The following is a 64,525-nucleotide window of genomic DNA, read 5'->3' on the forward strand; positions in this document are numbered from 1 at the left end:
GGGCTGATGTTATCTCATATTTAGAGATAGGATGAAAGAAGCATAAACAAAAGATTTCCCATGAAGCTTCTAAACCTTACTTAGTTAATCTGAAAGAATCTTTCAGCAGTGCAAGATTTCACTCAAATGGTTATATAATGATTTGTCAGCAGTATAGTAATAGCTGGGTACATTTTTCCTCCTCTCTTTAGGTAAGCAGGATGTACTCTGGTCATTAAGACTGCTGAGAAGAGATCAGGAATAAGACAGATTATGCTCAAGGTCCTTGCTGTGCTGTCTGCACTCTCATCAGTCTGCGTGTTGTTTACTGAGTGCGGCGACTGATTAAAACAGAGCCTGCTAAGACTTAAAAAATATTTTTTTTTAAAAAAAGAAAAAAAGAAAAAAAACTTACCTGGTATGATGACTCCTTGCAAATAGTAAATTATCTTAAGTTTATTTTTAGATGATGAGAAAATCAAAAGGTCTTACCAAGTTTTTATTATACACTTCATAAAATAATGAAATAAAGGCTTTTCAGATCATTAAAAAAAACAAACAAAAAAAACCAGCTTAAACAGGATAAATTAATGAGTTAATATCGTACCAAAATACATACATTTAACACATCTGTGATATAAAGAGCAGCTAAAGACTAAAGGGACATATTAACTGCCTTAATAATGAAAAGTTAAATTCATAGAACTAAAGCAACAAGGGACAGTTGCTCAGTTAAGTACATTCTGATATTAACTTTTAGTTGTGACATCAGCTCCTTTATTGCTCGTAATGCAGTTTACCAACTGCAATAATTGAACCCGCTCTGATGACAGCTCTGAAGCAATAATTCAGAGCTGTCACCATATCAGGTTCTCTCTACTATGTGATTAAGATAATTTTAGTGGTATTACTTGATGTCTTGTATTGATTTAAAAAAAAAAAAAAGTGCTACCAGTGACCTGTCTTTGACAAATATAATACCCCCAAAACATTTTTTTTTTTTTTTTTTATTAACACCATGGTTATTTTTTAAATACTAGCATAGATTGTCTGAGGCTGGCATTTGTAGTACAATTATTTGAAATTATACAGGTTACCCTATAAGGAAACGACTACTGTATTTTACTAGGCCCCAAAAAAAGCTTCATTTCTGGTGACCCTCCCGGATGAGTTTCAGATTTTACATGTTGCGGTAGTCACAAATGCTTATCGATGTAAATATAATAAATTCTGTGCCTACCGGCTAAACAGCTACAGTATGTCACCAGAAGTGAACAGAATTTATTAAGCCTTAATGTATGAATGCTCTCTTAGTTGTTATTGCTGTTGTTGCTTATGTATTCTTACCTGCATTGGCATGACAGCAAACCTGACCAAATGGTGAATTTACTTCATTGCCTGTTTTTGTCAAAGGTCTATTTAAACATCCATCCTTCTCTGTGGGTGTCCTCTTTTCAGCTCAATCATTCATTTCTAATCCTGTTATTCCTGCTCTCCCAACACAGCATGCTCAGCTCTACCACCTCCAGCCCGGCCTCCTGTCTTTTTCTCAGTGCCACCGTCAATAACACTACAAACAGGCTAACTGTGGCATGTTTTAGAGTGTTTTTGACTGACCTGGTCTGTGACTCACACTTATTCTATGCAGTTTGCCACATTTTTCTAAACATTTTCATTGTACATTTTTCAAATACCTTTCTGACCACTGTTATTGAGAGGGCTGAAGAAAAAGAAAGTGCCTAAATTATCTGACACAAATAAGTTTTCACCCACCCCATCCTTCCATTTTCTTCCACTTATACAGGGACGGGTCGTGAGTGCAGCAGCTTGAGCCCAGACCTCCCTCTCCCCAGCTCCCTCCTCCAGCTCATCTGGGGGGACCTCAAGGCATTCTCAGGCCAGCCGAGATTATATAATCTCTCCAGCTTGTCCTGGGTCTGCCCCGGGGCCTCCTGGTGGGACATGCCTAGAACACCTCACCCAAGAGCCCCTCCATCTAGGAGGCATCCTAGTCAGGTGCCCAAACCACCTTAACTGGTTTGTGTGGAGGAGCAGTGGCTCTACTTTGAGCCCTTCCCGAATGGCTGCACTTCTCACTCTAAGTTTAATAAGACCCTATTAAGATTTCAGCAGCGCAATTTCAGAAATTGAAATTGAATTAGATTTTGTCTGGCCTATGTGAATTAAAGTGCAAAGCTTCTATAGCACTTACAGCTAAACCACACCTACTTACTGTATAAACATGATCTGTCTGCAGCCCTCTGGCTGGAAATGTTTCTACTCACAATCAACATAGTTTAATGGTGTTGTTCACTTGAGATTTACGGTCATATGTGGAAGAATGCCCTCAGCTTTCTTTTTATACCTTCCATTTCCTTCACTGTGTTAAAAGGAAGTGATCAATGAAAGCGTTTCGTACAGCATGCTCAGATCTTTCAAGCACCATCAAAAGCCCCTCAGACCATGTTGCGTTGCTGACCAGTTGTGTTGCTTTCTTTCTTTTTTCCAAAACCTCTTCCTGTTCTAACCTTTCTTTGTAACAATAAACTTGGCTATAGACGACTCCTGTCGCCTCCAATCCCAACACCTTTGCCAATTGCAGCTTTGTTAACAGAAGCAAACGGGTTATTTTCACAGCAGGAAGTGGTTCTGTTACAAGCTTGACATGGATCTCTGTTACTGTTATTGAAATTGAGAGCAGAAAGGGCCTGAAATGTTCATGTCGCAAGTTAAACTCTGAGCTTTTGAGCAAAAGAAAGTCTGTTCAAAAAGAAAGTATGACAAGTAGCGTGATCCAGACCATCTCCGGATAAAGAGCTGGTGCAGCACTCCATTCGTCAGGTGTATTGCTTTTTGTGCACTTTGTTTTTTCTGGGCTCTTTATAAGCTCATATGTTCTCACCACTTTGGTGTAGTCTCTCTCTTTGGAAACACAATCGTACTTGCCATAGTTCTCCTGTGACATGGAAGGGATGAGGTGCAGACAGTTGGTAAGCATCTGCAGACAAGGCCTGCTTTGGCCTTTTCCCTCCCATGTATACTCAGCGTGGTAAGAGTCTATAGGACAGGACAGATAAAAAGGCACACCCCAAGGGACTGAATGAACTGTCCTCAGATGCAGTGATGGTGGTGCAGTTACTTCACGCTTAGTTCGGTTTCTTGGTTCTTGCTCTTAAAAACAGGAAGAAAGAAAGATTACACTAAATTTCTTCTGGCAGTGTTTAGTAAGATTAATAAATGTCTCATCATTAGTTACCTCCTACTGCTGAAGGGCATACACTTGTTTGCCCATTCATAATATTCTGAATCCCCCCGCTGCAAAGAAAAACAAAGCACATCCCAGTGAGTAATGTTTCAGCAAGATTTTTTGTTCCTTTGATAATTTGTCAATTCCATTAAATAATACGCAAAGAACCATTTCTGTACTGTTAAAGGGATTGTGCAAAACACACTATATTGCCAGAAGTCTTCACTTATCCATCCAAATCATTGAATTTAGGTGTTCCAATCACTTCCATGTCCACAGGTGTATAAAAACCAGCCACCATGATAGGATGCCAAGTCCAGTCATGAAATTTCCTCACTAGTAAATATCCCAAAGTCAACTATTAGTTGTATTAAAACAAAGTGGAAGTGATTGGGAATGTCAGCACATCAACCACGAAGTGGTAGGCCACACAAAACGACGGGATCAGCGGATGCTGAGATGCATAGTGCACAGAGGTCGCCAGCTTTCTGCAGAGTTAATCGCTACAGACCTCCAAACTTCATGCAGCCTTCAGATTAGCTCAAGAACAGTGCTTAGAGAGCTTCATGGAATGGGTTTCCATGGCTAAGAAGCTGCATCCAAGCCTTAAATCACAATGGGATGTCACTCAAGTAGTTATGTGTGTGAAGGCATATGAGAGAATGCTTTTGGCAATATAGTGTATAATAAGAAAATGTACCTTGGTGAGTCTCTTGGTAAGAATGCTATTCACACTTACGTGACATTTGATGTGCATCCAAATGTAGTCCAGGCACAGTATGGATCCCGAGCCAGAACACATTCTTGGCAAGAGTTGTTGTACTCTTGACAACTCTGGAGGTCCACAGCAGATATTCTCTCCGAAAACCCCACAATTAATGTTTTCTAAGCAAAGGAAGACAAAAATCTATATTTACTTTAAACCTGCATTCAAATATTTTTTTAATGAACTGTAGACATAACACTGACGTGATTTTATAAAAGTTACTGTGGGGATACACAATTCACAAACAACTGCCTTTTGGCACACTTAACAGGTATTGAGACACTTGAACTATTGTGCATTCACCTACTTGCTGATACATTTGTCTTTCTCCTGATGCTAGACAACAAATGCACACAAAGTTTGTCAGCTTAAAATAGCTGTCTGGTGAAGATAAAAACCAGTGAGCTCACAGATTTTATGACGCTCTGCAGAGCAAAGAGAAACAGCAACGTCGAGTTCTTGTTCTCTGGAGATTTCACTGAAGGGTGTGCTGACAGCAGCTGACAGAAACACAGATGCCAGCACCGCAAAGCACAGTGCATTACATTTAGAATGGCATTTTAAATTAACTGTACCTTTTTAGAGTCAAGCTTCATTGACTGTATGGTTGAAGAGTTGGAGAGTTGTGTTTCAGAAATGATAAAAGGTTCTGACCCAACTTCCAAGACTTTATGGATCTTCCCAGAATCTGTTGGAACAGCAGTTTGATATCGTGTTATTTTTTTGCAAGTGATACCTCTGCTTCAGTATTTTTTAGCCTGCTGTTGCCAACAGAGATCACAGACAATGCATTATTTCAAGGTGAGCCAACTGAAAGGTAAAGAAGGCCAAAACAACATCCCAAAGAGTGTGTGTTGTTGAACTATGACATACCAGTAGCTAGAAGCAGAATGTTATAAAATTGTTGGTCTGCAGCCTGAACGCGGTCCACAGCTATCTTGGTGTAGTTGTTGGTGCTGATAAAAAAAGGAGCTGTAGGACGCAGGGAGTGAACCCAGTCGGTCATTTCTGGGTAATCTTTCACAACATTGACTGTGGCCCGTGGCAGAGCCTTGCTGTTCTTGGAACACTGAAAAATAAATGTAAAAATAGTCTGCATTCTGTATGAAATGAATATTTTTTAGCACAATTGGGACAAGGTATACAAAAGTGAAGGCAGCCAAAAGTGTATTAAAAACAAAGAGACAAATTTTTCTTCAAGACATAACACAGGAGTGGCTTTATTTTCAAAATATAGCAACATAATTGTGCTTTAAGTGCACTACAATGAGAGGAAACTCTGAAAAACACCCAGGGCACTCAACCATTCCACAACTACAGTCACTATGATGGAAACTATAAATGTAATGATAGACACACACACACACTCACATGTTTCCACCCATTTAAGTAAAATGTTTTTGTTTTTTTCTTTTTTAAACCATGAGTTGCACTCAGGCACGTGATATAGAACAAACTGCTGAGGCTTCATGTTATTGAACAAAAACAGAAATACAAAAATGAAACCATTAGAAGAGGAAGTTCGCTGTAAATTCTGTTTCCATAAAGTAGCATAGCAACATAATATTATTCTTACCATTCCTGGCCTTGGTGTGGGAACTTCATTGTTGTAGCCCTTGAAAGATGAATTCTCAAATATTTCTTCAATCATTTGTATTGAATAGATGCAAACTGCTGTAGCATTCCTAGAGAAGAAATAAGAAAAGGTTAGCATAGATGTTATCATAGCTGAAGGTTTTCCCCTCTCTCTTTTTTAATAATCTGAAAATTAGTTATTGCCTCAGCCAAGGGAGGCGGGAGAAGGCCAACTCCTTTGGTAATGAGGGGAGTATGTGACTAACAGTCTAACATTTATGTGTTTTTTTTTGTGTGTGTACAAAGATTTACATGTTTACATGCAGCTTGAGACTTAAGATATAAGATATAAGAAACTGGAAGTCATGCTGAAACCACGACTTTTTTGATTTTGACTGTGTGGTCACTGTCATGTTTACATGTAGCTTAGGTTCTAAAAAGAAAGGAAAGAGGAGGTGTCTAACCAGCTGCTCGTAAAGAGGGCATAGACCCTGGTGTCTTGCCAGTCGTCAGCGTGCATCACATAAACATCTTGGAGAAGGTTAAAATACAGCGACTTCTCTGGAAATCCACACACAAGGCGAGCCTTGAGAAAAGACGTCCACATATTCTGGAAAAATCGTTTTGATCCACCTTCATCCATCTGAAACATGATACCAACATATTATCTCAAGAGGACGCTCATTCATCCTCCCTCAACTGATGGTCATTCGATAAAGCTGACATTATATCCAGCATTAAATCTGAAAACAAAACACCTCAACACTTTCAGGGTGAGTCCTGTTCTGCACAGATGTCAAGTGAAGATGTTGAAAACAATACTACTAATACTTTTTTTTAAAATCACAGTCCAAACATGTTCCAATGAGGGTTTTAAACTAAACATGACTACAACTTTTTGGATGAATAATGTGACATGCTGATAGAAAATACTGGGTGAGCATAATAACTGCCCCCATAAAAATATAAAACCCAACTTCAACATCAAGCACTTCTGAGGAGACAGATTGTAGTATTTTGTTTCTTCTGTATGGAAAATAAAATCATTATTGTAGAAGAAACAGCAGAATAATATTAGCATTACTCACAATCACTACCTTTAATTTATATTCAGTACCACGGACAGTGGTACCACTACATGCGACACCAAGTGGATGTTAAGTTTAATGAAAATGAAAAGGTATTGACTTGTCATTTCATTCATGAATAAAGTTGTGAGACATGAAGCTGGCAAAGTTTCAAAATAAATTCATAGTTTTTGTATTTATTTGGCCGCGATGGTCCACATTGGTACGTGTGATGTAAATTTTTTTGTCATTGAGGTTCATTTTAGACAGTCCATACCATTGAGGCGACAAAGCATCTTCTACAAAAGTAAATAATTTTTTCAACCTTACTTTTAACTACAGTGTATCACAAAAGTGAGTACACCCCTCACATTTCTGCAGATATTTAAGTATATCTTTTCATGGGACAACACTGACAAAATGACACTTTGACACAATGAAAAGTAGTCTGTGTGCAGCTTACATAACAGTGTAAATTTATTCTTCTCTCAAAATAACTCCATATACAGCCATTAATGTCTAAACCAGCAGCAACAAAAGCGAGTACACCCCTAAGAGACTACACCCGTAAATGTCCAAATTGAGCACTGCTTGTCATTTCCCCTCCAAAATGTCATGTGACTCGTTAGTGTTACCAGGTCTCAGGTGTGCATAGGGAGCAGGTGTGTTCAGTTTTGTAGTACAGCTCTCACACTCTCTCATTCTGGTCACTGAAAGTTCCAACATGGCACCTCATGGCAAAGAACTCTGAAGATCTTAAAAGAAGAATTGTTGCGCTACATGAAGACTGTTATATAAGCTGCACACAGACTACTTTTCATTGTGTCAAAGTTCCATTTTGTCAGTGTTGTTTCATGAAAAGATATACTTAAATATATGCAGACATGTGAGGGGTGTGCTCACTTTTGTGATACACTGTAAGTGACTCATGTTATTGTCACACCCTCTCACACATATTGAAGCAATAAGACCTCGCCTTTATTTTTCACTTATGACCACATGGAGCACGTGTGTACGTGTGTGTGTGTGTGTGTGTGGCCAACTGAGGGAAGACCTACAACAAATGTATTTTTTAAGTACTTTGGCAGTGGACAGATTTTGTCAATAACAGAGCCTAGACATGATGCAAAATGCAGTCACTCAAATTTACCCATTTTTAGATGAAATCATACTAAATGCTACATTCAAAGGTGGGTGTTGTCCAGCCTATGAGGACTGGATATAAAGGGTTCCAGAGATTACTCCTGTCTTGCTTTACTTTATTTAAAAGAGGGACCATGTACAATATTAACATAAATGTTAACATTTGATGCATTGTACCAGAGTTAGCTTAAAGCTAATTTGCATCTGTGATCCCTTGGCAAGTTACAAAGCAAATGACCACCTTCAATTCACCTTCCAAATTACTTGAAAAGGATTTGCTTATATAATTATTAGTGATCCTTATGTTCCTAATAACTGAAAGTGAGCTAAAGAGGATTTTTAGGAATTCAGCAGTATACAAAGTTGAGCTTCACTGATGTTAGTTCAGCCTTCTCCACCATACCTTACAAACTCTGGCAACCCTAGATATCAATGGGTCAGCCTCTCGGTTGTGGTCTGAGTTCTTCTCACGGAAAAAGATGTAAATTTTCTCATTGTCGGGGTCGTCCTTCCGCTGTACCCATGATGCAGAGATGAATGTGGGCTCTGAAAACATTTACCAAATCATTCCTGCAACATCGAACCAATGCCAAAGCAGAATTACCCTGCAATCAGGAGCAGGGATAAACTTTCAAATCACAACAATTCTGTTCATCTAGAATGACTGTGCTTACCCCAGATTGTAAATTAAATGCAGGTATTCAGTTACCTGAGACCCAGTTGTCATACATCCAGACATTAGTCCTGCTGCCAGCTTTTCTTCTGAACTGCAGTGTACTTCCATCAGCATCCAAAGGTGCTGCTGCATACAGATCCCCTTCTAAAAACAGCAGACATCTCACATTAAAGGGGGTGGGGGGTGGGGGGTGGGGTGTGTGTGTTGAATTATTGAGTAGATTTTTGTGAAACTACTCTGGCTTGCTAAGTTTGCAATTAAAGGTAACCTGAAACAGCTACATTAGTCTGCACAAAGGTGAGAGTCAATTTAAATCTTGAAGAAAACAGCCTACAAAAACTGCAACATACCTACTGTGAGGGACAGGGAGTTCTGCGTGTAGACGAATGGAGAGATTCCAGTCCCCTCACGACTTTCAACTATCTCAAGGGACTGATTGTTCACTGAAGGACGCTGCAGGGTCACACGGAGTCAACATAATATAGTGACGTTACTTCAAAGACAACTGATGGGAAGCAACAAAACACCAGACACCCAACACCCTAATGAAATTAGAATGAGATCAGGGTGCCCAATTAAAGTTTAACAAGAAACACCGGAGCTTTGTGCTTTAATTGGATTTGCTCTGCTGTTTCTTGCACAGCTAGTTTCAACTTCTATTAACTGGTCACTTGTGTTTTAGAGTTTAACACATTTAACAGGATTTGTAAGAACTCACAAGCTGCAAGCACTGCGGTTTCTCTCCATTTGTTCCACAGACAAACAGGTTATTTTGAAACTTCTCAATGACAGTGATGACATTTTCACAGGGACCCTACAACACAGAGAGACCCTTGTTATGCAAAGTGATTCTATATTTCATTTTGTACAGTAGCACATCTCTGATCACTGTAATCACTGACCTCTTGGCACTCCTGTTGCCCTGCCATATTCAGATGAAATTTCTGCTGAGACATTAGTTGTAGTCAGATTATCCATGACTTTACAAAAACATTTCAAAAACATAAGCAGAATCTGAAGCAATCGCAAAGCAATAAAACAACCCATCATTTACCATAGAGCTCTCTCCACTCAAATAACTGTCTGATTTGAAACTGTTTCCAAAACTTAAACCACTTCACTTGATTCAACTGTCTCCTCAGTTCACTTCAGCTTCTCTTCCCACAGCATGACATCCATTAGTGGTATTAAGATCCACCTCAATCTTCTGCTCAATAATCATTTACTTATTAATAATTTAACAATGAAAAATGTCTTCCTGAAATTTCTGGATTATTATTATATACATTATTCATGTCATTAGGCTCTGCCTGCACCTGTTAATCAGCCCTTTGAAGCTATAATATATAACTTTACAAAGCTGCGTCTGGCAGACACACTCATGTTAATGACTCAGCTATCAGAGCCAAATGTTAGGTCTAGTGACTCCAGCTGCGACCGCTCTACTGTCAAACCTCACAGAAATACAGAAAAAGGCAAAACAAACACACACATGAAAAAACAAAAGAAATAAAGACCTCAAAAGTACAAATTCAGAATCTGTTAGTCGAACCCACCTCTATGATGTGAAAATCATCCACACCAAGTTTTAATATAAAATCAGTGCCTCCAACGTAAAGTTCATCTGATTCCTCTTCATAGAACAAAACACTGTGGTTCTGATTAATTTGGTATTTAAACTCAGCATTGATAATATCTGTGGGAAGAACAAACAAACAAACAAGCATCTCATAATTATGTTTCAGATATAAGAGGATCTTCTTTCTCGGGGAAAAGTGGATAGACAAAAAAACCGAATTCAGTCGTTAACGTGATCTATCTCATAATTGCCTAAAATACTGCAGAGCTTTGTAATGCAATCACCATGAAGATAAACGTGACAAGTACCTTTGCTCAGAAGTCGAGGAGTATTTTTAGATCCGAGAGTCGGCGTATCCTTCAAACCAGCGGAAAGTGCCGTCTGCAAATCCCCCACAAGCCAAATAAAAGAGAAAAGAAAATACCTCATATTGTGCGTTAACTGCTGAACTGCACCGTATGTGTGAATTATCCTCAGGGATGGTTAGAAAAGCACTGGCTCTGCAGCTCCCTGAGGTAGCGCCTTTGAAAAAGCTCTCACGCCCACATTTATTCTGGGCGAATGGGGAAACGTTAGTATTAGCCGGTAAAAGATAAGCAAGAAGGCAACCACGCGGATTTACTCAGTGCGTGCTTTTTCACGTTATTATGTGCTGTATAATCGATCTTATGTTTCAAATACTAATATACTGCAAGATCAAATGACTGTAATCCTTTTAACATCGCTCACCTTACTAAATCCTTGCCTAAATCCACCTTACTGCAAACTGAATCCAGCACACAATAATCTTCTACACTTCCACCCACCGGTTACTTTTAGAAATGCAGCTTTGTTAGCATACAGGAAAGCCCAATCACAAACAGGAACAGTGGTCCGAAGCCATTAGTGGCACATTACACACTAAAAATAACAGTGAGAGACACAACGCAACAGAACTGGAATAACTGTTAAAACACCGTAATTCAACACACGAACAGTCCCATGAGTCTTTGCTATATCTCGTGTCTAGTAGCCCACTTATCGTCAATATGCCCGACAGTCGAAAGACAGGTTAGGTTAGTTCATTTTAAATTGGATATACCTGGATTTGTTCCAGAGTTTTCTTTTGTTTGTTTGTTTTTTTAAGTTTCTAAATTTACTTTATATTCCATGGTTATGCATGTACCCCGTGTTATCATTAGTTAAATTTGACTTAAAAAAAAAAAAAAACTCATAAAGTTTCTCAAATGTAATTTTAAAAAAATATATAATTGAAAATTATACTTCTGTCACCATCTTTGCACTTTGAATTTTCCCATCAATTTCGAATTCGGGATCCTTTCAGTGTCTCTGGATAGGCCAGCCTGTTCATTCCAGAAAAATAAGACTGCTTTATATATATAGTGAAATACCCTAAATAGTTATTTATGTATTAAATGTGGCTCAAAGTCACACTGTTTCCAGAATCATGTGTACAATCTGAGTTAGCATTTCCAGTTGTGACTGGTATATATTTACATTTCTAGATGACCACATTTTTGTCCAGCATTAAAATGTTGCAGCTGTTCTTTCATTTCAACCTTTTAGTTATTATTCTGCACCGCAAATAGCTGCTTTCTTTCCAGATCAAATATGGGTTTCTTTGAAGTTTGCAAGGGATCTTATGTGGCTGTAATTGTTTGCCTGAGGGTCATCTCACAAAAAAGCCCTATGCGCAAAGGGTCATTTCATTATACAGTAGGGTCTACATCCACAAAAAGAATCTTTATTTGATGCTGAGCATTGAGCTCCTGACTTAGCCATTATTAAACACAAGTTACAACACTACATACAGGCTAACTGTATGCGTATTTTACAGTGTTTTTGACTAACATGGTCTCTGACTGAGACTTATTCTAAGTATTTAGCCACATTTTGCTAAATATTTTCATTTTTCAATGAGAGGGTTGAACAAAAAGAAAGCCCCTTGACAATTTCCTAAACTGTATATATATATATATATGTGTGTGTATGTATGTATGTATATGTGTACACACACTGTTCAGGCAGGAAGAAGAGTTCAGTAGCAAGGTCATCACGTGTCCTAAGAAATCGTCCAATCAGATACGAGGAAGAAGACTTGTCTTCCTGTTGACTTCCTTCTTCTACAACGATGGTAAGCTCTTTCACTATTTATCATTTTATTCAAAGCTGTCTGATTCATTTATTATGCAGTTATATTTCCGGACTATATTGCCGCATTATGTATAAACGTAATAACCGGCAATTTGCCTCACAGGCGTCGACGTTTAGTGCTGCTTTTACTTAGCAGGCAGGCTAAGCTTGTAGCCTTCAATGATGGAGCTTTTTTTTGAGCCTTCCAGTAGTTTATGAGCGACTGTAATTATTGTAAATACTGTTATTACTGCACAGTATGTGAATTTATGAGTCTCTCTGTTGTAGCGATTCCGTTTCTGTGGAGATTTGGACTGCCCAGATTGGGTACTTGCAGAAATTAGCACATTAGCAAAAATTGTGAGTAAAAGACGTTCAGCACATCAAATATGAAACAGTATTATGTTTCAGTGTATTGTTTTTTATTTTTATAACGAGGGTGTTTTCTGTCTCCATTAATGTAACAGTCAAGTGTCAAGATGAAACTCCTTTGTGCTCAAGTGCTGAAGGATTTGCTTGGAGAGGGCATTGATGTAAGCTGTTGGACATATTTCCATAAATTCATCATATATAGGCTGCACATTTCAAATACACATAGATCTATTGTGTATTTCTATCTCTTAATTTTCAGTATGACAAAGTTGGAAAGCTTACTGCAGATGCAAAGTTTGGTAAGTGTCACTTCAGGTTCTCAGAGAGATGCAACAACTACATTTCAAGGCACTTTCATTTCTATCTGCAGGCATAATATGACATTCTTTTAAATTAATGACTTTACTGCAATTGTCTGTCTCTCCACAAGGATGCAAGTGCTTTAAGATGCAGCTTTACCATTTTTATGGTAAAGTTGCATCTGATCTTCTTCTTGCATGTTGTGAAAGGTGACATTGTTCTTTTCCTAATTGTGATCAGTAAGCTTTTTTTTTTCTAAGAGGAAATATATTACATTATGAAAGCTGTCACACATTATCTAAGTAGAGGGTCTTCTCTGAGTATTATCATATATTTGGGTCATTCGATCTTAAATCACAATGAGATTTTAGCTATATGAAAAGCAGTCTATTGACCCACTACAGGCATGGTTTTTCACAGTTTGACATCTGAGACAGTGTTTGAACTTGAATATAGTTTTTGAGATATTCAAGTTCAAACACAAGATAAATATGGACAAAAATTCAAGCAGTCCTGTAAGGTCCCATATTTGAACACTAGCAAAAAAACAAAAAGTTGGATCAAGCAGCTATGGCAGCAATCATTATATATATCCAAACTTTGGACCATAACATTTTTAGGCAAAATCTGAGATGTTCAAGCAGAAAATGTGCTAAAAAATTTGATGATTTGAGATGGAATTAGAGCTGCAACAAATCGAGTAACTCGATTAATTCAATTATAAAAAATCCTCGGCACAATTTAAACCCTGCAGCTTAGGTGTCACATATAAGTGGAGCATTTCATCCATGTTAGCAGCATTAAAGTTCTCCATCACTATGACGGATTGCTGCCATATGGAAAAATGATCCTTTAACACAGAGTAGATTATCGCTGGCAAGATTTTCCACGCATCGACTGCTCTCTACAGTCGTGTATGCGTGTGTGTGTTGTGCTCGCTGTGCTGAGAGTTTCAGCTGTTAACGATCCAGCCGCTCTTAGCACTAGCGATCGTCCAGTAATTTGTTACTGATACTTTAATGTGATAACAATATTTTAAGATTGTAGTGCATTAATGGAGAATAATGTAAAATGTATGGCAGAATGCTAAGTGCAGTTGAAAGGTTTTGTGACTCTGCCTGTTAAAAAGCAATAATCTTACTTCGTTAAGTCCACTATCTTAAAATGGTGAATTTCCTCAGCTTATAATTCATAATGGGGAAGAGGACAAAGCTGCAAAACCCCAAATCTGGCTTGCAGGACTGGAGTTGATCATGTTTGTGTGGAAATAAAACTCTGAGCTTCATAGATTTCATAGTGCTGTCAGTAGGTGCTTAAAGGCACAGTGGCACAAACCTGAGTTCTGGTCATTTGTGGCGAATGCTCTTTTTCAGATACCTCAGGACATTACAGTAGAGTTCTGTCTTGACGGTCTACACCTTGGGGATTAATTCACCATGCACAACCCTGTGAATTCATTCTCCTGTTTTTTACTCCTGACTTGATGTGTGACCATCAAGCTTGGGCACTGCTGTCTTTTCCAGTTGAGACTGCTGATTGGTCTATTGGTCCTAGCCAGTGAACCAGCTCTCATCACAAGTGATAATCCTGACAAAGAAAGTTGAGTCGGTTTGACACAGAAGTTGATGTTTGCTCACTGTGTGGTTTATGGTGAAAAGGTAGATGCGCATGTATGACAGTATAGAATGCAGTGTCATCCAGTTGTTGCAGGAGCACTCAAAGGGTCCACAGGTGCACAAGAAGATGTCTTCAGGGGGACAGTGGTCATATTCTTTTTGAGCTTTTCATAGGTGGAATTACAAAACTCTATGATCACACCTTGCATTTGCATCTAAAATGTGCTGCAGTAGAAAAAGTTATGCTGCAATACTAGACTATCTAAATTACTTCTCATACAAGACTTTAACACTGTTGAACTTGCATTTACATTTTTTGACAGATAATCAGTTTTTGTGTCATTAAACCTTGCAGAAAGCGGAGACATCAAAGCTAGTGTGGCAGTGCTTAGCTTCATATTCTCCAGTGCAGCAAAGCACGATGTTGACAGTGAATCTCTGTCCAGTGAGCTACAGCAGCTTGGTCTGCCTAAAGGTAAGCCCTTGTGTTTGTGTCCTATTGTTGGTTTAAAAATAAATGTACAGTTAATAGCTCGGCAGATCTCTTTTCATGCCTGAATTTTTGCCAAGTGTAAGGGCAGGCTGACTTTCAAACAAAAACATAGGCGACCAGTTGAATCTAACATTTAATATCCTGGAGAAATGTCTCAACATGTCATGTGGGACTCATGTAAAACAAGAGCAGCTGATAACAGAGTTTATGTTGCAGGATTTCCACATTTTAATATGAAATTGTTAATACAGTATGAGCATAGAAAAGTAATAGAGTAAGGATTTTAGAAAATTATTTATTCTGATTTTGAACTAATGCCCTCAGGATGATGTTATAGGATGCCTCTAGCTAGTAGAAATGTGTATAAGGGATCATTTGTACCAAATGCAATTAGTATACAGAAAAATAAGATGCTGTGATGTATTTCTACAATTTTATTTGTTTTATGTATGTGTGTGCATGAGTGTGTTGATTATTATCAGTATTTTTGTCATGAATTGATTTGTGACTTGGTGAGTCAGACAGTTTTCCACTATTGTGGACAATAAACCTATTCAATTCGATTCTATTCTGTTGTCTAAATAATGGCCTGTTGTGTTGTGTTGTTTCATTTTATAAATGGGTGTTGATATGCAGTACATCCTGTGCTCAACCAGCACTCCAAGAATACAGTAACAACACAATGCACAACAAGGACAGTACCGATTTGTAGAGTGGGTGGTGCGCTGCTGCTGCATGCTATTATGTTAACACATTTGCCTTGCATGTGAAAAATCCCCTGTTCAAGGCTGCAGACACAAATTTATCCTCAGAGAGTCACAAGCTAGCATACTTTCAGTGGTCCCTCCCTGGAAACAAAATGGTAGGGCTGTATTGGGAAGGGCGTCTGATGTAAAGTCTGTGCCACATCAAGCAACCCATTTGGAAATAATGTGACTTTTGGTTCTTATATTATAAATAAAGTGACAGATAACGTTCTGCCTGCTTGAGATTGTAAATGAGTGAAAAAGGTCTATTTTATGTTATAGATATTAAATACTGCCAAGGATTTTGTGACTGTTACCTTTTGTCTCATTTGTATGGTAATGCCGAGTTAGTGCTTCAACTAATCATCAACTAAAACACTTTTAAGTTCTTTTTCTACTTAATATTTCTTCAGAGCACGCTACAGGGCTGTGCAAATCATATGAAGACAAGCATGCTGCACTACAGGAGAAACTAAGAGAGACAAGCCTGAGATGTAAGTGTTTGTGCCTTTCCTATTTAACAAGGAAGAGAATTCTTGATGAGTGCTGCTGAACTTGATGACTGAGCACTCACAATTCTGCTGTGCAATTTCAGTGGGCAGGCTGGAAGCTGTGTCCTGGCGAGTGGACTATATTTTGAGCTCTAGTGAACTGAAGGAAGTGAATGAACCAATGATTCACCTTAAACTGCAGAGGGAAGGAGCAGAATCGGGTGCCACAGAGACGACTGAGTTCTCTGTTTCTGCTGACAAGTTCAGAGTGTTGCTTGCTGGTGAGTTCAGCATCTTTTTAAATATAGTTTTATATTTCCTTTCACAAGCCCTTTTTATTTGCTGGAATCATGTTGTGATGTTTATTTTTATCTCCATATTTTTACAGAGCTCAAACAAGCCCAGGCGATGATGAATTCACTACAATGAAGAATGGACCATAGGCCGCACTTTCTGGAAAGTGATGATGATAATAAACTGCCTGAAGTGCCATACTTAATACTTGTGCAGTATAATGTATTCTTTCTGAAAATTAAGTCATTCCTTTTTTTTGATAACTAATATCAACTAATATTTAGTTTAATTTTTCAACCACTTTAGTGAAAATTGGTAGAAATGTTTCCAGATTGTATATGTTATTGAAGTGAAAATAACGATTATTGTATAAAAAAATGTTTCTAGTATTGCTCAGCACATCTGAATTATGTTTTTTGTGTTTTACCTCTGTATGCCTATCAATAAAAAAAAAAAAAATTTTAAGTAAAACTACAGATTCTCTCTTCCGGTTTTACAACAACTACATTTCCCATCATGCACCGTCTCGTTTGCTAGGAATACCCCGTCTCGTACTTTGTTTTTGTCGTTTTAAGTTAATAATATGAGCTAATGACAAAACAAAAAAACAATATATACTTAAAAAATAATTGAGAAATTATGGATTATATGACAAGGGCGCAGGTCTCGCAATATTTTAATGACTGGCGCGCAGTGATTGCACAACTTGTTTTGTAACGCCGCTGGCAACACGCGTGTTGTGACGGCATTTGGTTAAATATTTACCTACACATTGGTGCAACACGGAGACATATCTGGTGCTTAAATATATAGCAGCAGCCTTGCAGGGAGTAACGCTACAGGCTAAGTGCACATAACGCCGAGATCCGTTTCCTGGTTTGAGTGAGTAAAGATGCAGAGTTGTGATTACTGACGCCTTGTTTGGTTTATGCAATTCACAGAACGGTATTTTAGCTCAGGGTTACTAGCATTCAGGACAAGCCTGAGGCATATTTGAGGTCTAAGTCAAGATGTCAGGCGTGCATTGTTGTTTCATGTGTGAAGTGTTGTTTATTTGAGCCTCAAAGCGTTATATAAACATTGCCTCTTTCCAAGTCAGAACTTTAGACACAAAAAAAGAAGAACAGCCATTATACATGTAATCTTTTAGCCATGGAAGTGATATTTTGTGACAAACTTTATTCTCTGCAGCTGAGCTTCATTTGTTCATCAACAATGCCTGAGGGACCAGAGCTCCACCTGGCCAGCCTATATGTGAACTCCATGTGTGAAGGCGTGGTGTTCAGTGGACCGGTCAGAAAGTCAGAGGTCAGCAAGAATCCTGATGTGCCCTTCACCTCTGAGGCCTATCGCATCACAGCCACTTCCAGAGGGAAGGAAGTGAAGCTAACGCTGACGCCCATAAAGAAAGATGAACCCAAACGGCGAATGAAAACAGGACAAGCAGAACAACCCATCGACATAGTGTTTCGTTTTGGGATGTCAGGCTATTTCCGCTTCACCAGAGAGGATGAGCTGCCCAAACATGCCCACCTGTGTTTTTATTCCAAAGAGAAGCCCAGCAGAGTGCTGAGCTTTGTGGATACACGCAGGTTTGGCAGCTGGGAGCCCAATGGGACCTGGCAGCCTAACAGAGGTCCCTGCGTTTTGTTTGAGTACAAAAAATTCAGGTTAGTGATGCCGACTGTCATTCTTCTGCTCAATAAAATACAGTAGCACGGCCACACTGATGAATAAAAATGTTTTCAGGGAGAACGTTGTGTCAAATGTGTCTGACCGAGCCTTTGACAGACCCATCTGTGAAGTCCTGCTCAATCAAAAGTACTTCAACGGTATTGGGAATTATCTGAGGGCTGAGATCCTTTTCAGGTGATGCACAAAGACAACATGCCACATTTTATGGATTAGCACGTTGGGCGCACTCAAATTGACCTTTTTAGATAGGAGCAGTGTATGAGGGCATACTGCAAGATCTTTGCACTTAACCGTCACATTGTTGTCCCGTCACCAAATCTGATGTGAGGTACATATCTCTATCCTTTGAACGCTTTTGACTGCTGTGCCATTTTTGTCCTATCTCCCACACAGACTGTCATCAGGAAATTATTGTGCAATTGCATATAAAAGCACCCTTTTTTTGGGGGGGGGGTAACCATTACACAGGTAATAAATAATGCAAGTGACATGTTTGATTACTGATGGCTGAATGCAGACTGTAGAAACAGTGCATTACATTACAGCACTGGAACATTTAAAAACTTGTCAGCTGTTGAAAATCAAGAACCTTGGTATTGTTTTATAATGGCATTATTGGTGTTTTTATCTTTAACATCTGACAAGAAATCCCATTTTGTTTCTGTAAAGTTTTATTCATGTGTACATGGGGGTTGGATATGTTGAAAATTCTCATGAAAGTGACTGTCAAATTACTTGTTTAATCAGTGATGCTTTCTGTCAGACATGATATGATGAATGGCTTATTTTTGGAAGACTGTTAATTCACACACGTTGCTAACAAGAGCGCTTTTGTTTCTTAAAAGAATGGACCTTCAGTATTACTTTTTCTTTTTTCTTAGGTCCAACATCCCTCCCTTTGTATCTGCCAGGGCTGTACTGGAAGGCCTTGAGTCAGATGATTCATGTGAAAATGAGAATCCTTTGAAAAAGGAGACAGACACAAAGGTAAAAAGGCTTGGACAGAAACATGCATTTTCATAGAAACTTACCAAACCCACCCTCTTTCTCACAATGTCTCTTTATTCCCCTCAAAAGATGTCTGTAAGCGCAAAAAAGAAACAGATGAAGCATGAGATGAGTGACCTGCTCAGACTTTGTCATGCAGTACCTCTGGAAGTGGTGAACCTAGGTGGGTATAAAGTGTTTACTCTGTAGCCCACTCATGAGATGAACGCAGTGGCTCCTCTTTAATGATGCAGTTTCTTAGGTGGGAAAGGATATGATCCTACAAAGAAAGAGTACTCTGACTTTGAAGCGTGGCTGCAGTGTTACTGTGTGGATGGGATGAAATCACTCCAGGATCATAATGGCAGAACTATATGGTTCAGAGTGAGTTAAAGGAAATGCTATATAGCAAATCGGTGGCAGATGATTTTATCACCCATACAAATGCCTAGTTTTCTAATTTCAGGGAGATCCGGGACCCATGGCACCAAAAAGTGAGTAATACTTGCATGAAGTTTAGCATTTTACCTGAAATGTATCTGAAAATATCCATTAACTATGCTTTTAATTTAGATTCAAAGTCACCTAAGGCAAAAAAGTGGGCAAAGAAAGACAATGACCATGATTACACAGACACGAAAAAGGTTAGTGTGAATACTCCTTTGTTTGACCAGTAGTGAGCTCCTCAGCCACATTACTGTGCAAAAGGCTCAAGCCACCTCTCATTTCATTATAACTTGCTTCCAGAGAGTCAGACTTTCTTGTAATCTTATAAAGTGGTCTTGAGTAATAGTTCTACGGGTTTCTAGAGGTCTTTCAAAGATTTTTCTTTGGACATTGGCTTTTTCACTCGTTTTCAGAGGAATGTTTTTTCTTAGTGAGTTAGTTAAGCCACTAAACACAGACCTATGAATCATTCAAACATAAAAAAGGACACCTAACTAAGGGATGAACCAATACATGTAACAGACAATTTAGTAAATTTTAGTTTGCCAAAATTTAAAAAGTTCAAGGCCAACCAAGCTTTAATATCACCTAGACATGCCAGGAGATGTTTTATGGAATGGATATCCTTCTTCTTCAAGGGCAAATAAATTTGACAATCGTCAGCATAACAATGAAATGAGATTCCATGTTTTCTGAGGATAGAATCTTGTCAAATTGATGGATTTATGAACGAAGAAATGTAGCGTCAGATTTTGATCCACCACGCAATGCATCTGGAAAGCATCTGATTGGCAGGAGTTTCCTTTTTCAACATGGAAATGAGCCCAAACACACTGCCAGTGCAGTAAAAGCATCAAAGAAAAGCTTCGAATGTCCTTCAAGAAGCCTGGAGAATTTTTCCTGAAGACTCTTAAAGAAATTACAAGAAAGCTTACATAAGAGAACTCTGTGTTGAAAAATAAACAAACAATATAGAAATGAGGAGTGGCTCAAGACATTTGCACAATAGTGTGTATCTATCATCGGTTTCATTTCACCAGGTGGCCAAAAGAAAGCGTGAGACCAAAGTAAAGAAAACTGTGATCAAACAGGAAGGTGTGACGAAAACACCAAAGAAAGAAAAGGATGCACGTCTGAAGGAAGCTGAATCAAAGAGCAGAAAACCTGCCAAGACACACGAAGTAAACGCACCCCAGCGTGAAACAAGGTCAAATGCACATAGGAGAAAGACCAGTAGTGTGGAGGCGACTGCAGGTGTGGCCATGAGTAAAAATAAAAATGTTTTATCTACTGGGGAAGAATGAAAACCTTTTTTTTTTTTTTTAATCTCACAGTTGTCCTTGTTGCAGGGTTACAGAGAAGAACCATGAGAAGGACCAGATAGGATAGCCACAAGAGGCACCACTGCATCACACTATTTTTATCTTTTATACTATTAAATACTTTTTCAAATAAAACAGATTCTTCAAAACTTGTTGTACAAAGTGTTTAATGAGTTAATTCAAAATAATCACATTACTTTTGCAGGACTTTAAATCAGTATCATTATTATGAAGTATCCTCAAACAGCACCCCTTTTCATTGTAATGAGTAACTATTTTGTATTATCTAACCAAAGTATTTATCAGTGTTCTACTTCCCTAAGGGTGAAATCACATGTTATCACATGATCAGTAAAAGTGACACAATCTGAAAGGGGCTGAAGTCCAGAGCGATTCCCTTTGATGTGACCTGTAATGGATGGCTGGGGTCTTGCTTTTCCAGGAGGTCACAACTGAAAGAGGAAAAGAGAGTATTGTTTTTAGAAAACACAGGAGAAAAAAAAAACACTGCAAACCTAAAATAAACACTCACAGCCAAGCTTCCCTGACTGGAAGTGTGGTGCTCAGGGTTGCAGTCACGCTGCTTCCAAATGACTCGTAAAGGCGGACCACTAGTGCCCCACCTTTGTCCTCTGCCTGTTATGGGAAATAATTAAAAACATATCAAGTCTAGCCCTTTGTTTTTAGTAGCAGGAGTCAACAAGTTCTCGCACAAAGTTCAAGGTGAAGTTATAGAGTGTTTACTTTGATACCTGCTTAACTGTCTCAAGTATGACAGCTTGAGAGCTAACAGAAAAGGCACTCCAGGGCACAGTTTCAGGACTGCACTGGAGTAACCTCAGAGGGAAATTGAGGTTGTAGGCACACTGGATGACAGAGGCTTCTTGGAAGGATCCTTTATAAACAACACAATATGATTACGCTACACATGCTTAACCAGAAACTGGATACCCCCCCCCCCCCAAAAAAACAAACAAACAAACAAACAAAAAAAAAAACAGAAAACAAAGCAAAACTTTATTTTCAAGATCACGTCACAAAAAAAGCAAGTAAAACCTACCTGTGTGTGGCATGATTGCATATGTGAAGTGATGCGTCCCCATATCAGCGGTGGCATCTGGAGCCTTAGGTGCTCTTAGTCTGAGAAAGTTATTTACCGTTAGACACAAGGATTAAAATTTTGTGCTCCTGAATTGTACTGTTTGTAGGAGTGTTGCAAATGAACGGTGGGAACCTCACAGGGACAGGGTCATTGTGTTCTTGTGTACAGAGTAGCCATATTTGCAGTCATTCAGCAGCGAGACCCCAAAATTGTGCTCCGACAAATCGGCCCATTTGTGACCCCAAACCTGAGAAAAAAATGAACAGATGTGATACGAAACATTCCAGGAGCAAAACTTTTGTAATAACAGCCACTGTGACACACCTGTGAAAATCAATGCACGTTAAGGTGTCGTACCTCGTATCGAGCCCAGTCCCACGAAGTGTTTCGATGAGTGGGTCTCTGCAGGTGGCCAAACTGGATCTCATATGTAGCATTGGGGCTGCGCACTCGCACAGGAAATTCAACCTTGAGAAACTTGTGTGACTCTGCCCACTTCACCTGAAATTGGAAGACCCAGCAATGTATGTCATGTGTCGCATATTTTGGCAAGCGGAAAAATAAATCTTGCAAGCCTTAACGCCACATTTCAGAAGCATTACATCGCACCTCTGTGTTGAACTTGATGTAAGGACACATGGCATCCACGACAATCTCCTGTGTGACTGTGCTTTTATCACTGATCCTCAGGGTGAAGCTGACACTGCCCCGAAGTCCACCTGAGGACACCACACGAACTGGCTGCACCACCTCCACCACCGGTTTCCTATTAAGTTTGTTTTGCTGTTAGTTTTATGATATTAATATCACTGATATCAATTGATGTGTTTCCATGCACCAAAATATTTTGAATATGCATTTAACAGCAATGACTGAAACCTTGTCTGGAGATGGTAGTCCATTACATCCCATGCATCCCAGTACAAGGGGACATCATCAAACATGACAAACTGGTTCCCACAGCAGCCGTCAGACACACTTTCCCTGAAATCATCAAAGTGGTGAGACACACATTTATCCATTGTTGCAAATACAGTAATAGACAAAATGCATTTTTTGTATAGCTTTACCTGTTTGCACTGATCAAATACAGTGATGCCAAAGTGCCATTTTTATTTATGACTGTCTTTAAAAGTCCGTTTTCCATGAGGACGGTACCATCAGCCTACAATTTTACACATTATACAGTTAACTAAATTACACGCAAATTTGCTGAATTAATTAAATCATCTCTTTATGCATAGTACGCACCTGAACAGTAACAGAGACTGGAGTCACTGGCGGTGTGTCTTCCACAGGAGACACGCCGATGCTGGAAGCTCTCACCAAAGCTATAGCACCAAATGAAGAAGAAAACATCAGATATAAAGTTTTATTTGGGAGGGGAACAATATAAATATTGTAAATATCCAACAAACCGAGGCCAGCTTTGTCAGATCCATCTTGAGTCTGGATGACTTCCAGACGCTCCCAAGGCAGAGAATTGAAAACGGCCACGGAGCTGCCGTTTGGCACCAAGGTTTCGCATGCCTTGCGCAGAAGTACGGCACCAGAACTGCGGATATCTGAGACAGGACGCGGGAGAACTGTAAATCAACATCGCTATGATTTGATTGGACAGCTGTACCTAAAAGCTGTAAAAACAGTACCTTCGTAATATTTCAGAGCATCCTCCACCACCATCTCTATACAGCTGCCAGGAATCACATCGTGAAACTGGTTTAGAAGAAGCAGCCTACAAGGGAAAATTCACAAAAGATTTTTAATCTGTAAAAAACAAAAGACAACTCGTTTGGTCAAATAAACAGCTGTATTTGAACCTCCAGAGCTCCTGCAGTTTCTCTGCAGGGTACGGAAAGGCCTTGCCATGGCACAGCGCCAAGCTGCTGGCTATCTCAATATCATGAAGCAACGTCTCACACTGGCGGTTTCCTCGTTTTATCTGTAGCCGACAAAGGAAGCAGGTGAATACCTTTACACATAACACCTTAATAGACTGTAGCATATTCATTATTTAGACAAGGTAGAAACTTTGGTATATGCTTTGGTAAATTTGACCCCTCAAGCTACTCCTCTGGCACTCCGAGTCATTTGGCTCCTCACTGTCGTGATGCTGTGAAAAATCTGGGTGTCATTTTAGATAGTAGTTTTAAAATGGAGAAGCAAGTAAGTGCTGTTACCAAAATCAGTTTTTACCAACTCAGAGTCATTGCCAAGGTAAAACCTTATCTCCCGCAGCAGGACCTGGAAAAAGTTATTCATGCTTTTATTACTTCCCGCCTGGACTACTGTAATTCTCTGTACTTTGGCATAGATCAATCATCTGTGCGCCGCCTGCAGGTAGTCCAGAATGCGGCAGCTCGTCTTTTAACCGGTTTAAAAAAGCATGAACACATTACCCCAGTCCTGTCATCCCTTCACTGGCTCCCTGTCCGTTTTAGAATCGATTTTAAGATTTTATTGCTTACTTTTAAAGCCTTAAACGGACTGGCACCTTTGTATCTGTCTGAGCTGCTTCACTGTCACACCCCTGTAAGAGCTCTGAGGTCATCGAACCAGCTGCTCTTACAGAGGCCTAAAACTAGACTAAAACAGAGAGGTGATCGAGCTTTTGCAGCAGCAGCACCAAAGCTATGGAACGATCTACCTCTCCATATCCGCACAGCTCAGACGATACACACATTTAAATCTCTATTAAAAACACATTTCTTTTCCTTGGCATTTGGCTGCAGTGCTACCTCCTTTTAGATGATTGTTTTATGGTATTTTATGGTACTTGTTTTAAACGTTTTAATTTTTAATTTTCTTATGTTATTTATTGTTCTTAATGTTTTTATTTATTTATTTTTATTTTATTATTTTATTTATTTATTTATATATTTTTATTTTTATTTAGTATAGTCCTTGGGGTTACAGATCTTGTACAGCACTTTGGTCAACGTCGTTGTTTTAAATGTGCTTTATAAATAAACTTGACTTGACTTGACTTGACTTGACTTTGCATGCTTTCTAAAGTGTTCCCCTGCATATCCACTTCTGTATCTTATTTAGCTTCTCTATCCTAATTGATTTGCATTTTAAAACCACTTCTTATATTTATCAATCGTGACTGTAGAGTGATCTATGCAGCTTCTCATGTACCTATAAAAAGCATGTCTGGTGTACCTATGATAGTGGCTTTTGACACAAAAAAAAATAAAAAAATTCTGTATTTATAGATATTGTTTTATTGCACCTTTTTTTTTTTTTTTTTTTTTACTCTACCTGTGCCTGTGTGGTGTACGTTCCATTGTGCATCTCCAGGAAGAGCTCTCCAGTCCACGTGCACAGCAGGGCAGAGTCAGCCTGCAGTTGAGTGAAAAGCTTGTCGGGAGTGGACATCTGGACCCTGGGAAAATGGAGGGAAGTGAGCTATGACATCTCTGACTAAGCCTTTGTTGTTCATTATGATGCAAATGTTATTCTGACTAGTACTGTCAAAATACCACATTGACATCACTAGACATAACTCATATCCTTTTTTTATTAAACAAGCTTGAATCAATCTGCTTTACACACCCTCATCTTCCTTTAAGACCATACAGAAATCACAAAGGAAGAGTTATGACTCAATTATCCAATGGGAAGTGTGTCTGAGTAATTCTGGGCTTGGTGATGAGTTAATGTGGGGCACTCGAACTGACTTAGGAAGTCCATTTGTATCCTCAACAAGGCGCAGTCTGTCTAGCATCAGCTGTGTAGGTCCACCGCCACCATCGCCAAAACCAAAGAGTACCGCGCTGTGATTGGCTCTTCCCTTGTCTTTGTTATTCTTCACTGTATTTACGAGCTGTGGGCAGTGAAAAAAATGCAAGTGAATGGAAGCTTTATGAGAACAGTAAATCCTTGATTCACACAACACCATGTTGTGGGTGCTTTAATCTAAACTCACATCTTCAATCTTGCCCATCATTCCATAGGAGTTTCCAGGCGGGAAGTGAGTTAAAACTTTGGAGCCATCCAGGCCCTCCCAGAAAAATGTGTTGTGCTTTGGGAAAGAGAAATGAAAACTGAAAAAAGAAACCATTCAGTTGTTTTTACAGCCTGTGTGAGCTATGCACTTACAGGAAAGGTGTTGACTAAATTCCAGCTTAGTTTCTGTGTCAAAAAGCTGGAAATGCCACAGCCCTGCATTATTTGCGGAAGTTGAGCAGAGTAACCAAACGTATCAGGAAGCCAGAACTGAAGGACACAAAGAATCAAATCAGATCAAAAAGCCTCAACAAATGTAGCTGACAGAGAGGTTAACTCAGGTCATGTGTTTTATGAATTCCTACCTCTTTGCATTGCATCCCAAACTCTTTGTTAAAGAAGCGCTGGCCCTGCAGGAACTGTCGGACCATGGACTCACCTGAAGGCAGATTTCCATCCTAACAGGCAATTATCTCACTATGACAGCAGGCCCAACAATGCAGTTCAATATACACTATATTACATATATTTTGCTATTTATTTTTAAGATTAAGGTTACCATTTCCACCCATGTCCCGCCAACTGGAATGAATTGGCCTTTCTTCACATACTGCTGAATAGAGGAGAAGAGTCCTGGGTACCAGCTCTTTACCCACTCAAATTGCTGGGCCTGCATCAAAAGCAGAACAGTCAAAACTGGAGGGGACTGCTCAGATTTTCAGAAACATTATGAGACATATAAAGCTATATTAGTGTGAACTTACCTGAGAGCAAGTAAAGACAAACTCTGGGTTCTTCTCCATTAAACGGATCACTGTCACCCAACTTCGGCCACATTTGCGTATGGTCTCCTCATAGGGCCACAGCCAGGCTATGGGTAAGAATTGTAATTATGAACTTAACTGACAAACAAAAAACAAAAACAAAACTTTACTACCTATGGACTTTTTTTTTTTAAGTTTTCCTTTTCATTTCTCAAATGTCAGATGTTATATGAATGCTTGCATTTGACTGCCTGTGGGTATTCTCCCTCTCTACCTGAAGATGGAGCTGTTCACCTTGTCCTGTGAGTTTCCCCAGTATGGTGAGTTTCAGGGAACAGCTGATGATTGGGCAAAAGGCTGATGATAAAGCTTCCTTCAGCTGCTTCCTTATTCACAATTGATCACCACAGCAGACGGATGGATTTTTGTGCTGGATATGCATCCTGACTCAACCTTCCCAGGGAAGGGATCTTTCACATGCTAATAAAATGTTTTCCTCTTCCGTATTTACACCACGTCCTTCCTGGCTCCCAACAAGACCCCGACTACAGTGAAACAGTCAAGTTTTTTTTTTTTTTTTTTTTTTAGAAAGATTCCTAACTTAGTAAGCTGACCCAGAAGTATCTGCATGGCAATCATAATAGTAATACTAATAGCAATCATATAATCATAACAATAATTTGTCGATGCAGGTTTTTGCAGACTGTTTAACCTCTGCCAATCTTTATTTGCGAGAAATCTCTCTAAGATGTTTTGGAACTTGGGCTGTAGTTTTAACACAGCACACCCATATAACATTTGTCATCACATTATTAAGCAGCCTGTTATAGTTGGATATAGATTCAAAGTACAACGGTTCTCTTTTTCTCAGCTCTTATCAATTCTTCTTCATACCTTCCCTTGCTTTCATGACATTTTCCATCAAAGTCAAGGTAAAGTGGTTTGGAAAAGAAGGTCATTTTTTTGGACTATTTGACTACAGTCCATGCCTCACTGTGCTTAGCAGAGAAGTGCTGGTTTGAGATCCATTACATATATTGTAAATATCTGCTATGAGTAGTCCTGGTTTCTGCATGGGTGCAAAAGTCTGTTTTCCTTTTTCCATTCTTTCTTCTCATATTCTTGATTCTTTTGTTATTTTGCCATTGCTCACCCTGAAATTTTCTTCCTTTATTAAATAATAATTCAACTCTGCTTTGGACTACAACTTTGCAATGGAACTAGTGGTCATCTTTGGGGGTGGGAAAAGAGGGAGTCATTTTTTCTAGCCAGGTGGACTAGATTAGCAGCTTTATAGGAAAGCTGCCTAAATAGGAAATTATATAAATAAGATACTTAATTTTAAAAAAACAAAATGATTCATACCTGAGTCTATGTGGCAGTGACCCATTGCATAGACAGTATGCTGGCTGTCTCCGTTTCGCTGGCTGAAGAAGGTGTTTGCCAGATTATGTACTTTAGCGAAAGAGCTGGGGTCACAGGGGTCGCAGAGGTTCACCATCTCATTGACAGTGAAGAGTGCCTGGTAGCCTCGCTGATCTTCCTCTCCAAGCTCCTGAGAAGAAGAGTACAGAATGTCATGCTTGCCTTTTTTTTTTTTTTTTTTAAATAAAGTAATGCGTCATCATGCACTATTTTTGGCTGATAGTACCTTTACAATGTCCACAAGCATCTCAAAGTCTGTCAGCAGCACTCTTACATCCCTACTGAATGTAACAAGCTCAGCTTTCTGTACGGAAAACTTCCGGTTTGGATCTGGAGCTGCAATCATAGATCCTTGACCAGCTCCAAAAAGCCCATTACAGGCCATTTCCACAAACAGGGTGAGACTAAACAGAGACAGAAATATATGTAAATTTTGGGTTAAAGCTGTGGTTGCTGCTGATTCAGCAAAATAATCACATCAACTCACCTGTGCGGCTCCTCATCTTTCAGACAGTCAGACAGAATGTAGCTCGTCTTTTCACCCTCCTTAGTCAGGCCCTGCAAAACAAAACAGTATGGAAAGGACGGGGCCTAAGCATAAGATTTATGCACATTAACAAAGGATTTAAATAAAACTGCTGCTGCATTACCTGAACTGGCTGCCCATCTCTCCAAACCATTGCTTCTCCATCACTTTCCCACAGAAGATGAACTTCTTTCTCTCTCCAGGACTCAGGGATTTTTAGAGTGACTTTAAACCAGCAAGTCCACCACCTTCAACCAGCACCATGCTTGGATTAGTGCCAAGATCGCAGGGCGTGTAATAATAAATAATAATAAAATCTGTTACTATTACTTACGTCGGTCCAAAGGTACTGCCAACTTCATACGGGTCAAAGCTCTGTTTGGAAGCTTCGGTGAATGTGATCCGTTTAGCGGAGAGGAAAAAGCCAATCGATTCAAGGGGACAAGAGTCTCCATAAAGCCTGCAGAGATCAAATCATTTAAAAAGTCACTGCAAATTTATTTATTTAAATTTATTCCATAATCATAATCTCCATTTCCATGTCGGGCTTTAAAATACCTTCAATTTCAGACTCTAAAATCAGGAAGGTCATTCATACTGGCTGTGTGATCAAAATGTAGCTTCCAAATATCAGTTAAACTACACCAGCATCATGTGGAGACTTTTTATTTGGTAAAACCATATTTCAACCTTTCATTATAGGGAAAGTGTATTAAAGGTGACTGCATTCACCTTAACGGAGGTTGTACTCCTGTGCATGCTGCTTAATGCAATGCTGTCTGCAGTATTTATTCCATTTATGCTTTCCCTGCTGCCACAAGTTAAAATGTATCCAGTGAAAAAGTGGTCGCTGATGGTTTATAGTTCAGTGCATCCTCCTGACGACCATCTAGAAAATAACTCCGTGTAGATACAGTGGTTCAAATATATGTATCCCCCCCCCCCCCCCAACTTTGTTCTTACAAGCTCGCGCAAGCATACAGTACTTTGAACAGCGTCGCACAGAAAGTAACAGCTGTAGAAACTCCATCACTAAGTTCAGTTTATCCAGATCAGTGCAGCTGCATGAACGAAACCTTACCGCCCTCTCAGGTTGCAGTCTGTGAAATAAACATCCGAGACAAATTTCTCTGCTCTCTCGAGGAGAGTGCGCCTATTCTTCAGCACAGGCAGGTGATACATCATGAAACGAGCACTCAAAGACCCGCAGAATTGCAGCTGCGGTAAAAAAGAACGACCAACAGCTGGACTTTGAAATGTGGAAGATAAATGCAGAGCTTCATTCTAGACCCCGGAAGTAAAAAAAAAAGAATCGTTTGTTACTGCACTTGAAGGAATTAGCTGCTAGGTGGCAGTGTTGTCCAAGAACTGGTAACAATGTACACATGTTTTCACTCTCCAAGAGGTTATAAAGAGCAGATGGGCTCTGTGTGTCTATGGAAGCTTGTTTCCGCCACTTAAAATAAAATAAAATAAAATATGCCTTCCATAGGTAAAATCTATATCAAAATTTGAGATCAGCTATCTTAACTTTTGAGTTAGGTATTACGTTTTGTAATACCTAACTCAAAATTTAAATTTAAAGTTACTCAGACTTAGAATTGACTTGCAATTTTGAGATAACCCAAAATTCTGAGATAAAAGCACGAAATTTTGATTTAGCCCTGCTTGTAAATGATTATTATTATTGTTATTACTTTTCAGTGGTGGAAACAAGCTTCGATACTGTGCCAGGGGGATACCGTGTATTAAAAGGAGACAAAATGCAACAAGACTGATCATATTTGAACATTTTTAATGTTCATTTTTGTGCGACATCAGTTACCTATATTTCTTGTACACACACAAAAAAAGATCTACAGACCACTATGACGGAAATAGAATTTACCAAGCAAATCCATGTTGACACATGGAATGGCACACTTCTTTAAAAAAAAACAAACAAACAAAATGGCAAAATTGAAATGTGACCACAAGCAGCAATGAGCAGGCAAAATAAATAAATAACAATAAAAAAATATAAAAATCTTGTATTAAAGACATGACACACCAAGGTAGTATTTTATCGTGATGAAACAAGTCACCTCATGCCTATTTTATTTTAACTTAAGATCTTACTTGCTCCACACAGGCTTTTAAATCAGTCTAAACTACCTTACCTAAACATTTTGCATTACACTAAGTGTCACCTTCTGAGCAATAAACATGTAATTGCTTATTGCACAGAAGGTAAAAAAAAGGGTGTAACAATTCAGTGCATACCTTTATTTCTGGGCCACAGTTTTGCTTCAACCCTTTTTGACCCAAAGTCCTGGTCCTGTCCGTTATTCTGATATGATTTCCAGTTCATTCATCACCTCCACACATTACAGCTTTCACCAGACAAGCATGCTTTAACCTGGGATTAACAGCTCCACATGGATATTACTTTGCAGGAAGATGGAACTGATTACGGCCTTAAAATACGCAGAACAATAACTCATCTAAAAATGATACAAAAGAAAGGCATGAAGACAATAAAATGGCCAGGGGAAATCTGCCGTGGATGACAAGTTTATATAACTTTGCAGCAGTCCTGTGGTTAACTGGACAGGCTACAGTCTAACTAAGAGGCTGTTAAGAGTGCTGGGGAGTTAGTCTTGTGATCTGACTGGCGGACCGGGGTTAGGGGTCAGCCCACACATGCCATGAAAACACAAAAGCCTTTTTTTCTCGACACTATTCACAATGAAGGAGTTGTGTTTGAATGGAGCTAAGCACCCTTTTATTATAAAATCCATAAAACAACTCTAAGTACAGGGTTGATGGAATTGTGGTATAGCCCATCCCTCTAGGGCCATCCTATCATCACAGATGCCTGTCAACTCCTATCCCCCTATTGTTTGAACTGTGGTTGGGCTTTCCATCATACTGGGACAGCCCTAGGGAATGGGTGCCATGATCCGACTTGACCTGAGATTTTCACCAGTTCAGCTCTTGGCCCTTGCCTGGAAGACTCTGTGTGAAGCTCTCCTTAGGAAACACACCACATCATGTCAGCTAAATAAAGGGGAATTAGAGAGGACAGCTGTTCCTCTTGCTCTTAGGAAGCATACAGTTTAAATCAGACAGCATGAAGGCCTACCATGTTCTGCCTGCCACAACCCAGTAAATGGAGTCCAGACTGTGGCTTGAGAAAAAAATAAGTGCTTCCCAGAACCCTAGAGCCACAGGCAAACTTAATCATGTGATGTGATTAGACCTTGCATGCCTTTATAAATGTCCAAAGTGACCCATGGGGCAAAAAAAAAAAAAAAAAAAAAAAAGAAGAAAATGTAGTGATGCAAAGGGACAAAAGTCTCAAGGACTTGTTGAAGTTTCTTTGAGTTCCATTGAATTGTGATTCAGAACAATGAGTCATACTCTGGAGCCATACTCGTCCTTGTCTCCAGTGTTGTATCCATCATGTATGCCTTTGTCTCGTTCATCAGCAGCTCTAAGAAAAAGAATAAAAGAAAAGGTGCAGCCATTTGCATTCATATAAATGGATAAACTTTCTAAACTTAAACACAGTATTCTACCTTCATTTGTTTATTTCATTGCCATCTCTTGATGATGTTTACTTTGCTTTCAAGATGATATTTATTTACTTCCATAACATATGACCAAGCAGTTACAATCTAAGGGTTTCTTTTTTCTCCCAAACTGTCAATTTGTTAAACTTTTTCCACTGCAACCGCTTATTCTTCTTAGTCAGTTGGTTAGCCAACTATAAACAGAAAATTGTTGAAGGTGATCCTTTGCATTAAAGAAACACAGCTATAGTTAGGAATGAAGTGTAAGAAACGATGATGGGAGCATTTAAACAAAGAAGCAGCATTAGACACTGTTTAATTCATTCTACAAACCAATTTGAAATTAAACTGTCACATAGCTTTTCATCTCCAAAAGCAGAGTATGTATTTATGTATTTTTGGAGGCATGGTTAGCACTGCTGCCTCACAGGAAGGAGGCTCTGGGTTTGAATCTACTGGCCGGTTGCGCCCTGTGGAGCTTGCATGCTGTCCCTGTAAAGCTGTGGCTTTCCTCCAGGTACTCTGGTATTACCTCCACGGTTCAACAGTTATGTGTCATAGATTAACTGGTGATTTGAGGTATACAAAGTGATTAAAAGTCCATAAAATAAAGCTCTGTATGAATATTTGGGTTAAAATGACTTTAAGTGCTTTGAGTGGTCAGTAAGACCAGAAAGGTGCTGTAGTTACGCCAGTCCATTTCCATATTGGTATCCACTGAGAAAGAGACAGCTTCACTGCACATTTCCCCCCTCTGGATATTGCTAACATGTCCTTATGTATTGAACCTAATATTTTTTTCCAGCGTGTGTATGTATAATACTTTTTTTAATGTGCAGCAAGTTATAAGTTACTACTTTTTTTTAAACAAAATTGTTTTCCCAAGTTAATTCCCAATAGGTCATTCTCATGTATTTGTAACTATGTATCACAAAAAAATGCCTCCAAGTCACAAAGTTAGGTAACCCTTGAAAATACTCTCTAGAGTCCTATTAGCTGTTTATAGAAAACCATAACTACACAAAACTGGTTTATGATTCATGTGGTGTTGCATGCCAGTGAGTGACTAAGAGCAGCAGCGAATACACCCCCCCCCCCCCCCCCCCCCCTTAAAAAAGCCATCTAATGAGGGCACAACCACTATGAACTCCTGGGCTTTTAAATGCCATATGTGTGGGTCAATTAAAGCAACCGTTCTCTAAGAAATACTCTGCAATTTCAATTTTATATAATACTGTGCACACGCAGGCTCTAAAATCAGCCACAGAAAGACCAATAAAAATATTGGTGGATTCAGATATGCAGACATCCTTAAAAAGTGTGGGACAAACCAGGTTTTTAGCATTCTGACAAGCTTGTGTCAATAATGGAAATAATCAAGCTGAGTAGATGTGGTTCAGCTGAAAAACAGTAAGTCATTGTGCAGAAAGAGATTTTAACAAATCACAGTCCTGTTTTATTGATGTTGCCCTTTACCTACCTTTTTTGTCTTATAATGCAGCACATCAAGGTGACAATGAAAACAAGTCCCAGTGCACTGCTCACCAGTATGGGAACCAGTAAACCTGGAGAGCATGGAGCAACAGAAGCAGTAAGGGTCATGTAATAATTTGGGTCTTGCAGTGTGTGATTTTAAATGCTTTACTTTCTGACTTAGATATGTTCAGTGATCTAAAAATATGAAAAATATTTGTAAATTATTATTTTAAAAAACACCCACATTATGGATTATGTGTTTAGTCATTATGTATTAATAGTTTAGTAATTATGTTAATTAGCTTAATAACATAATTTTACATTTCTTTTACTTAATTGTTTACTGAGTCAAAAGCAACATACCAGTGTTTATCCAAGATAGTTCATCTGAGTAACAGAGAGAAAGAGAGAAATAGTAAAAGTGTATTTCAGCAGATACCTCTGATATTGTCTCACCCATGGAAATAGTGAAAGTGTCAACCATGACAGATAATGGGTAACAAGAATGATAATTCCAGGCATTTCATATGAAAAACATTCTCATGACAAAATCAGAAGAATTTAACAGTCAGTTCATCTAAAATTTCTGCTCTCCCCTCAAAAATTACATATACTGTATACATAAATTATGTGTGAATGAGAGGGAGGCAGATGTAATGGTGAAGATGAAAGGAGCAGAGATAGTGAAGGTGGATGAGGTTAAATACCTGGGGCCAACCATCCAAAGAAATGGACAATGCATAAGAGAGGTGAAGAAGAGAGTGCAGGCAGGGTGGAGGGGGTGGAGATGAGAGGCACAGGTGATTCATGATAGAAGGAAGCAAGTGTGAAAGGGAAGGCTTGCAAAATGGTAGTGAGACCTGCTATGGCATTCACAAAAAGGTAGGAGGCAGAGCTGAAGATGCTCAGGCTTTCATTGGGAGTGAGCAGGATGGACAGAAATGACAATATAAGAGAGACAGCTCAGGTTGAGAGATTTAGAGAAAAACTTAGAGAGGCAAGGCTGAGGTGGTTTTGACATGTACAGACGTTGAAGATGCCAGGCAGGTGGAAAAGAAGAAGCCCACAGAGAAGATTCATAGATGTAGTAAAGGAGGACATGCAGAGGGTTGGTGTGGGAGAAGAAGATGCTAGAGACAGGGTGAGATGGAGGCAGATGACCCCCCCTGTAGTGTCCCATAAGGGGACCAGCTGAAAGAAGAAGAAATGATCTGTGCTACGTCCTGGATCTGGCCACAATCACTCTAAAACATTTTCTCAGCTAGTTTACTCACCTAGTTTTTAATTTGACTAGTGATTTAATCCTCCTTTAAACTTGGATATGTGAATAAACTCCATACAACATAATGCATTCTAATAACTTCCTGTGGTACTGACAATTTCTTCTAGCTTAGCATCTAATTCTGTCCAGTGATGTGCCACTTAAAATCTTTTATGCTTTACGTTTTTGTATAAATATAGAAGTTAAATGTAAAAAACCAACCAACCAACCTTCTCTGACCCTGCAAACAACTAAAATTTACATCAGCTCTGGGGAAATTCTTTTGGTTTAGCCACATTTCTACATTGTGTACAATAATTACTAGTATAGCTCCAAAATGACCGTACTATAGGACTGAGCTTGACAGCCAGTAAAACACAAAGAACTTTGTCATTTGTTATAGTTTATTTAAAAGCATTGTTCAGTCAGGCAAAATGTGCAAATACACCAAAAGCCCTAATATATTAAAAATAATAATATTTTCAGGACAAAAATATACATACTGAGATAATCCAATATTATACTGAACACAGTCACTGATGATCATTGGATATGCATTGATTGATTGATTTTGTGAGAAAAAGCAAACAAGTAAACAGCAGTAAATAAAGAAAACATTGTTGAGAATTAAAAATATGTGCACTCACTTGAAATAATATTTCAGTATTACACGCATAAGGCAAAGACTGGATAAAAGAATGCAGGGCGTGGCTTCAAAATTTGACTGCCATTGTGGGACACAGGATTGAAGTCTGCCACAGAAAGTGACAATGTGCGTCTCAACAATGCCAGGCATCTCTCTAGTCTTCCCATTCCATTGGCAAAAGCCAAGGATGTGGATAACCCTGGCTCTGTGATTTCCTGGGAACTGTAGCAGGGGACTGACCGCTATGTTGTGTCATTGGCACGCTTTTCTCTATTGCTGTGGAAGTCTTGGAAGTCTTCTTTTGATTCATCAAGGCTTTTGCCAGAGAATTATTTAACTCAAAAACCTCATCTCTTGGCCGTCTTTGGAGAATGTGTCTGATGGTGGGGAGAGCTAAGTCTGACTTACACTCTAGGTAGCTTTTTAGGTTAAGCTCAGGGAAAACCTCATCTCTGAGAGCCTGAACCAGCTGATTCTCAGCGTGGGACTGTTTGAGCTGATGGGAAACTCTCTGCTCCAGTGAGACGTAGTTCAGTGTGTTTTCAGCTAGCCCGAGCTTTCCCACATGGTGGTTGGTCTGGCTTTTCTTCCAAGGGGACGGATTCAGCGTTTGTTGTTTGGATTTGGCCAGTCTCTCACTTTGTTGGGTTTTGAGGTCTTTCTTCTTGCCAGCAGGGAGCTTCTCTGAACCACTTGGAAGGAGCTTATACAGCTCTTCATCAGCCAGGTCTCCTAAGTCGCCAACCAGCAGCTGCTGAATGATGCGCTTCCTCGTTAATGGAGATGTGACTGTAAGAGTACCATGCAGTCCTCTGCCTGCATCAGACAACAGAGCCAATGTTGTTAAACATCCCAGTAAGTGGGATTCTCTTTCGGACGATGACGGGCCTTCAAGCCCAGCATGCAACAGCGGTGCTTGTAGCGTTGCAGTAAAAGCACAAGGCACTGCTTGCTAAAAGGCACTCATGAGAAGCTCATAGGATGGGATTTCACACTGCCAGGTCACAACATGTCTCATTAGAAAAGCAAAGCTCTGAGAGGAGGAAAGCTCTGAAAATGCAGAAAACGTGCACATTCATACCACACAATATGGACCTAACCATACATTGTGGTACACCAGGCAACCACATAAAAGTTAGCCTTTAGAGACAAATTTAAGGGCTGCAAATGTTTTCAGTATGTCAGAGGGGTAGTTAATTTAACATGTCTTCAAAGATGTCCTATTCTCCAACAGGCTCATCAAACTCAATCAAATTTAGAAATGATCAGCATCAAATCTCAGCCACAAGCAGGTGACACCATACAAGCCAAAGCCAGTGTGACAGCTGTGTGCTCTGCAAAAGAATAAATGCCCACAATTCATTCAAACATGTCTTCTAGCCATTTCTAACACAGCACAGCGACCACGTCACTTATGTGACCCTTTCACTCATGCTCCAGTATTAAAGCAAGCCAGTTTTGAAGACCATACTTACCTTCTTTGAAAGATATCAAGACAAGACGATTGTCAACAGGCTGTGTTTTCCTGTAGTTGTTATTCAGTGGCATAGGGGCTGAGTCCTGGGCATGGGAGGAGTAGAGTGCTGTTGCTAGGGTCAGAAACTAATAAAACACAAGGAAACAAAAGCAAGTTTAGCACAAAGGTTTTTCCACACAACAAAGATTAAATGCTGGAAAGACACCACATTAATGTGCCTTCAAAAAAAAAAAATGCATCTGCTTTTTATATTTCAGTATTAAACCTGTTTGCGAGAAATTGTTATGGGATTCCTGAACACTGTCCACAGGACACTCGGGAAGCACGGAGGAGTCGTCAGTGAGCCGTCATAGCGATAATACTCATCCAGACGCTTAGGCAGCAGAGCTCTGATGTTGAAACCAGGCACCTTCACTTTCTGATCTGACAGATGAAACGACGAAACAAAAATCAACTGTTTGTTGACATTAGTGTAAAATCCATTACTGTCATATGAATGATTCAGACCTCAAACCTAGATAATCATGAATTAAAGCCACAGTTTATGTTTTAAACAGCCATGCGCCACTAAAGTAGGCCCCATTGTTGACTGTATAACTTATATTTAGTTTTGCAGTACTAAAGAGACGTTTCATTTAGAAAAACGAGTCATTTGGACTTACCTCTGTATTTAACACCATTTATGAACTTTAGAATCTGTTCAAAGGCTGGATTAAATGTCCCAACCTGTATAGAAAAGACAATTTGATGGTTCTACTTAACAAAACATAAATAAATTACAGAACACTGTCCCCCCTCCACAGAGTCCACAAGGTCTCACCTCAATCAGCACACCCAGCACAGCAAGGCCATCAGATTTGTCTACTGCCATGGAAATATTGGGATACTTGTCTGAATTGTAATGCACCACATGCAGCTGTGAACGACAAGAAGAATATGTCAATATCCCATGAAGAAAAACAAAACAAGATGTGCAAATAGTTAAAAATTTGTGAATATCAGCTTTGTTTCCTTACTGCATCTTACTAAAAATGAAGTTATTTTATTTTAAGAGTGCTTCATCACTGCAATTTCCTATTAGAGCAATAGTGAGTAAAAAAAAAAAAAGATGTTTGTATGACGAATTGGAGAAACACAACATCTGTGACACAATACCAATAATGGGTAGTTGCTGAGATCACTTTATTGAAAAAAAAAATGACACGTACACTGCCAGATTATTATGTACACCATAATAAAAACCTGTGATAAAGCCCTGTGATGAAACATACCTTAAAGCAGCTTATGACAACTACCTTGTGTTTAAACTGTTATTTGGTTTGGGTGAGCATGAAGGTGGACATATCATATCATTATGTTCCCTGCAGAGAGTAGATGCCAGTTGAACTGGACATAACTGGAGGTATACAAAGAGCATAAAATGCAAACTTCTATGGAGGAAAATAACAAAAGAAAATATTTTTACACCAGTGTAGCTATAGCAGAAGGTTATTCTATATTCTATATATTCCGTATAACCCAAAGGCCGAATATGATGCAGTCGTATTTGCAGACTTTGTTCTGTCTTGGGAAGTAAGGTAGGCATTTTCACTGTTTCAGGGAAATGTTCAATTCCCCATCATTCCATGCCTCGAAAACAACATGTCATCAAGGAACTGTGGTTGCGGAGTCTGGAGGGACTTGAAACGATGGATGTTTTCGACGTGTCCACTCAGAAACTCAGGTCAAACCACAGCACCTTAAATGTGGCTGTGCAGCAGCTGGAGCACGGTCACGCAAAAGAACACAGGTTGCAGTTGTTTCAGCAGTCGTTCCAGTCTACCCACTGTACTTCAGATCATTCCAAATTATATACAACAATATCCCATTTTCACCCACTTTTTCTTTTTATCGTCAAATCAGCTTCTTTACCTGAAGTGCCAAAGTAAATACACAAAACTCTTGTGTGAAAACTGCTTACAGGGCTTCACACATTAAACAGCTCAGACAGCCACTCATTTAGAGAGGTGGTTTAAAACCACAGCTTATAGAAGTCTGGTACTCCAACCCTCTAAAACCCTCTGAAATAAGACACTGACATGCCATACAGTAATGCACATTCTAACACTAACATATCTAAGACTAACATTTTTTCTGACTTTTAGTATATGAAGCTAAATGTTGATTTGATCGTAAAGCAATGATCTATTTTGGTACTATGCATTCTGTAATATCAGCAGTGAGGGTTTAAAGACAACTTGCCTTTTTTTTTTTTTATAAATCTAATTTTAATTTACAGTTGAATATACATTAAAACAGACAGTGCACAGCAAGACTCTGACACCATTTGGCAAGTACATGTAAACTTATTATTTGCAACAGTGTCAACAAACTGCAACAGTGACAGATGGACACTTTTCATATTTCAAATTTAGCAACAGAAGCTTTGAAGGGTGTCAGTGGCTTCGATTCCCCTGCAAGTCAAATGTCACACGTTTAAGTCATAAAGTATTAATGCTTTGCTTGAAGCCAGCGTTGTCACTTCTAAGTGCAGATAAGGGTAAGATGTACTTAAATAAATAGAGCCAGCTGATGCTATATTTAAATGTTGACAGAAGAAATATTGTGTTCCACTACTGACAGTAACTGTGATGTCTAAACAAGAAATGCCAATATAAATATACATGTTATGATACATAAATAATATTGTAAATAAATCAGCACCGGTGAGAATCTGGTTAACACCCCATCATAGTAGATGGCAGTAGTATCTGACCTGATATAAAAACAGAAGGAGAAGATTTAACAAAACTGTATGCTACACAAGCAGAGCTGAAAAATTAAGTCAATAACTGTAGTTCCCCTAGTGGCCACTTGAGGCTCAGGTTCAGAAAGCAAGCCAGGACTGATGGACTTTTATGTTACAGCATTAAGAAGCATGTTTTTTTTACAAAGCCAGCTAGTTTAAACTGATAATCTCATTCCAGTTTCTTGCTCAAATGTGCTAACGTCTGGTTCCAAAACAACAACAACAACATGGTCGCAGCCAAAACCTTAAAATTAAGGCTTCAAAATGTGGAGTCTATACAGTCCATGGTACTACCATGGTAAACAATAAATAAAGCTAAAGATGATTTTGATTAATTATGTAATAATTATCCATAATTAATCAGATTAATTATGGACCTCACAATAATCTTAACAGTGTCAGTTCTTCTGGCCTAAAAGAAAATCATCTAGTAAAAATCTGACAGTGTGAGCTTTTACTTGTATCACACCAAAATGTGTGTATTATGTAACAATATTGTAACTTATGCAAGAACCTAGTATTGTGACAGTGAGGCATGCAAGTGTGTGGTGGAGGTATTCTCCTAGAAAGAGAAAGCTACTGTATAATAAGACACGTCAGAAGGGCGAGAAGGTGGATGAGAAAGGCTTGCCTCTCAGTTGTGACTGCTGAGCTGGCAGTAGGTCTGGTAGCTGAGACATGACAGAAATAAATGAGTGACTAAAAGTTGGTAGAGTCTAGGAGAAATCGAGATAGACTGCTGCCTTGTCATGACTGAATGAGAAACCTGTACCTTAGTCACAGTACTCATGGCTGTTATTATGATGTTATCATGCTAACAGAAAGTGAAAGAGTGCATGAACTAATCAGAATGAATATTTTATGTGATTGGCATCATACAAACTGTGTGCTCAAAATGAGTAATTTTCCCATCAGTACAAGAACTTGTTGGTGGGGTTGGTTATGCAAACTGATCAATTAGTAGATTGAAAAGTAGTAGTGCAGTAAAAGTATAAAGTAGCAAAGAAATTGAAATGCTCAAGCACAACTGCCTTGTATTTGTACTTAAGTATGGCAGTAGTGTAAATCACCATATCTGAAACCAGTACTGGTAGTGAGAAGTGCTGTTTGCATTGTTTACCTCTGCTGCATACCGCTTATTGTTCACTGTATGCTCAGAACCTGCAGGCCAAGTGGGTGAGCCCCAGTGCAAATGGAGTTGAGCTGCAGTGAAATGGTTAAGCAGGCTGGAGATGTACATCTTGGGGGGCAGTGAAAGTTGCACTGTGAATCAAAAGAAATGAAATCCCAGCACACATCAATGAGAAGAGTCATGGTTGCATCAGTTAACAGTGGGGCATCATGAAACATGAACTTTATATAAACTGAGGAAGTCAGCATGCCCCCTCCCCCCGCCCCCCGTGCTGTCAAAGTGGTGTAGCTGCATACAAGACCATTTATAGCATAGTGACGCAAGGTGCATTTCACATGATCGTCAGTGCATGCTGAATGCTTACGCATGAAAAAGCTTTGTCAGCCTACTTCAAACACACATCGCACTCATGATGTCACTCAGCTTGTGGTGTTGAGGACCATCAGGTATGCACACATAAGCATTTCTCTGGTATTTGCATTCTGTCAGTGGAAAACAGTTTAGTTATGCAGATTTAACAGCAATGCATCCTTACCAACATTTGGCAGACATGACGTGCATGCTCAGCTATACGTGACTGTCCCAAAAATTTCTAATATAGCAGTTTTTACATGTTGCTTAAGGGAGCATGAAAAAAAACTTATCTAACCAGTTCTGTAGCATATAGTTTAAGGCATAGCTTCACTTCACTTTCAAACCTTCAGCAAACTGTAATCATATGGAATAATAATATTCATCCACTTTAAACAATCAAAACATTGTGTCTGTGTACTGAATGCTATATTTAATGTATTATAAATAGATGTTGCATATTAAATTGAAACTGGTTTCCTTCATTAAGATGAATTGGTCCCAGCAGGGGCAAACCAGATGACTAGTCTTTGCTCATATTTTCCCAAACAGTTAAGATAATAAGAGAGTGATTATAGAAAATTGCTGTGGCAGATGAAGAAAGAAGATCCACCTATCATTTTCTTAAGCTTGACCCAGAAATTAGGCCTCCACGTTTATGCGTGGACATTTTAATGAATGCATAGACTAGTGCATCACTTTGATTTGAAAAACCTCTAGATTTCAGGCCAAAGAACACACAGTTGTGCTACTTGAGTGTAAATGCACATTACATTTCAAGTGCTGTACATCGTTATATATTCTGTGGATAACACTGTTCATGTATACTCACCAGAGTGTCCATTATTTCCGAGAGTGATCTGCTCATTTGGGGACAGGGTGTAGTTCTGAACCTCAATCGGATGTAAAGTGGGATCGAATCTTAGCAGATCTGACTCAAAGTCTATTGGCGACTGTAACGCTCCGCCACAATACGGATAGCGCTCGGACCAGTGGTCCTGTCCTTCTCTCCCTGCAAGAACATTAATTTACATCATAAACCTTAAACATCAGTGTTGCAGATGTAGTTTTCAAATCCATTACACTGTGCAGTACTTATATATATATTCCAATTTAAAAAGTGTGCATTCTCCACAGAACACTAGCAGGGAAATCTTTCAAACACTAAACTGTTTAACGTTATCAGGCGAATGAGCAAAATGTCCCACAGTGTGAAGATGAACAGTGGGTGGCTCCAAAGAGGCCCAAAATGTGTTTTAGTGCACTGAATGTTTTCTCTTTAGTCTATAAACAAGGTGGTAGGAGGGAGGTCTGTGGCTCTCCTCTCTGCCCTTTCTGAAGGAGTGAGAAGGAGAACCATGCTGTTGTTTGCAGGCAGCGCCACGCATTGAGAATGCTGGCTCTCTCCAAATGAGAGGTTTCTATAAAGCACAAGACACCGAAAATAGACACATTTACAATTGAGTCATATGGTTTACAAAGCAAACTCAGTTTTTTTTTTTTTTGAGCATCTCTCAAAAATGTTTCTTTCAAGGCAACGAGGCACAGTGGGCTTTAAAACAATACAAGAGTGGGGAGAAAAAATGATGCAAAAACTGAGTGAAAAGAAAATCAGGAAGTTCTGAAGTTTTCATTTTTTCCATTCACTGCTGATTGAAGTGTAAGCCTCTGTAAACTGAGCTTTCCAAACACGAAAGTGAGGCTAACAGCTTGCAGTGAATGAACTTTATCAAATATGAAATAGCTTAGTTGTGACAAGATGGAAGATGCTGCGTGCATGCTCAGATCTTGGCTGCAAATTTGCCACTAATTCATTAGCTGTTCAATATTCATTAAAGATTCACCATTCGCCGTATGCCAGCTGACCATATTTAAATATGAATGATGCAGCGGGAAGCTTGCCCCCAACTCGCCTGTCAGACAAATGTGGATTGACTATATAAGACATGCCAGAAGCCATCAAGCTAAGCTGTAAAATCACAGAATACTTGTTTGATGAAAAGCTCAAAGTTCAATCTAGGCAAACCTTCTCTAGCTAAGAAGAAAATTTCTCTTATTTTACTTTTTCTGTTACTCACTGTTCACTTCATTTGTGTTTTACTTTGATGCTGGCTGCCCTTTAATATAGGATGTCTAGTGGCCTTTGGTGGTCCCTGGGCAGTACTTGGTAGAACGTACAGGGCTGTGGGTAATTTCTATGTAAAAATTAAGCGCAGCCACTTGTAAAAATAGATTTTTTACAAACCTTTCTGAGCAATCTTCTCAACATTGGTAGCAGAGCAGGGTGAGAGGAATACAACAGCCATTGCTAAACTCATTTATTTGATTCCCGTGCAAAGACTCATTGTGCATTCTTTGCCAGAGGGTGGAGTGTTGAGGTGGAGATAATTTATATGACTCAGCTGCAGCACCATCATCAGAAAGTGCTACCAATTACCAACAGACTACTGGAATTTAGTATTTAATGTTTGTTAATGTACATTATGTATATAGTATATATTTATGTACTGTGCATATTTCTGGAACACATGTATGTTTGCACAGCTTCATATGGGAAAGGATGAACCACATATAAGATAAACATTATCCTAATTTTTCAGAGGAATCAGAGGAATAGATGGACATCTGTGTAGGTAAAATCAACAGAATGCCTTTTAAGGCCAAATCACTGCTACAATTAAGAGGTGATCAGAGTCTGTGAGAGGTTTAAATTAAGAATAAATATAATTTCATCTAACTATGTTACTTTGCTTTTTCTTATTCAGACTAAAGGACCCAGTGGTAAAGAATTCCTCCATTGTTTGGTTAACTTTGAAAGACAATAGTTTGACCAGTGATTTTTCTACCACAGAGAGTTTAGGACTTGTCCAAAAAAAACCAAAAAAAAAAAACTGTCAAGACAAATGATATTACTTTTCACTGCGTCACCTGCTAACATTTTGTTTTAAAATTCAAGACATATTTAAAGGCCGTAACATATTGACAAAAGCTCATATGCTGAGTAGTTTATATAAGAGACAGACATGGTTCAAGAAATCCCTCTCCATAGAGGTTATGGGACCAGAAAAAGCCAGCCACCCATTTATGAAAAGTTGTACTTGCAGAGTCAGACCCTGTAAACCAAAACAAAGAAACAACCCCCCACCCCCCCACCCCACCCCCGACTCTGTAGGTTGTTACCATACAGAGTCACTTTTGTCTTCCTGCTTGCCACCTTCACTTACAGCACTGCTGAGCCAGAGTGACAAGAACGGCTTCTCCATATCAATTAGTAACACCATAAAAACACTATATATATAAACAAATGTGTAAAACACTATCAAACTATCAAACTTACCATCATATGTCCATTTAGCACCTGAAGAAGACAGAAAGAAAAGAGCTGTATATTGTACAAGACTTCAAAATGCTTTGAAATGGTAAAATTGCATTGCCAACTTTTGATAAATCAAAAACGTTTACAAACTCTAAATACACGTCAAAAGAAAGGGAAAAAAACACAAACACAATGCAGTTAATTTCCATGTAGTTAGAATCGTGCTGCTGTTCAGCCATCACAAAGATTGATACACCTGCTTTAAAGCATCCTTTCTACGCAAAAAAAAGCTCTTACCCCTGCATGGTGAGATCTTTTTTCTTTTGTTTTTTTTTTTCTTCTTCTTTTTAAGATCTTACCATGCAGTGCGCTGAATAAAGTCAGCTGCAGCGAAACGATGAGAGTGAGGCGGAGAAACGGCATCTTGATCCCCTCAGCCCTCCCTCTCGCAGCCTGTTGTCAACCCGGCGCGGAGCAAGAGCTTGAAGCACCAAAGCCCCGGTCTTCACGTTTTATATCCATGCTGTCAGCTTCATTGTAGCTTGCGCTGACGTCAGAGCAGCAACAAAACCAGCCTCCATAGTCATCTGGTCACCGTCCGGAGAGTGACAGCACCGACCGCATCTGAGCGCAGTCGGTCATTTAAGTTTCCGAGTCTGATACGCCAGTAGAGAAAGGGTACACGAAAAGCTGCGGCGTGCCCGTGTGCCGGTGTTGCGTTAGAAATGTGCCACGCTGAGTACTGGCAGGTGCGAGGGCAACTATACAGACCTTCAGAGACCTGTTTGTGCTAATTGACATCAAAAAGTTACAGCTTTGTAGTTACACACAGTCTCGCTCTCTTTCTCCTTTGGGCCATTGATCCGTTTTGCTGCTGAATAAGAATTTCTTTTCTGCCACGCAGAGGAAAGGCAAAAGGTCGTGCTGACCTGCACGCCAGAAACCAATGTTTGAGTCATACATTTAATTCAAGCGAACAGGAATAAAATATGTTGCCAAGGAACCAAATTTTATACATTTTATGATTTTTATGCATGAAAATTAAACATTTTGAAAAATGTCATAAAAATAAATTATCTTGTTATGTCCATCCATCCGGAGCAGGTCACCAGTCTACTGCAGGACTAAGAGAGAAAGATGACTAGTCACACTCAAATTCACACCCATGGCCAATTTAGAATCCCCAATTAGCGAATCCCCGAAACCCCAATCACGTCTTTGGACTGTAGGAGGAAAAAAAAAATAGAAGAAATAGAGTTTTTTCTAGAGTATTTCACAAAATGCCATGAGACTGGACTGCTCATGTTCAGTAGTAATTACTGTGAACTGAGATCCAAATTTTTCTTATAGTCTGAATACTGATTGAGTGTGAATGCTGAAAGACTGGATATTGAGATCCCAATCTTTATTGAGATGCTGACTCAGCATTCACAGAACTGAGTCTTTAGTTTAGGGACAGTTGCAAACCAAAAATCCCACTAGATCTTGTAAAGATGTTTATTAGTGCAAATGCTGATTCAGGGTGTTGGCTATTCATTTGAGTTTTTTTTTTTTTTTTTTTAAACGTTTTTAAAACCACAAAGCCAAAATCAAGTCTTACATAAACTCTATATTGCCAAAAGTATTCACTCACCCATCCAAATCATTGAATTCAGGTGTTCCAGTCACTTCTGTGGCCACATACTTAAAATCGAGCACCAAGGCATGCAGACTGCATGTAGGATTATGGTGTGGGGTTGTTTTTCAAGAGTTGAGCTTAGCCCCTTAGTTCCAGTGAAAGGAACTCTTAATGCTTCAGCATACCAAGACATTTTGGACAATTTCATGCTCCCAACTTTGTGGGAACAGTTTAGGGATGGCCTCTTCCTGTTCCAACATGACTGCTCACCAATGCACAAAGCAAGGTCCATAAAGACATGGATGAGCCAATTTGGTGTGGAAGAACTTGGCTGGCCTGCACAGAGTCCTGACCTCAACCTGACAGAACACCTTTGGGATGAATTACAGTGGAGACTGTGAGCCAGACCTTCTCATCCGACCTCACAAATGCGCTTCTGGAAGAATGGTAAAAAATTCCCAGAAACAAACTCCTAAACCATGTTGAAAGCCTTCCCAGAAGAACAGATATAGCTGCAAAGGGTGGGCCGACATAATATTAAACTCTATGGATTAAGAATGGGATGTCATTCAATTTCATATGCATGTGAAGGCAAACAAGTGAATGCTTTTGGTAATATTGTGTACTTGAAGTATATGAGCTTATATTCAGTATTTTACCAACTCAATTTTTTTTTAAATTAGATTTTTTCTAGCATAGATTGTAAAGATATTCAGCTAATTTCCAACATTGACACTTTCAGTATTATATTTGAATATATTCATGTTCCTACAGCTTTCTGTATTATTATTCTGCTCAGTTAGGTGGAAACCGTATGCAATTATACTTTTCTACAGTTGTTTTATTTACCCATGCAATATCTATAAGTTGTTTGTTTGTTTTTTATCAAATGGAAATTAAACTTTGACACTTTTCATTTCTTTAGGTACAACTTCAGCTTTCAACAGTTCAGCAGCGTGGCTTATAGGAGAATAATTCAAGGCATTTAGTGCACTGCACGCCAAAATGATTCAGCGTTCGCATTTTCAGCGGAAATATCTTCTCTTGTTAAATCTGACAGGAGGATTACTATCAAGTAATATCAAGATGAGGTCTCACTTGACCACAAGCTGCCAGCACCACAGTGAACATTACTTTTTTTGCATTACTTTTTTTTTTAAGTTGCAGCTATTTGAAACATTGCAAACAGCTCAAATATCACAACCACACAAACTGCTCTGTGCAATTTGGCATACAATGCAGTAGTCAGCTATAGTTGTATACAGCTACCGTTGTTGCAGTTTCAAGGTAGAAAAAAAAGACATCGGTGTATGATAAGTTCACTCTCAGCTATGTAGAAAGATGTAAGACAGAGGACAGGAAGAAAACACGAGGTTCTCTTTAAAGATAAGACATGCTCGATAAACTGGAAATTTAAATCTCATGTGATGTTTGAGTTCATGTTAGACTTTTTTTTTTTTTTTAATCAAACAGATGATCTGTATGTTTTGTGTTGCTGAAGTTATGCTCTTATTTTATATCGTGGAATGTCTTTAACAAATTGCATGATAATAATTTGTTGTTCAAAGGTTATGATGGACAGTAAATGCAGACTAAAAAGGTTTTGCAGTATTTTGGTAGCCGTTTGCAGTTTGGGTCCTGGGTATCAGCAAAGGTACCAGAGAGATAGACACAGAACTGAACGAATTCTGAACTGAAATTTCTGCAACAGCAAATGTGGTAATAGAAGCATAACATCCATCCATCCATCCATCCATCCATCCATCCATCCATCCATCCATCCATCCATCCATCCATCCATCCATCCATTTTCTTCCGCTTATCCGGGGCCAGGTCACGGGGGCAGGAGCCTAAGCAGAGAAGCCCAGGCTTCCCTCTCCCTAGCCACCTCCTCCAGCTCATCCGGAGGGACCCCAAGGCGTTCCCAGGCCAGCCCAGAGATATAATCTCCCCAGCTTGTCCTGGGTCTACCACGGGGCCTCCTCCCAGTGGGACATGCCCGGAACACCTCACCCAAGAGGCGGCCAGGAGGCATCCTAATCAGATGCCCGAGCCACCTCAACTGGCTCCTTTCGATGTGGAGGAGCTGCGGCTCTACTCTGAGCCCCTCCCGAATGGCCGCACTCCTCACCTTATCTCTAAGGGAAATCGAGAGCTTCGCTTTTAGACTAAGCTCCCTCTTCACCACGACAGACTGGTGCAGCGTCCGCATCACTGCAGAAGCAGCCCCGATCCGTCTGTCGATCTCCTGCTCCCTTCTCCCATCACTCGTGAACAAGACCCCGAGATACTTGAACTCCTCCACTTGGGGCAAGAACTTGTTCCTGAGCCGGAGAGGGCACTCCACCCTTTTCCGGCTGAGGACCATGGCCTCAGACTTAGAAGTGCTGATTCTCATGCCAGCCGCTTCACACTCGGCTGCGAACCGTTCCACTGCGAGCTGGAGACCACCCCCTGATGAAGCCAACAGGAGCCAACATCATCTGCAAAGAGCAGAGATGAGACTCTGAGGCCACCAAGGAAGAAGCCTTCCGCCACCTGGCTACGCCTAGAAATTCTGTCCATAAAAATTATGAACAGAATCAGTGACAAAGGGCAGCCCTGACGGAGTCCAACACCCACAGGAAACTAATCCGACTTATTACCGGCTAATCGGACCAAGCTCTCACTGCGGTTGTACAGAGACTGAATGGCCCACAACAACGAAGCATAACATCCCAGAGAAAAGCTTTTTATTTGTGGGCAAAGCCAGTTTTTCTTTAAATGCACATTTTTTTTTTTTTGTACATGCATTTTTTATGTCCCATTGACCATTAGAAGGAAAATTAAAAGACATTGCTTTGAAGTAAATGCCTAAATGTGTTTCACTATGGCTGCTGACTAACATGACTTGCTTCTGTTAGTCTAATCAATTTGATCTTTTTTAGTAACATTTGCCAGAATGCATAGAGTCATTTCCCCATTAGACTGGAACTTGGGGTTCCTCCACCTGCCACTTCCCTCTTTAACCCTTGTCTCAAAGGATTGAAATTTTGGTTTCCAGCAACTGTTGTTATGCCATTTTTTTCACAAGGAATTACAAAATGTATGTTAGAAACATAGGCAGCACAGTGGTGTGGTGGTTAGCACTGCTGCCCCATGCACAGCTAGAAGCTCTATGTTTAAATCCACATTGTCCTGGGCCTTTCTGTGTTTGCAGAAAGTTTGCCTGTGTTCTCCCTGTGTTCTCCAGGCACTCTGGTTTCCTCCCACAGTCCAAAGAAATGTTACTCTTACTCAGTTACTCTAATTTGCCTATAGATGTGAACAGTTGTCTGTGTTAGACCTGCAACAGGCTGGCGACATGCACAGGGTGTACCCTGCCTTTCGCCTGGGATAGGCTCCACAAGAAACTGCTCACACAATACAGACAATATCTACCCCATGATTGGTAAAATAAGTTGGGCACTTAGAGTAAACAAACAAACAAACAACAACAACAGCAACAAAAATGAACAATTCATTGTTTAACCATTAACCCTTTGGTGTTATTATGCAAAATGTAATGTCATGTGACTTCAAAGAAATTAGATGTAGCAAGGAAGTAGGACACTTTTTTACACACATGCTAAAATGCATCCTAACTGGCTAAAACTGGCTGATGAAGTTGTCTGATAATGAGAGAGACTTTCTTGAGTTATATGCTTCAGTGTAACTTTGATAAAAAAAAATAAAATAATAAAAAAAAAATTCCCTTTTATGTGTTACACATAAAGCAAACTACCCTAAAACCTGTCTATGCTAATTTGTGCGTTTATTTAATTGATTTAAACATCAGTTATCAGTGTGTTTCTCTGTCTGTGGCAGTGCAAATCATGAGAGTGAAAAATATGTGATATGAAATGCATTTAATTTATTTATTTTCATGGAATATCACTATACAGGGCCATAGAAAATCTGCCCCCTTCTTGATTTTTTTTTTCTTTTTTCTTTTGCATATTTGCAAAAATTGCATATTTTAAATTTGTTTTTTGGAACCATTCAGAGGTGGACTTTCTTCTGTTTCCCATCACTGTCCTGGTGCATAACTTAAGTGAGGTTGAGCTTCAGGGCACCAACCGATGGCCGGCCATTCTCCTTTAGGATTTTCTGGTTCCATCAATTACAGCAGGTCACCCACTTCCTGAAGCAGCAAAGCAGCCCCCAACCATTACACTACCACCACCATGTTTGACACTTGGTATGATGCTCTTTTTATGAAATGCTGTTAGTTTTATTCCAAATGTAGACAAGTGAGGCCTGCAGTTCTTTAGATGTTGGTCTGGGTTCTTTTGTGACCTCTGGGATGAGCCGTTAATGTGCTCTTGGACAAATTTTGGCAGGCCAGCCACTCCTGGGAAGGTTCACCACTGTTCCAACCATGATGCATGATGGTTCACTGTGGTTCACTGGAGTCCCAAAGGCTTAGAAATATAACCCTTTGTAACCCTTTCCAGACTGACTTGTTTCTCATCTTTTTCTTTAGATCGTGGCATACAGTATTGCCTGTTTTAATTTGTCAGACATGTCAAAAAATGTCCTGGCTTTTGTAGGCCAGTCTGTGTAGGTTTCTGGTCTGGTGCAGGTGGCCACAGCAACACAACACAGTAGTGACAATACATTAGTTTGTTTTTTTCAACCATTCAAAAACAGCAATATTTTTATATGCTTCTGGGTTTTGAGTGGTGTATTGATCATTTTATATCTGGCTATGACCTAATGTAACAAAAGGGAACCGCTCTATACAGTAAAAGTAATAAAACAATGGCCCTGCCATTACCTTTGGTTTCAACTAAAGGTGTCATCAAGACAAAAAACTTCCAAAGGGCAGTAACTGCAGATTACAATATTCTCTCACTCTGTGAAAGACATCACAAAGACCAGCAGCACGATGAAGCTTCAGTTTCTGGCAATTGTCTTTTCAGCTTTCAAAATCAGCCATTCAAACACTCCAGGTATATAAAAATGTTTTCTTTTGAAATTATAGTTAATTTAAAACCATTACCACCAACCTGCTTTTTTTGTTGTTGTTGTTATTGAATTGTGTATTGCTGCTATTTTAAACATAGGTGATTGATGTCTTTTGGTTTTCTGTGAGGGTCATGTTTAAGCTTAAATCTAAGATGACGTGATTGTATTTTATCTTTTTAACTGACTTCATATTCATCTTATGAATTGCAAGTGAATAATGAGTATATTTCACTTTGAGCATTGCTGTTTACTGCCCATTTAATCTTCTGGAAATGTTATTTACATACTCCTAACAACTCTGCAAAGCTGACTGGATGATTTCATCCTCTGTAATTCCAAACTTTGAACTAATGAGATCATTTCTGTCTGAGCCTGTTAGCTGTAGCATGATGAGCTGAAAATATCCCAACCTATAGCTTAATCTCACTGCAGCAGAAAATAATTGGGTGAGCCCAGGTTTTCAGCACCCATGTGGTAATAGCAGATTATTTAGAAAAAATATTATTTAGAAATGTTGTTTCCCTGCAATAAGAACATTTGATTTAACTACAGTGAAATCTATAAAGGGTAGGAGGCAGAAAATGAGGTTAGTTGCATCCTGTATCTGTTCATGATTTCATGAACAGATTATGGGCCAGTGCTACTTCTGATTATTATGAAATACATAATTTGCTTAAAACCAAAATATCACAATCCATTTTCTCTTATGTAAGCGTCTTACAGTACATGATTTCTCATCCAACAGATTTCTGTCAATTACCTCCTGATGAAGGTCATGGCTCAAACTTCAAATTTGCAGTGAATTATGATTCCACAAAAGATCAGTGCACTCCTTTCATATACAAAGGTGAAGGAGGAAATGCCAACCATTTTGAAAATGAGAGAGAGTGCATGAGAAACTGTTCACCCAATGCAGAGAATATCTACCCTATGGATGGTAAGATTTAGAGTGACAACAAACCAAATTAATAATTTATTACATTTAACCGCTAACCCTCAGTTAGTGAAATGCAAAATGTAGTGTCGCGGGTCTTCAACAACTGCCAAAAGTAGATGTAGCAAGAATAAAAATGTGCTCTACTTCCTTGTTTTCTGAGGAGTTTTGAGCGTGAATTGGCTGATGAGGACGAAGGAATGAAGCATTCAAACTGAGCACTAGACATAGGCTACCAAGTGTTTGATAGGGCAGGACTAATACTTTTTTTTGCTTCGGCACATTCCTGCAAACAACAAATTCTAAAACTCAAGATTTAAAACAATTTAACTAAACATTAAAAACAATTGATATGACTACTTTGATGATGATGATGATGATGGTAATGATGTTTTCTCTACACAGCATCTAAAGCTTGCCTCCTAAAAAAGGCTGAAGGTGAATGCCAGGGCAGGTTTTTGAGGTACTACTATGATTCCAGTTATGAAAAATGCAAAAGGTTTCCTTGGACTGGATGCGTTGGAAATGGAAACAGATTTTACAACTTTAACAGCTGCAACTCCACCTGTGCTGGTGTCCAAAGTGAACATACACCTCTCTCTCTTTTGCTGTGATAACTATATACAGTATGTTAATATTTCAATAAGTTGCTACATGGTTTAGAAATTATGATAATAAGTGATAATGCTATCAAAAACAAAGCATATGTTTTTTGGATTTATGATGATCTTGAGGGGGATGAGCCGGACACTTCTTATTTTAAAAGTGAGAGTGTAAGAGTCTTTCCAAGGTGAGTTTGCTTTAGTCTGACCTTACTGTAGATTGCTTTATTGTCACTGAAAGTTCAGCGAAATTTCCATTGCAGCTTCCGTTAAAAAAAAAGACATATATACACTATACATAAACAGAAACAATAGTAAACAATACACAATAAGTTAGAATAAAAAAATGATGGCTCTGACAGCTTTGGGGAAGAAAATGTTCTTCAGTCTGTTGGTGGAAGTCCATATGCTCCTGTACCGCTTTCCTGATGGAAGTGGTGCAAACAGTCTGTGGCCTGGATGGCTGGGATCCGTGACGATGGCTCTGGCTCTCTTTTTGGCCTGGCTTGCATATATAGAATCAAGGTCTGGGAGGGGGCAGCCCACAATGCCCTGTGCTGTTCTTACCACCCGGGCCAGTTGTTTCCTCTCCAGTGCCATGCAACTGCCATACCACACTGTCACATTAAGGCAGAGCATGCTTTCAATTGTGGCCTGGTAGAAATTCAGGAGCAACTGAGATGAGAGTCCAGCCCTTTTCAGTTTCCTGAGGAAGAAGAGCCTTTGTTGTGCCTTCTTCACCAGGTGGGATGAGTTGGTAGACCAGGAGAGGTCAGTTTTGGTGTGGAGGCCCAGGAACTTGATGTTCTCCACACGCTCCACTGTCTCTCCATCAATGAGGAGTTGGGTGTGGTCCATCTTCCTGGACCTCCTAAAGTCCACAATGACCTCCTTGGTCTTTCCTGTGTTCAGCACAAGATTATTGGCTGAACACCACTGGGTGAGCTGCTGGATCTCCTCTCTGTAGTGGGTCTCATTGTTGTCTGAAATGAGACCCACTACTGTGGTGTCATCTGCGTACTTCACCACTGTGTTTGTGGGGTGGGTGGCAACACAGTCGTGTGTGAACAGGGTGAAGAGGGCTGGACTGAGCACACAACCCTGCGGCGTGCCTGTGTTAAGGACCAGAGGGGACGATGTTGCCTCATTTATTCTCACCACCTGAGACCTGTTGGTGAGGAAGTCTCTGATCCAGTGACACAGTGACACAGGCAGACCCTCCTCACATAGTTTCAGCGCCAGCTTGCCTGGGATGACGGTGTTAAATGCTGAGTTGAAGTCTATAAATAGCATCCTGACGTAGGTGTTGGGATGCTGCAGGTGGGTCAGGGCTGTGTGCAGGGTGATGGAGACAGCATCCTCTGTTGACCGTTTGCCTCTGTAGGCGAACTGAAGGCTGTCCAGGTCTGCGGGGATGGAGTCTCTAATATACCTTAGAAGGATCCGCTCGAAGCACTTCATGATTACCGGGGTCAAAGAAACGGGCCGGTAATTATTCAGGCAGGTGATGGACGTCTTCTTCGGTACCGGTATGATAATGGAGGACTTGAGGCACTCAGGAACCATGGCTAGCCGCAGGGACAGATTGAAAATGTCCAGGAACACTCCTGATAGCTGGTCAGCACACATTCTCGAAGTCCGGCCTGACACCTTGTCTGGTCCTGAAGCCTTGCGTGTGTTGATCCTCCTCAGGGTGGACAAGGGGCTGGTTCTGCTCCTCCAGCTGGGGGAGATGCATAGCCTCTCTGCTGCCCAACCTGTCAAAGCATGCAAAGAAGCTGTTTAAGGTGTCAGGCAAGGTGGGGTCGTGGCTGGCCAGAATCAGAATCAGAATCAGAATCAGAATCAGAAGGTTTTTATTGCCATATGGGTGAACAGGTTCACAGCATTAGGAAATTGCTGCGGTACTTCGTGCTTACAGAAAAAACAAATATGTATAAAAACTATAAGACAATATACAAGTATACAAATTGCAAATATACAGAGATATTAGAGCTATAACTATAACACAATATTACAAAATTACAAAATATACAGTGCAGAGACTAATTAAAAGATAAAAGAATGTAAACTATATTCCACTAATATGTACATCAGTGCAATCAGACAGGTGCATAGACATAGGGTCATCAGCGTTTGTGGAGGGTGGTGGTAGCAGCCAGTTGACTGCTATTTTTATAATCTGTCAGTTTCCTGATGCCCCTCCACATATTCCAAGGGTTGTTGCCATTGAAGTGTTCTTCAATGTGCTGCTTGCTTAATTTCTTTCTTCAGTTCTGATTGGGCACTGATAAGCCAGCCTATCTATAGGCAGTATCCCAGGCTTTCAGTAGGGACCGTACTGTGCTGTTCAGCCATGGTTTCTGGTCGGGAAACTCTTTGATGGCATTGACAGGGAGAACATCATCAGTGCAGAACTGAATATAAGACAGTACGGTTTTTAGAGGTGAAACAATCTGTCTTTTTATTTAGTATCTACCCTATTTACACAAACCCTTTTTCTGTTAAACTGCTGTCTTTTCTAACAGCCACAATCTGTGGAGTTTTGCTTGCACTCATTAGGTAATGTCCACTTTCCAATAATTATTTTTAAAATTTGTTTTACCTTCTTTAGGCCCTTAGTCTACTCGATAATTCAGGACAAATGGAGAGAAGTGGCACAGAGCATTACCTGAAGAGGAACATGTTGTTTTTAACAGTTTGAGCTTAGACAATAACTTTCTATATTAACTAAATGATAGTGGCCACTGATTCATTGTTTAATGTTGATTTTTGCATTTTGCTCAATCGTCTTTACATAAATAAAGTGATTTATTTTATTGTATTGTTTTCCTGAACACTTTTTACTTTTAAAAAGTATGTAATTACAGTTTTGATATTGAATTAGTTATTGAATTGTTTTTTCCTCTTGCCTTTTGTGAAAGTAAACTCAAGATTTTCTGGGGTTTTTTTGTTTGTTTGTTTTTTTAATTTCACACCTAGTGAGTTGTGTGTTTCAGAAATTCTGGACACCTGTCACTCAGGAACATAAAACAGAAAAATAACAGTACTTAATAATTTTGGGTTGTCATACTTGTGCCTGAACAACTTATAATCGTTTCTGTGTTTCTAAAATATGCTATACACTAATTAAAAAGTGTTCTTTTAGTTTTTTTGTGCAGTGTATAACTGCATCATCAACTGGTGATTAGCTAAAAACTGTCTGAAGTCTGAAGGCATGTGCCAATTCAAAAATCACCACATATATTTAGAACTGTTTTTGCACAGTGATACCTTGTGTAGTCTGCTATGTTTTCTTACTCAATATATATAAATCTTGTAATATTTTGTCATAGTGCTTGATTATGTATTATATTTGTATTTAGGTTACACGCAACATCAAGAAAAATCAAACCTTTCAAATTAAAGACAGAAAGTAACTAAAGAAAGCAGAAAGACAATGCGACAGACTTGAACATGAAACATGCAGACAGACAGACAGTGATGACAAAGCACTGAAAGACAAAAACAGAGACGAGCCAAAAGGAGGAACAGAATGGAAATGCAAAGGGGAACTAACTAAATACAAACCTAAGATTAAAACCACAAGCGGTGATATAGGGCCCTCGCACTCCGAGCGCGTCGACCTGTGGCGCGCGTCGACCCGTGCCACACTCAGAGGTTTTGTGATTGTGATGGTGTACAGAAGGTCTCTAGAAAGTTGAATTCTTTTATAGGAAAAGATATCTTTTGCTCTCAGCATAGACACAATGGAATATTCGGGGGTGTGGTCACGGCTCCAGCATGCAAAATAGGGCATGGGTCTGATTGACTGTTTTGATCAGGATGATGTCAAGAATGTTGAAACACATTTTCATACATTTCCGAGAAACTAAGTTTGTGGATGCAATACAAAATTTCATTTGCTTCTGTAGGGGGCGCTCTTGCAGCTATAGCCTTGAATTCATAGTTATGGGTTCAGAGTGGCTGTGTACATGAGTGATTACTTTTCAGGCAGACTGGGCAAAGCATGTACGAACACGTGCCCAAACAATTTTGGTCGTGATTGAGAAAAATGAAGGCCAATTTCAATGGCCTGGTGTGACAACACCGTTTAATATTTTGTCAAGATTTCCACAATATTTGATGGGCTCCTTGTCTAGATGATGTGCAGCAAATTTGGTCTCACTGTGTAAAATGCCCTAGGAGGAGTTCATTCAAATAGCAGGCCTGAAAATGGCAAAAATTGACACCTTCAATTGAAGATGGCGGACTTCCTGTAGGGTTGGGAGTATGGGTCCAAGAGACTTTTTTGTACGTCTTAGGATGTTACATGAGTGTGCACAATTTCAGAGCTGTAGATAAAATGTAGCTCTGGGGCTAGCTAAAAAACATGCTATTTTATGATATTTCAAGCTCCCACTAGGTGGCGCTGTAACGTTTATGGACTTTATGCATATCAATGTGTTCAGGGCACGTGGCTTATTAAACTACTGAAGTTTGAGGCAGATTGGGCAATGTGTCTTTGAGTTACAGCCCTTTATGTCTTGATGGTGAAACATCAAAATTTGCCCTCCCGCCAGGGTCACGCCCTTTGGCAAAAGCTCACGGTTTTGAAAACAGTGTAAGCCCAACTCCTTAAGGCTTTCCAGGGCAAATTTGAGATGATTCTGCTCTACCACTGTGGAGCTGGACCTCAAAGTGTAAAACATGACATTTCCTGTTACCACTAGGTGGCGCTGCGACTGTTATTAAATATTGTCATATGTATGTATTCAGGACCGGATGCGTATCCTACTGAGAAAGTTTGATCCAGATTGGATTATGTAGGTATGAATTAGAGCCAATCAAAATTTCATGGCGAATGATCAAAATTCAGGGGGGCATAAGGGCCACGCCCCCGTGTCAAAAACTCACCATTTTTTAAATGTAGATTCCCCTTGGTGTGTAGATGAAACACACCAAATCTGAAGTTGATAACTTCTAAAACCTTTGAGTTATTAGAGAAAGTCTGAAGGGTGCAAATCGCCAAATTTGAATGTTTGAGTCAAAATGGCCGACTTCCTGTTGGGTTTAGAGCATGGCTCCAAGAGGATTTTTTGTGCTTTGCATGTTTGAGTCAAAATGGCTGACTTCCTGTTGGGTTTAGAGCATGGCTCCAAGAGGATTTTTTGTGCGTATGGATGTGATACATATGTGTAGTTAGTTTCATAAATGTACGTGAAACACAGCGGTGGGGCTCGACTTTAGGGGGCGCTACTGAGGCATTTTGGCGGGCCCTTGCCTGAGGCCATTAAAATACTTAAATTTTCACCAGGTGTGATGCATGTGCAAAGTTTCATGAGTTTTTGAATATGATAAAGCCCCCCAAAAGGCACTTCTTTTGCCTGAATAAAAAAAATAAAATAAAAATAATAATAAACAGAGCAAAAACAATAGGGCCTTCGCACAGTTCGTGCTCGGGCCCTAATTATCAGTAACTCAAATTAAGACATAACGTGCAAATAATAAGGCAAGAATAATAAGACTTGTAAACAGAAAGGAACAAAAACTATGTGAAAAGGATTCAAACTAGATGTCACAAATACATGTAAAATTCAAACTAGAAAGAATCCTAAACTTCAAGACCCGGAGACTATGACAGGAATAGCATGAACACTGAAGACTAAGGATAAGAGGAGGCCTAGAAAGCAGTAGAAGGCAGTTTGCAGGTTTTTTTTTTTGTCATTTCAGTTGACCACTTTGTATTACAGCAATGAATAAATATCTAACAATAAATTAGTATATGTCGTGTTTTTGTATCTATGGACTGATGTTTTTGTTTTTCATTGTACTTCCATTACATACAATTGTTGTCATCGTCCTGGGCCGGTGGCCCAGTGTTTTGAGTTTCTTTTGGTTAGCTCTGTTTTGTTGTTCTTTTTGGATTGTGTTTCTTAGTGTTTCCTATATAGTTGTCTCAATTTGTTTCTTTGTGTATTATCTGATCCCCTTTGTCAAGTTTTCTGTGTTAGGTCTGCGTGTGTTATGTTGTTCACTTCCTGTTTTATTTTGGTAGTCTTGTGCTTCTTGTGTGTCGTGTTCAGTTTTGCTTCCTGTATTAAATTCATTCATTTCACCTGTTTTGCTTCGCTGTTTCCACTCACCCCTCGTTCCCTCTGTGTTGTTTAGTTCTTTGTTTGGGTTCTTGTCAGTTTTACGTCTAGGTTGACGGCTGCTGTGTGTTTTGTTTCGAAGTTTCGAGTTTTCAAGTTTCGAGTTTAATGTTTTGAGTTTCTTTGTGTAGCTGGCTCCTCACCAGCGTGGTTGTGTAAAAGTATTATCAGTATAATCTACGCACCAAATCTGCTCTTGCTGTGCCCTGCACTGAGGTCCTCCCTGCACCAGCCGTGACAGTTGTGTTCAAATGTTTGTATAAACTCATCATGGGCAATATGCCAATGCAATGTCGTGGTAATTTTATTCTTTTAATGGTTTTTTCCATGACTTTTAAGCCTAATCCACAAATTTCCAATAAGGTTGAGATCAGGGCTTTGGGAAGGCCATTCTAGAAGCTCAATGGACTATTTCTAAACAACTGCAGATTCCAGGATCATCAGTTTGAACAATCGTACGTAAAGACAAGTTACTCAGATGTGTTGTTTGCCAAAGTCTGGAAGAAGACCCAAACTGCCAGTTATGTTTTATTCAACTTCCACTGTATTTTGTGTGCTTTTGCAGTGTTTTTCTATTTACTGGGGTTTTCTTAAGTTGCAGTACGTTTGACCTCTCAGGGTCATCGTCATGAACTGAACACTTGTGGGCTACGCTTAAAAGCTGGGTCTCTGCCAGGAAACCCAACAATTTAAATGAACTCTACCAATTCTGCCACAAGGAGTGGTTAAATATGCAGCCAGAAAGCTTATTGATGGCTACCAAAAGCATGCAGTCGAGGTGTCACAAATACATGTAATACTATATATACTATTTCAGGACAACAACAACAACAACAACAAAAAAACAGGTCACCAAAAAGAGAAAAGGGAAACTTATTTCCACACACTTTTATGCATTTGAACATCTGACATGGCTTCAAAAACCCAAAACATGCCTGAACGCTTTTGTTGGTGTTTTGAATTTATTAAATCAGTATTTATTTAATGGTCAGTAAGACAAAAGTATATCATAACTGTGCTTGTTGTTTTGGTGGAAAGAATCCATTTTGTGAAGAAAGAATATGACCTTAAGTGTTGGGTTTCATTTTGAGAGATGTGTGAAGTTGAGAACGTGTAATTTCCTGTCAGATTGTGCGCTGAGAAACTGAGCCACAGCAGTTTCTGGAAATTGTTTAAACTAGGGTGGGACTTTAATGCATTAATTTCGATTAATTAATTACGGGGAAAATGATGAATTAAAAATTTTAACGCATTTTAATCGCACTTTGCACTGTGGAACGTTTCTCAGTGAACGAATTCCAGGCATACAGATTATATCGACGCACAATATCAAAAATTCAGGGGCCGCATCCTTCGAAGGACCCGGCCCACGTAGACGGGTCCTTCGCAGCCCACAAAGACCACAAAGGCCGGAAGTGAGCAGCTAGCCTTCATATCAGCTGCCCTCACCTCTGCGTAGCTCATGTCGCCTAGCAACCGTGAGTGCGAAGCACAGCTGTGTAAAAGCAGCTGTTAAACGGAGAACGAACTTTTTCTCCTTTTTGTGGTTTAATTTTAAGTCTTTAATTCAAAATAAGCTGTTAAAACAAGCATAACACATTTCAACATCAAGGAATACAGCTGAGCTAATGATTAATTTCCAACTATAACAAGTGAGACATTAATGTTGAATAAAACTATCCAGTTATGATGCTTAACTTTAATTTCAGGAGTTTGCTTATCACTTCCACACTTTGTTGGTCTGTGTAGTAGACTGGTGGGAAAATAAACAAAATTTTGAAGTTTAAGCTTATGTAAACTGATTCATTCAACAACCAAACTTAAATTAATATTTCTCATGTTAAATATTTAAATGTGACTAAAATGCGATTCATTTTAATCAATTAATTACAAAGCTCCTAATTAATTAGATTAATTTTTTTAATCGAGTCCCACCCCTAGTTTAAACCTTTGGAAAAACTGTAAACTTTATAGGCTTATTTACCAAATGGGATCAGACCCAGAGGAGCATCAAAAGCCAGAGATCCATTATCCTAAAATTACAAATACAAATATTAGATAAATTAATAGCCAATACTGCAACTAAAGTGAGATTTTTATGGTTTTTTGTTTTCCTTATTAGAACAGGTGTAAATGCATATAAGTACTGTAAATGCATCAAAAGTGTCAATCTGTGAAGAGGTACACCCAGCTGGTACCAGGCTGGACCCCCTTATTGCCTTCAGAACTGCCTTATTTCATCGTGGCACAGATTTAACAAGGTGCTGAATTCCTCAGAAATTTCAGTCATATTGCATTGACAGATTTGTCAGGTGCACATTCATGGTGTGAAACATTTCAAAGGTGCTCTGTTGGACTGAGAGCTGGTGACTGTGTCCTCGTTATCCTTCTGGAAGGAGCCATAAGAAAATGGGTACACTGTGGTCATAAAGGGATGGACGTGGTCGGCAACAATACTCAGGTAGGCTGTGGTGTTTAAACCATGCTCATTTGGCCCAAACTGTCCCAAGAAAATATCCTCCACACAAGTCCTTACCTAACAGGAATGGCACCTGATGTGGTCTTCTGTTGCTGTCGCCCTTCTGCTTCAAGGTTTGATGTGTTATGTGTTCAGAGATGCTCTTCTGCATACCTTAGGTGTTATGAATGGTTATTTGAGTTAGTTTTTCTTTCCTATCAGCTCAGAGCAGTCTGGCCATTCTCCTCTGACCCCTGACCTCTGACATCAACAAGGCATTTTCATCCAGAGAACTGCTGATCACTGGATATTTTTGTTTTGGACCTTTCTCTGTTAACCAGTCATTGGCTGATTAGATGTTTGCGTTAACAAGCAGTTGAACAGGTGTGCCTAATAAAAGGGCCAGTGAGTGTATATGTGTCGGTTTCTGCTGTCACAGCAACACAACCTAGTGGTGGCAATAAATGAGCTTTTTAAAAACACAACAGCAGTATTTTTACATGTTTTTGGGTATTGGGTAGTATGTAGATCTCTCTGTGAGCTAATATAACAAATAAGTACTGCTCTATACAATAAAAGTAATAAAGCACTAGCACTACCTTTTGTATCAGTTCAAGGTGTCACCATTAGAGAAACGTTGGTCCAAAGGGCAGTAATGATCACCCACTCCCACTGTAGTTTACAACCTACTCTCACTCCATGAAAGACCGCACAACGACAAGCAGCAAGATGAAGCACCTTCTGTTTTTGGGGATTGTCTGTTCAGCTTTCCAAATCAGCCATTCAAGCATTCCAGGTATGTAAAAAATTATAATTAATTTAAAACAGTAACCAAGAACCTCTTTAGACCTGAGGTTTAACTTTCATTGTTGGCCAGGCCTTCAGCTCATGGGCTCATCCTTAGTGAAAAATTACAAAGACTTGAGACTTGTGTTGCTATTTATTTATTTCTAAATATGTACGTGACTGGTGTCTTTAAAAAAAAAAAAAAATTCTCATCACTTTGTTTAACCAAAACAAAATGAATGAGATAAGCTTCACCTTCAGTCCTTCCAGAACAACATGGCGATCATGCTGTCAGTCTTTCTGAGAGGAACTGATGAACTGGCACTACAGCCTGTAGGTGGAATCATGTGCCACGTTCCTTACACCTAATTGCATGTGGTAACGTGGAGGCAAAATATCACTTTAATAAGAAAAAAATATTCATGTTCATTCTGCAAGTCTAACGAGACATAAGTCATGTTGTGACTTAGAACTGACTCCAACAATGATTGTTTTTCACTCTGGCTGTTTACCGCCCTGGAAATGTTATTCACATACTTTTAACAACTGTACAAACTACTGAGATCATTTTTGTCTGAGCCTGACTGTTATGGGCATGATGAGCTAAAACTATGTCAGCCCATAACTTCGTCTCACTGCGCCACAGAATAATTGGGAGGGCAAAGCTTTTTAGCACCCAGATGGTAATGGCAGGTTGCATTATTGTATAGTTATTAATTAAATTAGCTTTGTTTGTTTAGTTTCCTGGCAGTATGAAGTGTATTCCTGAAAAGAACCGTTGGAAACCACTTACCTACTGTGAAACCTATGAAGGGCGGGAGAGCTGAAAATATGCCATAAAGGACACTTTTTATTGCCATCATAAAAACAGGGAGTGGGTCTCTGGTGATGAGGCTAGTTAAACATTAGTTACATATCTGTTTAAATACTATATTACATTACAGTATATTATAGAGCAACTTTCTAATAAGCCCCATCGACATTAAATACATGAATTACTTCAAAACCAAAATGTCACCTCAGACTTTTTTTTTTTTTGCATACAAAATGTTCCTTACAGTACGTTTTCTTCTCATCCGACAGATTTCTGTCTATTAGCGGCTGATGAAGGTGATGGCTTAAACTTCAACTTCGCTGTGCATTATGAGGTCGACAAAGATCAGTGCAGTCCTTTCATATACAGAGGTGAAGGAGGAAACGCTAACCGTTTTCAAAATGAAAAAGACTGCTTGAGAAACTGTTCAGCCAATTCAGAAAATGTCTACCCCAAGAATGGTAAGAGGATTTTGTTTTTTAACCACTGAGTCTTAGTTGTAAATATTCAAAAACAATGCAGTTTAATGTTCAAAAGCGTAAAAGTAAATGAAAAAACAAACAAACACAAAACATCTTCTTCCTGACTTTCTGAGGACTTTGGAACATAAACTAGCCCATGGTATTGTTTTATGGCCTAAAGGATCATGATAGATAATCCCAAAACCTCCGTCAATGCAACTGATAGAGAGAGAGGAAGCAAAGCAAAGTGTTCCATATTATCAACAAAAAACCCATCAGTGATAGATTGTATTTTAGTTTTTTTGGACATAAACATTTTAAAGCTTTACTTTTTCAGCATTTTTCCCTCATGCAGCTGCTTCATGTCCTTAGATGTTGTAGGAAGGACACTGAGTATTAGCAATGCGCCACCAAGTGGTGAAAAAGCAAGGCTACATAAAAATGAGTAAATTACTCAGGTGATTTGCCTCGCAGTCATAATCGACCTCTCTCATGAATTCTGTGTTAATGTTGTGAATAAACCTAATCAACCACCATTGCTATGATGTTGTGATGATGTTTCCTCCACACAGCAACCAAAGCTTGCCTCTTTAAAAAGGAGAACGGTGGATGTAATGGCAAATATTTGAGATACTACTACGATTCCGTTAATTACAAATGCAGAAAATTCATTTGGACCGGATGCCTCGGAAATGGAAACAGATTTTTTGACTACCTCAGCTGTAACGCCACCTGTGCTGGCATCCGTGGTGAGCCTCTCTCTTTTGCAGTCATAATTATATATGTTAATATATCAATTTGGTGAAGGTTAACTAATGGGTCAGTGTTAATGGAAAAAAAAAAAAAAAAACAGCAGATGAAGGCGACAGTACGGAGCAGGAGGAAGATGAGCCGGACACTCCGATCGGTCAGTAAACACACTCTAACTTTAAAAGTGATAATACAAACAGAGCAGATCTTTATTGAGCACAATTTATTTTAGTCCAATGTGGTAATTAACATCTGGCATATATTGTTTTCTAACATAAAAAT

General features: G+C 39.3%; 6 protein-coding genes across 6 annotated transcripts in view; 3 read left to right on the forward strand and 3 right to left on the reverse strand.

The window, feature by feature from the left end:
- Nucleotides 1-907: 907 nt before the first annotated feature.
- On the reverse strand, nucleotides 908-10,691 carry sema7a (semaphorin 7A (JohnMiltonHagen blood group)). The gene is made up of 14 exons (XM_030731784.1): nucleotides 10,341-10,691; nucleotides 10,010-10,149; nucleotides 9,356-9,397; nucleotides 9,172-9,267; nucleotides 8,804-8,906; nucleotides 8,487-8,597; nucleotides 8,181-8,323; nucleotides 6,032-6,210; nucleotides 5,569-5,677; nucleotides 4,866-5,061; nucleotides 4,568-4,680; nucleotides 3,966-4,111; nucleotides 3,236-3,294; nucleotides 908-3,150 (listed from the first exon to the last, which is right to left on the reverse strand). The coding sequence occupies exons 1-14, from the start codon at nucleotides 10,459-10,461 to the stop codon at nucleotides 2,744-2,746; spliced, it is 1,965 nt and encodes a 654-aa protein (XP_030587644.1). The 5' UTR covers nucleotides 10,462-10,691; the 3' UTR covers nucleotides 908-2,743.
- Nucleotides 10,692-12,104: 1,413 nt separating this feature from the next.
- commd4 (COMM domain containing 4) lies at nucleotides 12,105-16,802 on the forward strand. Its single transcript, XM_030730925.1, has 8 exons — nucleotides 12,105-12,166; nucleotides 12,454-12,525; nucleotides 12,633-12,698; nucleotides 12,797-12,836; nucleotides 14,809-14,928; nucleotides 16,106-16,186; nucleotides 16,288-16,464; nucleotides 16,572-16,802. Exons 1-8 carry the CDS (start codon nucleotides 12,164-12,166, stop codon nucleotides 16,610-16,612), a joined length of 600 nt encoding a protein of 199 aa, XP_030586785.1. The 5' UTR covers nucleotides 12,105-12,163; the 3' UTR covers nucleotides 16,613-16,802.
- A 214-nt stretch (nucleotides 16,803-17,016) lies between these two features.
- On the forward strand, nucleotides 17,017-21,093 carry neil1 (nei-like DNA glycosylase 1). The gene is made up of 10 exons (XM_030730924.1): nucleotides 17,017-17,359; nucleotides 17,669-18,147; nucleotides 18,227-18,346; nucleotides 19,054-19,159; nucleotides 19,250-19,343; nucleotides 19,422-19,543; nucleotides 19,626-19,653; nucleotides 19,733-19,803; nucleotides 20,647-20,860; nucleotides 20,956-21,093. The coding sequence occupies exons 2-10, from the start codon at nucleotides 17,693-17,695 to the stop codon at nucleotides 20,988-20,990; spliced, it is 1,245 nt and encodes a 414-aa protein (XP_030586784.1). The 5' UTR covers nucleotides 17,017-17,359; nucleotides 17,669-17,692; the 3' UTR covers nucleotides 20,991-21,093.
- Nucleotides 21,094-21,120: 27 nt separating this feature from the next.
- man2c1 (mannosidase, alpha, class 2C, member 1) lies at nucleotides 21,121-29,999 on the reverse strand. Its single transcript, XM_030730923.1, has 26 exons — nucleotides 29,778-29,999; nucleotides 29,031-29,156; nucleotides 28,821-28,944; nucleotides 28,658-28,728; nucleotides 28,397-28,574; nucleotides 28,111-28,300; nucleotides 26,746-26,852; nucleotides 26,541-26,651; nucleotides 26,347-26,439; nucleotides 26,135-26,251; nucleotides 25,962-26,057; nucleotides 25,714-25,859; nucleotides 25,295-25,418; nucleotides 23,851-23,972; nucleotides 23,680-23,765; nucleotides 23,449-23,595; nucleotides 23,282-23,361; nucleotides 23,101-23,195; nucleotides 22,910-23,014; nucleotides 22,640-22,796; nucleotides 22,388-22,531; nucleotides 22,168-22,277; nucleotides 21,989-22,068; nucleotides 21,681-21,823; nucleotides 21,461-21,564; nucleotides 21,121-21,380 (listed from the first exon to the last, which is right to left on the reverse strand). The coding sequence occupies exons 1-26, from the start codon at nucleotides 29,879-29,881 to the stop codon at nucleotides 21,269-21,271; spliced, it is 3,072 nt and encodes a 1,023-aa protein (XP_030586783.1). The 5' UTR covers nucleotides 29,882-29,999; the 3' UTR covers nucleotides 21,121-21,268.
- Nucleotides 30,000-35,377: 5,378 nt separating this feature from the next.
- ca12 (carbonic anhydrase XII) lies at nucleotides 35,378-45,173 on the reverse strand. The gene is made up of 9 exons (XM_030732140.1): nucleotides 45,057-45,173; nucleotides 44,719-44,739; nucleotides 42,214-42,393; nucleotides 41,019-41,161; nucleotides 37,931-38,026; nucleotides 37,773-37,836; nucleotides 37,376-37,533; nucleotides 37,109-37,235; nucleotides 35,378-36,449 (listed from the first exon to the last, which is right to left on the reverse strand). Exons 1-9 carry the CDS (start codon nucleotides 45,118-45,120, stop codon nucleotides 35,788-35,790), a joined length of 1,515 nt encoding a protein of 504 aa, XP_030588000.1. The 5' UTR covers nucleotides 45,121-45,173; the 3' UTR covers nucleotides 35,378-35,787.
- A 16,960-nt stretch (nucleotides 45,174-62,133) lies between these two features.
- Nucleotides 62,134-64,525, forward strand: part of LOC115782309 (kunitz-type serine protease inhibitor bitisilin-3) — a 3,795-nt gene continuing 1,403 nt past the window's right edge. Inside the window, exons 1-4 of the mRNA XM_030732419.1 lie at nucleotides 62,134-62,228; nucleotides 63,302-63,493; nucleotides 64,066-64,242; nucleotides 64,347-64,400. Coding sequence (XP_030588279.1) covers nucleotides 62,162-62,228; nucleotides 63,302-63,493; nucleotides 64,066-64,242; nucleotides 64,347-64,400 — 490 coding nt within the window. The 5' untranslated portion in view covers nucleotides 62,134-62,161. The remainder of the gene's footprint in view (nucleotides 62,229-63,301; nucleotides 63,494-64,065; nucleotides 64,243-64,346; nucleotides 64,401-64,525) is intronic.

This window comes from Archocentrus centrarchus, chromosome 6, assembly GCF_007364275.1.
Source record: "Archocentrus centrarchus isolate MPI-CPG fArcCen1 chromosome 6, fArcCen1, whole genome shotgun sequence".
In the NCBI taxonomy this organism is placed as follows: domain Eukaryota; kingdom Metazoa; phylum Chordata; class Actinopteri; order Cichliformes; family Cichlidae; genus Archocentrus; species Archocentrus centrarchus.

Bases quoted from the DNA above. Each gene is read 5' to 3' on its own strand.
- sema7a (XM_030731784.1), bottom strand. From the start codon at position 10,461: ATGAGGTATTTTCTTTTCTCTTTTATTTGGCTTGTGGGGGATTTGCAG. The intron at 9,268-9,355 runs GTCAGTGATTAC...TCTGTGTTGTAG, and splicing joins GGCAACAGGAGTGCCAAGAG to GGTCCCTGTGAAAATGTCAT. The intron at 4,112-4,567 runs GTACAGTTAATT...TCCTTTGCTTAG, and splicing joins TGAAGCTTGACTCTAAAAAG to AAAACATTAATTGTGGGGTT.
- commd4 (XM_030730925.1), top strand. The intron at 12,837-14,808 runs GTAAGTGTCACT...TAAACCTTGCAG, and splicing joins TACTGCAGATGCAAAGTTTG to AAAGCGGAGACATCAAAGCT. The intron at 14,929-16,105 runs GTAAGCCCTTGT...ATATTTCTTCAG, and splicing joins GCAGCTTGGTCTGCCTAAAG to AGCACGCTACAGGGCTGTGC.
- neil1 (XM_030730924.1), top strand. From the start codon at position 17,693: ATGCCTGAGGGACCAGAGCTCCACCTGGCCAGCCTATATGTGAACTCC. The intron at 19,344-19,421 runs GTGGGTATAAAG...GCAGTTTCTTAG, and splicing joins TCTGGAAGTGGTGAACCTAG to GTGGGAAAGGATATGATCCT. The intron at 19,544-19,625 runs GTGAGTTAAAGG...TTCTAATTTCAG, and splicing joins GCAGAACTATATGGTTCAGA to GGAGATCCGGGACCCATGGC.
- man2c1 (XM_030730923.1), bottom strand. From the start codon at position 29,881: ATGATGTATCACCTGCCTGTGCTGAAGAATAGGCGCACTCTCCTCGAG. The intron at 22,069-22,167 runs GTGAGGTTCCCA...TAACTTTCTCAG, and splicing joins AACACAATGACCCTGTCCCT to ACTAAGAGCACCTAAGGCTC. The intron at 21,824-21,988 runs GTAGGTTTTACT...TTGTTTATAAAG, and splicing joins TGCAATCATGCCACACACAG to GATCCTTCCAAGAAGCCTCT.
- ca12 (XM_030732140.1), bottom strand. From the start codon at position 45,120: ATGCCGTTTCTCCGCCTCACTCTCATCGTTTCGCTGCAGCTGACTTTA. The intron at 38,027-41,018 runs GTAAACAATGCA...TGTCGTTCACAG, and splicing joins ATAAGCGGTATGCAGCAGAG to CTGCATGTGGTGCATTACAA. The intron at 37,236-37,375 runs GTTTAATACTGA...GTGTTTTATTAG, and splicing joins TAACAATTTCTCGCAAACAG to TTTCTGACCCTAGCAACAGC.